The sequence below is a fragment of the Triticum aestivum genome, chromosome 1B (assembly GCF_018294505.1).
Source record: "Triticum aestivum cultivar Chinese Spring chromosome 1B, IWGSC CS RefSeq v2.1, whole genome shotgun sequence".
Classification (NCBI taxonomy): domain Eukaryota; kingdom Viridiplantae; phylum Streptophyta; class Magnoliopsida; order Poales; family Poaceae; genus Triticum; species Triticum aestivum.
Genome location: NC_057795.1, coordinates 188618175 through 188672911, shown reverse-complemented (window position 1 = coordinate 188672911; position 54737 = coordinate 188618175). Strand labels below are relative to the sequence as shown.

At 46.2% G+C, this 54737-nt stretch overlaps 1 protein-coding gene across 1 annotated transcript; it reads left to right on the top strand.

The window, feature by feature from the left end:
* The first annotated feature begins 17983 nt into the window (after nt 1–17983).
* LOC123115031 (FCS-Like Zinc finger 10) lies at nt 17984–20409 on the top strand. The gene is made up of 3 exons (XM_044536331.1): nt 17984–18307; nt 18601–19530; nt 19872–20409. The coding sequence occupies exons 2-3, from the start codon at nt 18623–18625 to the stop codon at nt 20062–20064; spliced, it is 1101 nt and encodes a 366-aa protein (XP_044392266.1). The 5' UTR covers nt 17984–18307; nt 18601–18622; the 3' UTR covers nt 20065–20409.
* Nucleotides 20410–54737: the final 34328 nt, after the last annotated feature.

Sequence of the window (54737 nt, the reverse complement as noted above, 5' to 3'; positions counted from 1 at the left end):
TCCCGCGCGGGCTGCGCCTGCGATGCCTCTGGCCGGCCCGCACCTCGCCCATGCTCCTCCGCCCCGCGTCGGACCTCTCCGGCCCGGATCCGGTGGATCCGGCCGGATCTCGCTCCGCCCGGCCACCTCGACCCCCTCTCCAGCGTCTTCTCCGGCGAGCACCGGATCTGCCTCCTCTGTCCGCGCCGGACATGTCCGGAGGAGCCCGGACATGTCCGTTCAGTCAACCCCCCCCCTCCCCCGCGAGGTCTATTTTTTCCTAAGTCTTTTTCTGAAAACTCATATTATGTTGCATTATTGTGATGGGTGTAACTCTGTGCATGTAGCTCCGTTTCATGCATGTAATATGTCAAATTGTTCGCCTCAACGAGTACATCATTTCATTCCATTGCATCATGTTCATTTGAGCTCATCTTGATGCCTGAATCATCATTGCAAGAGTGTTTCATGATGTTTTCTGCTGTCTGTTAACAGAACTTGCTCTTTTGTCATTTTTGCCATGATTGATGTGTGCATCATATGAGGTTGATGTCTACATGTGTTTTGATCTATGCTATGTCTTCTTTACAGAGGTGCTTACCATGTATTTTTGTGATCAATGTGGTGACTAGCACAAGCATGCAAACTAGGCATCGTGTTGTTACTGATTTTAGTCCCTTTTCTGCTGTTATTTTGATGCCATGTAAACATGTTTCTACAGAGAGATCCATGCATATTTTGAGATACTTCAGTAAGGGTGTTTTGAACATATGGTTATGATCTATCTATTCATGCCCCTGTTTGCAATTATGGAGTAGTCTAGCATGTTATTTTCGTGCTCTACTTTTGCTTCAAAATGTTTCCTGGCAGATTGTTTACATGTTATTCAATTTTGCCAAGGTTGTTGTAGTTGATCCTTGCCTGCTATGAACTTGTTCTTGCCTTGGTTTGTTTCATAAACATGTCTTCTTGATGATGCTATGCTTATATTGTCATGCAATGACTTGTGGTGAGTGTATCAAGTTTTTAAGTAGTGTACTTGTTGTTACTGTTTTGCTAGTCTGAATCTGTTATTTGGTGATGCTATGTAAACCTGCTGCTACTAGTCATTCTATGCATAATCTGGAGATGTTCACTAAGAGTGTTTTTTTCTAAATGTGATGCTCTATCCATTCATGCCCATGGTTGCATTTATAGCCTGCTGTAGATTGTTGTAAACTTGCTCCAAAGTTGCTATATAATGTTGTTGTCAACCTGTTAACATTAAGTTCAGTTGTTACCACGATTGTTGCTAGTGTTCCATGCACCCTATGGACTTGCTCTTGCCATGCTTAGCTTCACAAACATGCCTTCTTACTGTTGGTTGCCTTTCCATGCTACGTATTGCTCTGTGGTGAGTGGTACAAGATCACCAACATGCCTTCATAATTCTGTTTCTGCCATGTTTGAATCTGTATTATAACTTGCTATGTTTACATGGGTGCCACCATATCTTCTGATCCTTTATGGCTCATGGTCAGTAAAGGACTTTTGATCTATGCAATTAGTAGATTCATGCCATGCCTTTGTTTGCCATGATAAGTTCCTGTAACATTTGTTTGATAGCTCTAAACATGGCAACCTGATGTTAATTTCTGCAAAGTCTGAACTGTTATCGTTTGCAATCTTGCCATGTGTGTTTGAGCATGTTCTAGTGATTTCTAGAGATAGCTCAGTGTTCATGTTTTGTTATGCTTTACCTGTACATCATCTCCATGCCTTTTGTTTTCTTGTTGAGGTCCTATAGCATGTGGTTTTGATGCTCGCAAGATGCCTAGTTGCTGTTTTGGACAGATTGTTGCTATAACTTGTATAGTGTGTGTGTGTTGAACCGTTGCTCCGTTTTGAGTGTGCTCTATATGAAACTTGCTTAGAATTGCATGTAGCTTTATATTATCATGTTGCATCCTTGTTTTGAGGTGTTTGCTTGATGTTTGGATGCATTTTGCATCAATGCCATGTTTGTCTTATTTTGCTCATATCTTCTAGGCCGTAGCTCCAAACTAAATGAACTTTATATGTAACTTGACTAGAATCTCGTGTAGATCATCTTGATGCATCTTAACTTGCTGTTTAACAACTTGAACATAAGGTTTATTCAGATCTGGACCAATTTCGAAATATGCATATGAGGACTTACCGGAATCGTTATATGTGTTCCCGGCCTCATTTTAACTTGCCTTAATGTGTTGCTCTTGTTTGCATCATCTCTTGCCATGAGTAGCTTCATTTAGCCTTGTCATGCATCATGCTTGTTGTGAATCATGTCTTGTTCATGTGTGGTGTGTTTACCATGTTGTGTGCTTCTTCTTGTTAGTTCCTGTTTCGTTGTGATCGTGAGGACTCGTTCGTTTACGCTTGGTTCGGCTTCATCCGTTCGTCTTCTTCATGGACTCGTTCTTCTTCCTTGCGGGATTTCAGGCAAGATGACCGTTACCCTGGATCTCACTACTATCATTGCTATGCTAGTTGCTTCGTTCTATCGCTATGGTGCGCTACCTATCACCTGTTTATCAAGCCATCCCAAATTGTCATGAACCTCTAACCTTTGACACCCTTCCTAGCAAACCGTTGTTTGGCTATGTTACCGCTTTTGCTCAGCCCCTCTTATAGTGTTGCTAGTTGCAGGTGAAGTTGAAGATTGCTCCATGGTGGACAGGATTTTGGTTGGGATATCACAATATCTCTTATATTATTAATGCATCTATATACTTGGTAAAGGGTGGAAGACTCGGCCTTATGCCTGGTGTTTTGTTCCACTCTTGCCGCCCTAGTTTCCGTCATACCGGTGTTATGTTCCTGGATTTTGCGTTCCTTATGCAGTTGGGTGATTTATGGGACCCCCTTGACAGTTCGCTTTGAATAAAACTCCTCCAGCAAGGCCCAACCTTGGTTTTACCATTTGCCTCACCACCACCTATACATTTCCCTTGGGTCGGCCAACCCGAGGGCCATCTTTATTTTAGCCCCCCCAGGCTAGTGCTTGTCTAAGTGTTGGTCCGAACCGAGTAGACTGCGGGGCCCCCTCGGGGAAACTCGAGGTCTGGTTTTACTCGTAGGATGTCTCATCCGGTGTTGCCCTGAGAACGAGATATGTGCAGCTCCTATCGGGATTGTCGGCGCATCGGGCGGCTTTGCTGGTCTTGTTTTACCATTGTCGAAATGTCTTGTAAACCGGGATTCCGAGTCTGATCGGGTCTTCCTGGGAGAAGGTATATCCTTCATTGATCGCGAGAGCTTATCATGGGCTAAGTTGGGACACCCCTGCAGGGTATAATCTTTCGAAAGCCGTGCCTGCGGTTATAGGCAGATGGGAATTTGTTAATGTCCGGTTGTAGATAACTTGACACCAGATCTGAATTAAAACGCATCAACAGCGTGTGTAGCCGTGATGGTCTCTTTTCGGCGGAGTCCGGGAAGTGAACACGGTCTTTGGGTTATGTTTGACGTAAGTACGAGTTCAGGATCACTTCTTGATCATTACTAGTTGACGACCGTTCCATTTGCTCTCTTCCCGCTCTTATTTGCGTATGTTAGCCACCATATCATGCTTAGTCGCTGCTGCAACCTCACCCCTTTACTCCTTTCCTTTTTCCCATTAAGCTTTGCTACTCTTGATACCCATGGTAATGGGATTGCTGAGTCCTCGTGGCTCACAGATTACTACAACAACAGTTGCAGGTACAGGTTATCTGATGATCATGACGCGAGAGTGATGTTTGCTTGTATTGGAGTTCTTCTTCTGCTTCTTCTTCGTTTAGGGATAGGTTCCAGGTCGGCAGCCTGGGCTAGCAGGGTGGATGTCGTTTGAGTTTATGTTTGTGTTTCATCCGTAGTCGGATGATGTTCTTATGTATTGTGATGTTGTATTCGTGTGGCCTTCTATGCCTCTTGTATGTATCCCCATCTATTATGTAATGTTGATGTAATGATATCCACCTTGCAAAAGCGTTTCAATATGCAGGTCAATCCTTGGTGGGACCTTCGAGTTCCTTTTGGATAGGGTCGCATATTGGGCGTGACATGCCTCTCCATTCCTACCCTCCTATTCTACTGTCAGACTTAGAACCACGACACACGCCTCGGGGCTCTCCTCAGAGGGAGCCCCCTCCCATGCACCAGTGGAAGCACCATGCTCCGTGCTGGCCATCGACACTGTCGAGGAGTGGCTATGCCCGTGCAAGAGCGGAAGCGCCATGCTCCGCGCTGGTGATAAACAACTAAGGGAAGCCTCGTGGCTGCGGTAACCTCAGGGAGCCTCCGGGTTCAGTGCTTAGCCTCACCGCGCTGCTCTCCCTCGGGAGGGTAGCGCGAGGGGGCTGGGCACGGGGGCTATGCTCAGGTCACGCCTGGCGTACGCCACCTTGCCAGGTCCCACGGACCTGGTCTTCATGCGACCCTCCTTAGCGAGAGACTGGCGAGCAGAGGTATGATGGTCTGTTCGCACGTCAAGGGGGACTCCTGAGCATCGCGTTTCAGGAGCCTAACTGGCCACGTAGACCCTCACCCCTTGGTCTCGTCCTGGCGATCCGGACGACCCAACGGCAGCTGGGGTATGCGCGTGGTCGGGCCCTGCTGACGTAGAACACCAAGGCCTAACTCTCGTCCTTCCCTTCCCAAGACATTCATACGTCAAGGGGGACTCCTGAGCATCGCGTCTCAGGAGCCAAACTGGCCACGTAGCCACTCACCCCTTGGTTCTCGTCCTGGCAATCCGGACGACCCAACGGCAGCTGAGGTATGCGCGGGGTCGGGCCCTGCCGACGCAGAACACCAAGGCTTGCCCTCGCACCTCTTTTCCCGAGATGTTTGCACATGAAGGGGGACTCCTGAGCATCGCGTCTCAAGAGCCTAATTGGCCGCGTAGCCCCTCACCCCCTGGCCTTGTCCTGGCAATCTGAACGACCCAGTGGCGGCTGAGGTATGCGCGGGGTCGGGCCCTGCCAAAGCAGAACAACAAAGCAAACGGAAAAAGTCGGGGAACCATAAGCTAGTTATTACAAAACATATTGTTCCAAGCATTAGTTTTAACGCCTCCACGAGGCATGCTACACGCTACAGGATAAAAATAGGAAGGAGCAGCACCACCAAGCGACCTCTTCAGACCTGGTTGTTGTTGTCGCCCGCCTGCGGAGCCTTGTCAAGAGCAACGTCTCCCTTCCCCTCAGCTCCAGCCGCAGGGCCGACGATAAGGAACTAGTCTAGCAGGGCTTTCACCAAACTCTTCACGGCTTCAGCAACAACGTCGCAGGAGTCGGGGTCCACGGGCTCGAGGAAGGCGGCGAAGTTGAAGCTGGTGTCCCGAAGATAGAGATGGCTGAAGGCGCGTGTCAAGGCTGAGGAAAAAAGCAAGCGAGCCTCACCTTCCGCCATGAAGCCAAACCCGTTGACGATGTCCTCGAGCCCATCGATGACCGCAGGAAGCAGGTCTGCAGGGCTCTCCTTTTGGGTCACCATCGTTCCTGACGGATCGCTCCCAAAGAGTGTCTGCCGAGCCTTGTTAAACCTCGCCTCGAGGGAGCCGAGGGTGTTGTGCTCCATGGCGGCTGCCTCCTTGGCCTCATCAAGGGACACCTGGGCCGCTTCTGCTTCCTCCTTCAACCTCTTCAGGTGGTTGTGCTCTGTGGACTGCTCCTGGGCTGCTTGCTTCAGCTCAGCGTCGCGGCTGACGACGGTAGCCTCCTGGGCCTTCAGCTTCTCCTCTCGCTCCTGGAGCTGGCTGGCCTGGGCGGCCTACTGACCTTGAGAGCCTTCAGCTCGGCTTCCACTGTGTGGCACCGCTCGTGGGCATCCTTGGCTTCCTGCTGCGCCAAGTCATGCTTGGCAGTAGCTACCCCGGGCACCTTCTGGGCCTCCTCCGCAGAACTCCAGGGCGCCCGGCCAGATGCGTCGGCCTGGAGCCACCCTCAGATCAGCCCCAGGCGCCCCAACGTTGCATGTCGGTCCTTGAAGATCAACCTAGAGATGGTCCAGTGCGGCTCGGGCCTCCTCCAAGGCTCTGGAGATGGCAGGAGCGCCATGGCCCAGCAGCACGGTGGGCGAAGGTGGAGATGTTCTCGATGCCAAGGCAGGTGAAGCTGCAGTGGCAGGAAGGACTGGGGTCTCCAGAGGCCTCGCGACCTCAGCAGTCGCGATGGAGGCAGACACCACCAGAGTCAGCCCTACCGCTGATGCTGGCTCCTTCCGAGGCTGGGCCTCTAAGCCCTGAGAAGACAACGCCACTGCTGGAGCTGCAGGTGCCGTGGCACCCCTCTTCGACAAAGCTGCGGCAGCCACCTCGACACGCTCGACCACGGCGACCTCAGCGTTCTCCTTCTTCTTCGACGATGACGATTGCTGCCTAACGTCGAACAAAGACACTAAGCATCGCATCAAGATTAAAGAGCAAGGCCAAGAAAGAACACTTACTGGTCCAAAGCGACATAGCTCCTCTTCAGGATCTTGGGAGCAGGAGAGCACGCGGTCGGCGCCGCTCGGGATGCTGCCGGCAAAGGTAGAGTGCTACCTTGAGGGATCAGCGCAGTCCTGCCCCTCCTCACCATCGTCCGCTTTGGCTGGCTCATGGAGGCCACCCCGGATCTCGTGGTGACCCCCGTAGGATGAGCCAGCTCCATCACTGGATGAGCTCTCCCTACTTCGGGGCAGAGGATTCTGCCTCCCACTCCTCCTCCTCGGTGGCCTCGGAGGAGCGGTAGCCGAAGGACAGGTTCACCAAAGAGGCGGCCGGCGGGGAAGGCCCCGTTGGCATGGGCCCGAACTTGTCGAAGATAGGCATGGTGGCGACGATCTTCTCTCCGTCATCTCGGTGGTACAGCAGGATGCAATCATTTGTAAGGGCGCTCGGGTCGTTCCCAGTCAAGGAAAGCAGCACCTTGCTCAGCTCCTCCTCAGGAAGGCCGTCCTGGCGCAGGCGGATCTTGTCGTCGGCACCCCCGAGCTTCCACACGGGGCGGGAGCGATCCTAGAGCGGCGACAGGCACTACGTCAGGAATTCCCTGACGATCATGGCCCCTGTCAGCTTCTCGGCCTTCAGGTCGGCCTCCATCTTCTTCATCCGCGGCCTCAGACGGGGATCGGTGATCTTCTCAGAAAACCACCCCTTCTCGAAGGTCGGGAGCCCAGTCGGCAGCTCCAGCTGGTCGTCGGAGCACTTGGCATCCATGAGGACCCACTTGTTCCGGGCATCCTCTACCTTCTTCCTGGCGCGGGAGATTACATTGCCGCCCCAGGCCGCAACGAAGCCGACACACCCTGCAGGCCGGTCGCCAGTCAGGAGGAGCTAGAAGAAGCGGTGGAGCATGGCGATGGAGGGCATCACCCCCACGAACGCCTCGCAGTAGAAGGCGAAGATGGACAAGAGGAGGACAGAGTTGGGATGGATATGGAGTGCGTGGAGGCTGTAATGGTGGAGAACGGCATAGAAGAAATGGGAGAAGGGAGGAATCAACCCCAAGCAGACGCTATGCAGGAAGAAGGGATAGAAGGTACTGTCCGTGGGCTCCGGCACGGCGGAGGCAACCCGGATCACAGTCTTCCCCCACTCGCTATCATCGCTTGCCGTCAGGAGAAGCGTAGTCTGGAGCTTCACCTTGGTGACGGAGGGCGTGATCAGCGCCGGCTCAAACCAAGCGGCTTCGGCAGCCGGGGCTGGAGCTTTGGCTTTCTCAGCTGCCATCGGGCAAAAGGTTGGAGGGAAGAATCGGTAGATCTGGAGAATTTCTTCGGCGCTGGGAGAAGGGGATCTGGAGAAAGACGAAGGGGAGGCAATGAAGGCACGGTGGCAGGTGGCTACCCTTTTGTCAGAAAAAATCAGTTGCCGAGGCAGCATGGGGAAGTGGAGACGCCCACATCCCATCAATCACCACGCGTTGTTCAAGGCCGCAGGCGGTTATGGCCCGCGGCGCTCCGCACTTGCCCTTTGGCTTCGCCTAGAAGCCAAGTCCGAGCGCACCTTGGGCCCGGGGGCTACTGTCGGCGTTCTGGATATGGGGGTACCCAGACTTGCCTGCCTGCAGCCCACTGCTCGGCTCCATCGACGGCCTGGTACGGCCCAGCTCCAGCATCAACAGCTCAAGACCCTCGGAGGGGCCAAGCCTCGCAAGGCAGACGACACCAAGACCTCCGAGGGGATCGACCTCCTCAGGCTGGCTCCCGAGGGGCGGAGAGTTCTATGCAAGGTGCACCTCACGAGGCTCAGCTGACGTGAGCCATGACGACCAAGGCCAGGCGGGCGCCAACGGGCACAGAGTGCCAGTTTCCTCTTTGGTGCAAAGGAGGCAGGCGGCAGGCGTGGAGTCCCGAGGAATCAGCCAAAGGTTTCCATTCTGGTGCAACAATACCAAGACCGCCAGGACGGCATGACGGAGGTCATCGCCGAGCCCACCGCAGCGTCACGACCAGAAGCTTTTCGCAGGCGAAGACCACTTTAGGCAGGATAGGATGTACTACTTGTCCCCTTCAAATCTTTCCGTTGTGGGATCCCTTCCCGCCAACATTTGGGAAGAGGACCAAGGCCACTATAAATAGGACTTAGCCACCACAGAAGGGGAGAGGACGAACAAAGCAAAACCAAAGCCCCTCACCAGCTCTCTCGAGGTCAATAACACTTCACCTCCTGAGGCCAGTTCATCCACTATACTAGTTCATCCTCAGCCCTTCGAGGCAATCCACCAAAACGCTGGAGTAGGGTATTACACCGCAAGGTGGCCCGAACCAGGATAAACTGTTGTGTCTCTCTGTCCCTTTGTGCTCGACGCGCTAGGCTTAGGAAGATCGCGAGTAGGTAGGGCTGCGTAGGTTGAGATCTCCGCATGCACCCCAAAGTTCGAACCTATCAAGGTTTTGCGGAACCCAAAATCTGACAAAAACCGGCAAATCTCGGGTAGGGGGGCCCAAGTTGTATGTCTGAGGATCGATGATAACAATGATCAAAGGGACACAATGTTTACCCAGGTTCGGGCCCTCCTAATGGAGGTACAACCCTACTCCTACTTGATTATATTCGATGGGTATAGGGGTTACAAGAGTTGATCTACCTGAAGATTGTAATGGCTAAACCCTAACTTGGCTAGCCTATCAATGTTATGATCCTACCTCCGGTCTAAACCCTTCGGTTTATATAGATACCGGAGGGGCCTAGGGTTGTACAAAGTCGGTTCAACAGAAAGGAAATAGTATATCCGGACACCTAAACTTGTTGTTCACGCACACGGGAGTCCCAACCGGACACGGGAGGTGGTCTTCTTCCTTTTATCTTGACAGCCCATTAGTCCGGCCCATATCAAATAGACCGGACGCCCGAGGACCCCTTAGTCCAGGACTCCCTCAGTAGCCCCTGAACCAGTCTTCAATGACGACGTGTTCAGCGTGCAAGTTGTCTTCGTCATTGCGAGGCGGGTTCCTCTCCTTGAATAACATACATCAACCTTTCCTCACAAAATAATTGTATACGGCTTTGCATAATTAACACAACCCTTAGCCGCGAAGGCAGGATATATAAAAATAAGGAATGGTGTCTTTACTGACAACTTTTTTCCAGTGAAGCGTCAGACTTGACCCTTTGGTGTTCTGAACTCCTCGTTCGTGTTTCAAGGTCGGGCCCTCTTGGCCCGTCTTGTCAAAACAGAGATCGTGCCCACTTATTACGGGATTTCTCATCAATGAGATTTGGGTAACCCAACCGATTACGATGCATGCTCACATTGGGAATAGGCTAGTTTCAAGGCTTAAATGGGGGGCGGTTGGCATTTTTACCACCTATAAGAGGGCAACTGATTCCTCCTTTCTTCCCCATGCCTTCTTCCAGCCTCTGCCTTCCAATCTCCCAAGCTCCAGCGCCCGAAAAAAGCTTTCATCTTTCCCACTGCCACCACCTTCTCTAGCCATTGTCGGATCTGGTTCCAAGGGCAAGTGGGAGGCCTCCTCCGTCACGGAGAAGGAGGTGAAGAATCTCCGGAGCGCAGGGTACCTGGCTGCAGACGTTGCGCACAGGCTCCCTGACGAGGGTCAAGTCATCCCCACTCCTGAGCCAGCCGAAAGGGTCATCTTCCTCCCCCATTTTCTTAGAGGGCTAGGATTTCCACTCCACCCCTTCATCAGGGGACTCGTGTTCTATTATGGGCTAGATTTCCATGATCTAGCCACAAATTCCTTCCTCCACATCTCGGCATTCATCATCATGTGCGAGGCTCTACTCCGCATCCCACCCCACTTCTGCCTATGGCTTAAAATCTTCAACGTGAAGCCGAAGGTGGTAACGGGCAGCATGCGGACTGCAGCAGGGCCATGATAAGCCAACTGCCCAATGCAACATGGCCCAAGGGGGCCTTCATCGAGACCGTCAAGGTCTGGCAGCATGAGTGGTTCTACATCACCGAGCCGCGCCGCCCCAACTGGGCGGCAATTCAGGAGTTCAGATCCGGACCCCCCATGAGGCTCACCTCATGGACCGCTAAGGGCCTCGACTGGGGGTCCCAGACGGAGGTGCAGATGCTACAGACGTGCATCACCAACGTGTTGGGCAAAAATGTTGGTCTCACCAATGTGGTGCAGATCATGCTCTTCCGCCGCATCCTCCCCTGCCAACGCTGGGCCTCCCCCATGTGGGAGTTCAATCCGGAGGAGATGCAGACCTTGAAGTGCTTCTTCGCACAATGAACGAAGGAATATGGAAGCTGCTTTTCAAGGCCCAGAAGAGCTGGCCTATGGAGACCGAAGACGTCAGGCTCGACATCGAGAATCCGGCCACTCCGGTAAGTACTAACTTTCTGAAGATATGTCCAGTCTGTATTTTTTATCAATATGAATCTTATCAGCCCACTTCTTTACAGGGCTCGACAAAGAAAGCGGAGCAGATCAAGAGTCCGGCTCCGTTGCCTGAAGACACAACCACTCCCTAGATGACGGAGATGCTAGTCCCGGCGCCCTACCAGGCGCTGGAGAAGAAGGGCAAGGAGCCCAAGGGCGGGCCCCACCGCAGTGGTCCTTTGGACGCTATCTACGGAGAGACTGAGGTCATCTCCTCTCATGAGGAAGACGGGGACGAAGAGGAGGAGGAGGAGGAGGAGAGCGACTCCCCTCACAAAATGAGGAAGAAGAAGAGGACAGCCTCCGAAAACCTGGAGGGGGCGACACCGAAGAGGGGGAAGATAACCCTCTCAATCAGTTCAGACTCGGAGTCTGAACACAGCCCGAGGAGAGCCTCCAGGGTGAAGCCCCTGGTCGAATCATAAGTATCAAAATATTACTTGTTTAGCTTCCGCTTACCTGCCTCTGTCATATAAATTATATCTTTGCTTGCTTTTCAGCCCTCCACACGATATTCCGAACGCCTCGTCTTCGTCGGGGAACTCTCTGGCGCCTGAAGAGGCGGAGAGTGACGCTCTGTTGCGGGCCCCCTCACCTACTGCCATGGAGGACACCGAGGTGTCGTCCCAAAGGACTCCTGGCCGAGGAGGGGTGGACGAGGGCATCGAGAAGGCGCCTGAGGTTAACGCCTCGGTTGCTGAAGACCTGGGGGAGGCGACCCCCATGAATACCAACAATGGGGAGCCCCAACAGTCCGGGCCCCTACCGCACACTATTCCGGAGACCAATACGGCTCCAGAAAGGGATGTGCAGCCCCCTTCAACAGAGGAGGGAGGAGCAACAGCTCCAGGAGCGACCTCCATTAATCCGGAGGCTATTCCTGCTCTGGAGGAGACACTGCAACGCGCTTCCATCGTGGAGGAGCACCCACCCTGATGGGTGTGGTTATGAAAAAGGTTCAGTATGCGAAAAGTGGACAAAAGGAAGCCTTCAACAGCATACTGATGGGCTTTGAGGTATGCGATGTAATCTTCTAACAGGTTTTTCATATAAACGGATGAGCCCATGTATAGATAGTAGCCGGTGAGACTCTGTCTGGATTAAAACAATCCGAACAGAGGATCCCAAGACAAATTGTTAATATACCGTGCTAATGTGTGAGACAGGCATCCATGTTGGCGGCTACTGCCCAGACCGCAGAGGTTTCCGAGCTCAATCGGAAGCTTCGATTAGCCGATGAGGAACTCGACCGCGTCAACAAGTGATTTGACGAAACACAAGGTATGCGGAACTTACATACCAGAAGTGATATGTGTATTGAGTATTTTTAACTTATTTGATCTTGTGATTATGATCACAGTTGGCACGGTCGAGGTCAAATTCCTCAAGAGCGCGCTTGCCCAAGCCCAAAAAGAGGCGGAGATGAACAGGGCAGCCGCTGATAAAGCGGCAAAGGAACTGGAGGCAGAGCGAACTGCCCGCCGAAAACATGAGGCTCGGGTAGGCAAAGTTGAGCAAGAGCTCAAGGACGCCATTACTAAGTGCGAGTCCTTGGAGCAGAAGACTTCGAACCAAGCATCCGAACCCACCAAGGCTCTTCGGGATATCAAGGAGGCCCGGGTTGAGTCCTAGAGCACCCGCCAGGAGATCCAGCAGTCGAAGCAGATAGCAGCTGGTAAGGCTTTTCTTTTGCAGAGTAAATTTGCAAGTAGGAGGTATATCTTAATGACCCGAGTTTGGAGTTCTCCAGGCGCTTTTGCGGACCTTCCGCCGACGCCGCAGAGTTCTTCTGAGCCAAAGAGGGGAGCTCAATGTAGAAGCTGTTCTGTCGCAATATCTTGCGCCAGAGCATCCGATGCCCCTTAGCGATCAGCTAAAGCAGCTGACCGAGCTGCATAGGGTGGCCATCTTGGCAATGAAGGACCTGATAGTCTAGCTTTGGCCAGCCGAGCCAATGCCCAGCAGCTACTTCGGCCTCGTGAAGCAGCTTGCCAATGCATGTCCTCAGATTGGCGCCATAAAGCGGCCGGCCTGCATAGAAGGTGTCCGGATGGCCTTTGCCGACATCAAGATGCAATGGGTGAAGATGAAGGCCACCGAAATTGCAACCGCAGGGCCGCCCGAAGGCAAGGATCACCGGAGGCTGGAGAGGTACTTCAGCGAGGTCCTCGAGGGTGCCTAAATTGTAGAGGGCCAATGTTCAAAGGACGTAATATTTGAGTAGTGGAGTTCGAGTTGTAAAAAACCATGTAATGAACTCATGATGTGAAATATCTATGGTTTGGTCTTTTGATTTAATTTACCGTCCCGTGCGTCCGTTTATTTATAAGTCTGAAAGTTACCAGTCGTCGGCTTCTGCCCCCTTGTAGATACTACAGGGGTGTTCAGGAACGCATGGCCGCACTTTATCCAACGTCTTGGTCCTGTATAGGAGGCATCCTGCAAGATAAACTAGGCAATTAGACTATGCGGCTTTATTACTTTCACTTAGCCATAGGAGTCCATTGGTGGGGCTAAGTACTAGCCCCTGTTGCATGAATGGCAATCCGGATTACGGCGCCTTTGCGACAAGGTTGGTCGAATCACAGCCCCTTGTATAAAACCACATAAATCGTGAATGATTTGTAGTATAACACTAAGTCACCGGTTCGCTGACCAACTCTCGCATATCATGACGGTCAGTTTTCGGCTTTCTCTACTGAGGTACTTGACCGGATGAACCAGAAGTACAATCGTAGTAGTTCTCCCTTTACTACTGTTAGCGTTCTGGATACGGGAGTACCCAGTCTGCCTGCGGCCTGCGGCATGGCCCCATTGACGGCCTGGTACGACCCAGCTTCGACATCGACAACTCAAGGCCCTCGCGAGGGGCCAAGCCTCGGGAGGCGGACGACACCAAGAGCTCCAAAAGGATCAGCCTCCTCTGGCTGGCTCCCGAGGAGCGATGATTTCTATGCAAGGCTCACCTCGTGAGGTTCGGGTGACGTGAGCCATGATGATTGAGGCCAGGCGGGCGCCAGCGGGCACAGTGTACCAGTTTCCTCTTTTGCACAAAGGAGGCAAGCAACAGGCGCAGAGTCCCGAGGAAGTAGCCAAAGGTTTCCATTCCCGTGCAACAAGACCAAGACCGCCAGGACGGCAGGACGGAGGTCATCGCCGAGCCCACCACAGTGTCATGACCAGAGGCTTTTGTAGGTGAAACCACTTTAGTCAGAATAAGATGTACTAGTTGTCTTCCTTCAAATTTGGTCGTTGTGGGATCCCTTCCCGCCTTCATTTGGGAAGAGGACCAAGGCCACTATAAATAGGACCTGACCACCACCATGGAGAGGGGGACGGATCAAGTCGACTGCATCCATTCCACCCTCACCAGCTCACTTGGGCTCAAGAACACACCTCTTGAGGTTGTTCTCCACTGTACTAGTTCATCCTCAGCCCCTCGAGGCAAATCCACCACAAAGCAGGAGTAGGGTTTTACACCGCAAGGTGGCCCAAACCTGGCTAAACTGTTGTGTCCCCTTTCCTTCGAGCTCGACGCGCTAGGCTGTGAGATTGGTGAGTAGGAAGACTGGGGAGGGTGAGATCTTTGCACACACCCCAGAGTTCGAACCTCTCAAGGCTTTGCGGAAGTCGAAATCCAACATTTGGCGCGCCAGGTAGGGGTGTGTCGAAGATCCACCGCTCTGTCCGCTGCGCTCCGCTGTCGGCTCTCATCGTAGGTGCTCCTCCATTGACCGGACCATCACGCACCTTTGGGGGAGCCATGGGCCTCCGGCCTTGCACCCCCACCCTACGGCAGGTGCAGTAGGCACCCAAGTTCAGGACGGAGTTGCCGCCCCACTACGACGGTGCGGCAGATCCGGCAGGCTTCCTCCAAGCATATGAGGAGGTAGTTTGGGCAGCCAGTGGAGACGACAATGTCATGGCCAACTGGCTCCCCATGGCCCTCATGGGCGTGCCACGCGTCTGGCTGCTCAACCTACCAGAGTCTTCTGTGGCCTCCTAGGAGTAATTGCGCGGCCTCTTCCTTATGCACTTCGCGGCGCCGACGCCCCACGCCGTCGCAGTCCTCCTCGGTGGCTCGCACGCGCCACCCTCGGACCGCCACATCAAGTAGTTCTTTCGCCAAGTGGGTGCCGCCCGCGTGCAGTCGGGGGCTCCACCGGGCCGGGCGGCGCCCAAGGCCGACCTCACCTTTAATTCGGAGGATCACCCTGCTACCACAGCAGGCGCAGGCACACTCTCGATGCTCTGCACCCCCACCATCTGCAACGTGGCGATCACCAAGACCCTCATCCATGGTGGAGCCGGCCTCAATGTGCTCTCTATGGAGGCATTTGGCTTGCTTCACATGCCCTATGGCCGGCTCCGTCCCACCAAGCACTTCTCCAGGGTCGGCAACGACAACAACAACAACAACACCCGCTACGACGGCGCGGCAGATCCTGCAGGCTTCCTCCAAGCGTATGAGGAGGTAGTTTGGGCGGCCGGCGGAGACGGCAATGTCATGGCCAACTGGCTCCCCATGGCCCTCATGGGCGTGCCACGCGTCTGGCTGCTCAACTTGCTAGAGTCTTCTGTGGCCTCCTGAGAGTAACTGCGTGGCCTCTTCCTTATGCACTTCGCGGCGCCGACGCCCAACGCCATCGCAGCCCTCCTCGGTGGCTCGCACGCGCCACCCTCGGACCGCCACATCAAGTAGTTCTTCTGCCAAGTGGGTGCCACCCGCGTGCAGTCGGGGGCTCCACCGGGCCGGGCGGCGCCCAAGGCCGACCTCACCTTTAATTCGGAGGATCAGCCCGCTACCACAGCAGGTGCAGGCGCACTCCCGATGCTCTGCACCCCCACCATCTGCAACGTGGCGGTCACCAAGACCCTCATCCACGGTGGAGCCGGCCTCAATGTGCTCTCTATGGAGGCATTCGGCTTGCTTCACGTGCCCTATGGCCGGCTCCGCCCCACCAAGCCCTTCTCCAGGGTCGGCGACGACAACAACAACAACATGAATGCAACTCCGACAGATAATATAAAATTAGGGCACCCGCATGGCCACCGCTTCAATAGAACAACAACAACAATAACAATAACAACAACAACAACAACAACAACAACAACAACAACAACAACAACAACAACAACACATATTTGAAGCAAAATCATCCCAAATTAATACTCAAACAAACATAACAATAAGTTCATCAACCCACAACATCAAATTAAAACATAATTCATGAAATCCACAACATGAAATGCAACACAAATACAACAAGGTTCAGCAAACAATACATCATAGTTCATGCACAATACCACAAACTTAGAGATGAAACTAGGAGGCTTGCTCCCCATCCCATGTCCACCACCCCCTCTCTGATGTTAGGGTACACCTGCATGAAGCGTCTGATTCGGTCTTCCCTTCTACTCGGCAGAACACACATTCTCATGAGGTCATAGAAGATGTAGGCCCACGCTCATTCTTAATGATCATGTTGTGCATGATCACGCAAGCAGTCATGATGTACCAATAGTGGACAAGTTTAACCAAAATTTTACCTTGTGGCAATTTTGTGAAACACCTTGTGTGTGAGGAGATAGAAACCTGTCGATTGCCAATCGGAGCGTGGATGGTAGTAGCGCCGACGAGGAGTGGCTCCGAAAGGCATCTCCTATGCCACCTTGACGCTTGTCGGCTCGTGGCTGCACGTAATGTCGATGCCGCAACGCCGACGGCGCCGACCGAAGCAGTGGTCGCGCAACTCGGCCGCGGTGGTCACGCGACTGTCTGAGGTAGCTTGGGCGGCCAGTTATCCTACTACGGACGGTGACCATGAGCTACGGCCGCCATCACGAACTCCGGCGCTCCGGCAAACAGTTGAATCGACCAAAAACAACACGGTGGCGGATCCAAATCGGCGCGATGGTGGGACCTCTGGCGGCCAGTTGTTCTACTACGGGCAGCGACCACGAGCTGTGAACACCATCACAAGCGCCGGCGCTCAGCAAACAACCAAATCTGCCAAAAACAACAAGGCAGCGGATCCAAATCGGCGCGATGGTGGGACCTCTGGCAGCCAGTTGTCCTACTACGGACAGCGACCACGAGCTGCGACCACCATCACGAGCACCGGCACTCCGGCAAACAGCCAAATCTGCCAAAAACAACACGACGACATATCCAAATCGACACGACGGCGAGACCTCTGGCGGCCGTCTGGACAGCGGGACCTGATGCACACTGCCAAATTTGCATCACCAAGTGCCCTATTTTACATCTAGAGTAGATACTGAGTAATTTTTTTTGATCTGCATTATGTGTTGAAGCTCCGTTTTTGCGGGCCTTCGTGATGTAAAATCAGTTATTTACAAATCTACATCACCTATTGGAGATGCTCTTATTGCACTTTCAACATATATTGGTTAAATGGTTAGGATGACAATGGTATCCCCTGCCCACCAAGTCCAAGTTCCAGACTTGAGGTTGGTGCTTGCATTTTCCTGTATTTACTTCAGGTCTTTCGGCAATGTGCGTTCAGTGGGAGGACACGTTCCCCTCGACTACGAAGGCGTTTATGGCGACTTCGTCAATCCCAAGATGATGTGCCGGCTCAGTTTCTCGAAAATGCTCATAGGGATATGGTGTGCGTGCGTGGGGTGACTGTAAGTTTGTGTATACGAGCAACTTCGACTGCACAGTGTTCAAAAATATTTTACTAGTTAAATATGTGATTAAATTTGACCTAAATTATGACAAAGACTAATAAACCGGAGGTAGTATTACACGTTTCGTGTTACATTTTTGTAGGATTCAATGTGCCATGACAATCTAGTGCTGCGTCTTTTCCATTTGTGTGGTTTTAAAAATTGTGTGAATGTCCAGTAGGCCTAGGATGGTAAATGGGATGTCACGTCCAAGCTAGCACGGTAACAAGGATGTCACGTCGGATCGTAGAAAACGAGAAATGCTAAAACAAATGTGGAAAAAGAGTCTGCACGCATTGGACCGAGCCATGCGCGCTGCCACGTCTGTTCCCGGGCCGGGCAAGCACAGGAGTGTACTACATGTAGTACAGATTTTGCATGTACCACCACTCCACCAGCACCGGCCGGCCGGCCGTCGTATTGATACGACGTGGCTACACGCCTAGCGGCTGCCTCTGTCTGGCATCCATGAATGAGAGGGGAGGAGTATTTCAGAAGCAAGCCCATCACTGCGCCGGCCTGCTCCTGCTCCCGCTCTGCTTTCGATGCACTGCACGCCAAAGCGACGCCCCTACGACGCAAGAGAGAGAAACGCTGCCGCTAGCCTGCTGCTCTAGCGGTCGAGGATGGAGTGACCACTGCGGCGCCGCGGCCTCGCAGGCTCCGTTTGAGAGTGAGGGGCTCACCTCGTCGGGTCCTAGCATTGCTCCCCCTCTTTCCTCGCCATCGCGGAGCGGGGCGAGAGCGATCGAGGAGGGAGAAACGAGGAGGGATTTCAGTTAATCAGGTGGGTAGGGATGAGATCGATGCGCGCGTGGGTCGTGCTCCTCTCTTGTTTTGGCCGCGAGCCGCAAGAGATTCCTCCTCATCCGGACGAGGCCTATCTGCCCCCGTTGCCGTCAGTCGTGCTCCGATTGTCCTGTTGCGCCCACGCGCGTTGTTCTTGACGACTCCCCAGTGGTTCTTGGATCGTAGCCAGTGCTGGATTTTGGCGCTTCTTGATGCGCGATTGCTTTTTAGTCTCGGCCGCGCCGATCCCTTGCAGTCTGAGCCTTTCTGACCTCTTGGTTTCGTTTTCAGAGAGCCGGGGCGGAGAGGGAGGATGATGCTGAGGAGGGTGGTGTCCGACCAGGCCGCGGCAGGGGATGCGCTCGACGGCGCCGCAGGGGGGAGGCCCCGCGGCCCGGCCTTCTTCGCCGTGCCGCGGCTGCTCGTGGGGCTCGCGGCGGCCAAGCGCGGGACGCCGGACTGCGACTCTACCGCGCGCAGCCCCAAGTCGCCGCTCGAGCACAGGGCCTTCCCCGCGCTCGGCGGTTCGCTGCTCGGGTCGCCGCGGTCACCCAGGAGCTGGGACTCTCAGCGCGTCGGTCTGGGCGGTCTCGTCGACACCCTCGCCGAGCCCGCCGCCGACGCCAAGAATCGCCTGCTCGGGTTCCAGATGCGCCCAACGAAGCTGCAATGCCTCGCCAAATCCTACACCTCCCTGCCCAAAGACATGCCGAAAGACTGCGGGCATGCGCAACCGGAGCTCGGGGAGGTGGAGGTCGCCGGCGCCGGTGGCATGTCCGTTCCTTGCACTAGGTTCTATGGGGATGTGAAGTCTGGTCCAGAGGTCATCGTGTCCAGTGGTGCTCAGCTCGGCTTTAGTAACCACTCCGTCGACCGTGCCAAGTTCCCTGCTTCCGGGTCGCTGCCAGTGTCGATTGGCGGACCACGCCGATACATCGGGTCCGTGTCGGCAATGGAGGTCGAGCAGTCTGAGGACTACACCTGCATCATAGCTCACGGCTCCAATCCGAAGACCACCCGCATTTTTGGGGATTGCATCTTGGAGCCCTGCCCTGTTCTCATGCCTGACTGGGAGAGCAAGGAGATCGATGTGGACAAGGAAGGAGCTGAGTTGTACTGGCTGGTCAAGGGCTCCCCCGACGCCGACGCCGCCGAGGAGTCCACGCGCTTCTGCTCGTCTTGCAAGAAGAACCTGAATGGCAACGAATCTTCCATTTATCGGTATGTCGATGCATTTACCCAGTCATCTTCAGTACTATTGATTCGAATAAGCGATGATTGTGATGTATCTTGAGATGCGATGACCATCTTCATTCAGTTCTTCGGGGAATTTGCATCACCTACATTCATAGATAATTCCTCTTCAGATGGAATGATGGATAGAATGGAAACATACATGAAGAGTTGCACTTCTTTCCTTAACTAAACAAGTTAAAAATGAATTTGGCATCACATCATTTATCTACTTAGCAGTTAGCACCAGTGAACAAGTTGTTGATTTTTCACGTGTCATAGGAAGACTTAAGAAACACTAAACAATTTGCTGAATGCCCTTTTTGCAGCGGTGAGAATGCATTTTGTGCTGGCAACTGCAGAAACCAAGCAGTCCTGAATGAAGATGAAGATGAAGATGAAGATGAAGATGAAGATGAAGATGAGAAAAATCCTGCACTCTCCTCTCCCAGCTCAGCTAGTTCGACTTCGCAGTTTGACGACGATGACATCTTCATCGATGGGGTGGTCGTGCTGACATGACCTCCGTGTCCCCTGATACCTGACCAATGCACCCTGTGTCGTGCCAGGAAGATGGGTCAATAATGTAGTTTAGTGATCGTTCATCATCGCCATTGCCACCACCGCGGTCATTAGTTTGCTGGTTTTTGTAAGTTATGTTTCAGCACTTGAGATATTGGGTGGAATTGATGGATTGGAAGCTGCATGCCCTGTAGTTTTGGTCATAAGGCAGTTTTGGCGATTATGAGCTCCTTTTCTTTTTCTCTCTTCTTTGATTACCTCTTGGCAGCCATGGCAATGTTCCCGTGATGTAAGTTGGGACAATTTGATGAGATGACGGCATTGAGCTTGAAAATGCCAAATGGAGACCGAGGTCGTAGTTTGAAAAATCCAAAATTCATGCTTTTATATGTCTCAGATATTTTTGAAAAAAATACACATATATTGGAGACATAATGTGCACGTATGTAAATCTTCATGATGAAATGCGTTAAAAGGAGAGCTACATACACAAAAATTTGTGGCTTTCCAACACATGGACGGTTCATTCTCAAAGTTCATGGTTTCGATTTCTTTGTGCAGCTCGCAATGCAAGGTTCATTCTCAAAGTTCATGATTTTGTTTTCTTTGTGCAGTTCGCAAGTCAAGGTATTTCATTGTGAAATTTTACACACATATACATTACATCCTTGTATACATGTATATTATTATTTTTATTTTATTTTTTTAATCTGGGAAGTTCAACTTTTTTTTTTTAATTTCGGCCACCATTGAGCCCGGTCTGCAAAAAGCCTACTCGTTATTGGTTTCTCAAAAGATCTGGCAGATAGAAGCTGGAGCAAACCAAACTTGCTAGATTCGGATAGATTGTCAGTAATACCAGTGATCTGGTGCCTGTGCAGACTGATTTTTCTTTTCTAGTGTAGCATCATAAGGGATGCACGAAAGCTGGGCAGACAATGGAAAAAGAGGGGTATGTGAGATCAATCAACATTATTCAGATGATACTCCCACCGTTCCTAAATATTTGTCTTTTTAGACATTTAAATGGACTATAATATACGAATATACGTAGACATATTTTAGAATGTAGATTCACCCATTTTACTTCGTTTGTAGTCACTTGTTGAAATCTCTAGAAAGACAAATATTTAGGAATGGAGGGAGTAAATGACATGGAGAGGGAGCACTCCCTTTTTCAAGAAAAAAGGATGATAAATCACATGATTTCTATGCTTTAAATAGAGAGATGAATTCAGCAACAAATTGAAAGCCATCCAAATTTACATGCTCCGGGGCAAAACGTTTGAGGTGGAACCTTCATAATTGTATGCGCAGGTTCCTCTAAAAAAGAAAACTTCAGTTCCACTTCCGCTTCGGTACAACCCCCCTAAACACATCAACGGTGGAGATCCCTTCATACCCCTTCATCTATCTACTACCCCTATAAAAGCACGAGAGGGCGGAGAACCAAATCATCCTATCCATCGAAACCTGCAATCCGATGGTCTACATCCCTCCAGCCTACTAAACGTGTTTTATGGTTTAATTACGCACCATGCCATTGGGTTAATCTACTATCTATCTATTTACCACTGCGTATTAGCCGTCTAATCGACGATCTAACGGTCTAAAATATCCGTTAACGAAAACTATCATTAACGAAATCTCCCCTCGCTAAAGAAACCCGGTACCCCGCTACCGCTCGCCCTTCTCTCGCACGCCTCTTTCTCTCTCGCACGCCCGCACGCCCCTTCTGGCCAACCTCTCGACCACGCCCCGCTCGGCCCCTTTCGCCAACCGCTCGCCCCGCCGCCGCTTGGCCCCTTCTCGCCAACTGCTCGCCCCGCCGCCGCTCGGCCCTGTCGCCGCCCCTTCACGCCTCGCCGCGGCCGCTCGGCCCCGCTGCCGCCCCGTGAACGGCTACTCCGATCTGTTGAGGTACGTAGCAGAAATTCAAAATTTTCCTACGTGTCACCAAGATCTATCTATGGAGAAACCAGCAACGAGGGGAAGGAGAGTGCATCTACATACCCTTGTAGATCGCTAAGCGGAAGCATTCAAGAGAACGGGGTTGAAGGAGTCGTACTCGTCGTGATCCAAATCACCGGAGATCCTAGTGCCGAACGGACGGCACCTCCGCGTTCAACACACGTACAGCCCGGTGACGTCTCCCATGCCTTGATCCAGCAAGGAGAGAGGGAGAGGTTAAGGAAGACTCCATCCAGCAGCAGCACAGCGGCGTGGTGGTGGTGGAGGAGCGTGGCAATCCTGCAAGGCTTCGCCAAGCACCGCGCGAGAGGAGGAGTACTTGGGAGGGGGGAGGGCTGCGCCAGAACTTGGGGTGCGGCTGCCCTCCCACCCCTCCACTATTTATAGGTGGGGGAAGAGGGGGCCGGCCCACCTAGATCCCATCTAGGGTTGGGGGCAGCGTCCAAGGGGGTAGGAGTGCCTCCCAAGTCAAGTGGAGGCCCTCCCCCTTAGGGTTTCCCCCTTCCCATGCGCATGGGCCTTGGGGGGGCTGGTGCCCCTGGCCCATTAAGGCTAGGGAGCCCCCTACAGCCCATGCTACTGTATTGGACGTGGTGGAACAATCTCCGGACCTCCGGACCCCTCCGGAATCCTCCGGAACCTTCTAGAAGCTTCCCGGTACAATACCGGAAAAACCCGAACTTTTCCCGAAACCCGAACAACAACTTTCCATATATAAATCTTTACCTCCGGACCATTCCGGAACTCCTCGTGACATCCGGGATCTCATCGGGACTCCGAACAACATTCGGTAACCACATACAAACTTCCTTTATAACACTAGCGTCATCAAACATTAAGTGTGTAGACCCTACGGGTTCGGGAGACATGTAGACATGACCGAGACGTTCTCTGGTCAATAACCAACAGCGGGATCTGGATACCCATGTTGGCTCCCACATGTTCCACGATGATCTCATCGGATGAACCACGATGTCAAGGACTCAATCAATCCCGTATACAATTCCCTTTGTCTAGCGGTATTATACTTGCCCGAGATTCGATCGTCGGTATACCGATACCTTGTTCAATCTCGTTACCGGCAAGTCTCTTTACTCGTTCCGTAACACATCATCCCGCAATCAACTCTTTGATCACATTGTGCACATTATGATGATGTCCTACCGAGTGGGCCCAGAGATACCTCTCCGTCACACGGAGTGACAAATCCCAGTCTCGATTCGTGCCAACCCAACAGACACTTCGGAGATACCTATAGTGCACCTTTATAACCACCCAGTTACGTTGTGATGTTTGGTACACCCAAAGCATTCCTACGATATCCGGGAGTTGCACAATCTCATGGTCTAAGGAAATGATACTTGACATTAGAAAAGCTTTAGCATACGAACTACGATCTTTGTGCTAGGCTTAGGATTGGGTCTTGTCCATCACATCATTCTTCTAATGATGTGATCCCGTCATCAACGACATCCAATGTCCATGGTCAGGAAACCGTAACCATCTATTGATCAACGAGCTAGTCAACTAGAGGCTTACTAGGGACATGGTGTTGTCTATGTACCCACACATGTATCTGAGTTTCCTATCAATACAATTATAGCATGGATAATAAACGATTATCATGAACAAGGAAATATAATAATAACTAATTTATCATTGCCTCTAGGGCATATTTCCAACAGTCTCCCACTTGCACTAGAGTCAATAATAATCTAGTTCACATCGCCATGTGATTAACACTCAGAGGTCACATCGCCATGTGACCAACATCCAAAGAGTTTACTAGTGTCATTAAACTAGTTCACATCATCATGTGATTAAGACTCAATGAGTTATGTGGTTTGATCATGTTTTGCTTGTGAGAGAGGTTTTAGTCAACGGGTCTGCAACATTCAGATCCATATGTACTTCGCAAATCTCTAGGTCATATTGTAAATGCTGCTTCCACGCTCCACTTGGAGCTATTCCAAATGGTCGCTCCACTATACGTATCCGGTTTGCTACTCAGAGTCATTCGGATAGGTGTTAAAGCTTGCATCGTCGTAACCCTTTACGCCGAACTCTTTATCACCTCCATAATCGAGAAACATATCCTTATTCCTCTAAGGATAATTTTGACTGCTATCTGGTGATCCACTCCTTGATCACCATTGTACCCTCTTGCCAGACATGTGGTAAGGCACACATCAGGTGCGGTACACAGCACAGCATACTGTAGAGCCTACGTCTAAAGCATAGGGGACGACCTTCGTCCTTTCTCTCTTTTCTGCCGTGGTCGAGCTTTAAGTCTTAACTTCATACCTTACATCTCAGGCAAGAACTCCTTCTTGGACTAATCCATCTTGAACACCTTCAAGATCATGTCAAGGTATATGCTCATTTGAAAGTACCATTTAGCGTTTTTGATCTATCCTCATAGATATTGATGCTCAATGTTCAAGCAGCTTATTCCAGGTTTTCTATTGAAAAACACCTTTCAAATAATCCTTTATGCTTTCCAGAAACTCTACAACATTTCTGATCAACAATATGTTAGCAACATATACTCATCAGAAATTCTATAGTGCTCCCAATCACTTCTTTGGAAATACAAGTTTCTCATAAACTTTGTATAAACCCAAAATCTTTGATCATCTCATCAAGGCGTACATTCCATCTCCGAGATGCTTGCTCCAGTCGGATCGCTGGAGCTAGCATACCTTTTAGCATCCTTAGGATCGACAAAACCTTTCTGATTGTATCGCATACAACCTTTGTTGGAAATATGCCCTAGAGGCAATAATAAATTAGTTATTATTATATTTCCTTGTTCATGATAATTGTTTATTATCCATGCTATAATTGTATTGATAGGAAACTCAGATACATGTGTGGATACATAGACAACACCATGTCCCTAGTAAGCCTCTGATTGACTAGCTCGTTGATCAATAGATGGTTACGGTTTCCTGACCATGGACATTAGATGTCATTGATAATGGGATCACATAATTAGGAGAATGATGTGATGGACAATACCCAATCCTAAGCATAGCACAAGGATCGTGTAGTTCGTATGCTAAAGCTTTTCTAATGTCAAGTATCATTACCTTAGACCATGAGATTGTGCAACTCCCGGATACCGTAGGAATAATTTGGGTGTACCAAACGTCACAACGTAACTGGGTGGCTATAAAGGTGCACTACAGGTATCTCCAAAAGTGTCTGTTGGGTTGGCACGAATCGAGACTGGGATTTGTCACTCCGTGTAAACGGAGAGGTATCTCTGGGCCCACTCGGTAGGACATCATCATAATGTGCACAATGTGACCAAGGGGTTGATCACGGGATGATGTGTTACGGAACGAGTAAAGAGACTTGCCGGTAACGAGATTGAACAAGGTATCGGTATACCGATGATTGAATCTCGGGCAAGTACAATACCGTTAGACAAAGGGAATTGTATACGGGATCGATTGAGTCCTTGACATCGTGGTTCATCCGATGAGATCATCGTGGAACATGTGGGAGCCAACATGGGTATCCAGATCCCTCTACTGGTTATTGACCGGAGAACGTCTCGGTCATGTCTACATGTCTCCCGAACCCGTAGGGTCTACACACTTAAGGTTCGATGACGCTAGGGTTATAAAGAAAGTTTGTATGTGGTTATCGAATGTTGTTCGGAGTCCCGGATGAGATCCCGGACGTCACGAGGAGTTCCGGAATGGTCCGGAGGTAAAGATTTATATATGGAAAGTTGTTGTTCGGGTTCCGAAAAAAGTTCGGGTTTTTTCGGTATTGTACCGGGAAGCTTCCAGAAGGTTCCGGAGGATTCCGGAAGGGTCCGGAGGTCCGGAAATTGTTCCACCACGTCCAATACAGTAGCATGGGCTGTAGGGGGGCGCCCTAGCCTTAATGGGCCAGGGGCACCAGCCCCCCCAAGGCCCATGCGCATGGGAGGGGAAAACCCTAAGGGGGAGGGCCCCCACTTGACTTGGGAGGCACTCCTCCCCCCCCTTGGCCGCCGTCCCCAACCCTAGATGGGATCTAGGGGGGCGTCCCCCTCTTCCCCCCACCTATAAATAGTGGAGGGGTGGGAGGGCAGCCGCACCACATGTTCTGGCGCAGCCCTCCCCCTCTCCCAAGTACTCCTCCTCTCCCGCGGTGCTTGGCGAAGCCCTGCTGGATCACCACGCTCCTCCATCACCACCATGCCGTTGTGCTGCTGCTGGACAGAGTCTTCCTCAACCACTCCCTCTCTCCTTGCTGGATCAAGGCATGGGAGACGTCACCGGTCACCACCACGCCATTGTGCTGCTGCTGGACGGAGTCTTCCTCAACCTCTCCCTCTCTCCTTGCTGGATCAAGGCATGGGAGACGTCACCGGGCTGTACGTGTGTTGAACGCGGAGGTGCCGTCCGTTCGGCACTAGGATCTCCGGTGATTTGGATCACGACGAGTACGACTCCTTCAACCCCGTTCTCTTGAACGCTTCCGCTTAGCGATCTACAAGGGTATGTAGATGCACTCTCCTTCCCCTCGTTGCTGGTTTCTCCATAGATATATCTTGGTGACACGTAGGAAAATTTTGAATTTCTGCTACGTTCCCCAACAGTGGTATCAGAGCCAGGTTTATTGCGTAGATTCTTTGCACGAGTAGAACACAAAGTAGTTGTGGGTGTTGATTTTGTTCAATATGCTTACCGTTACTTGTCTAATCTTGTTTCGACGGTATTGTGGGATGAAGCGGCCCGGACCGACCTTACACGTACACTTACGTGAGACAGGTTCCACCGACTGACATGCACTTGGTGCATAAGGTGGCTAGCGGGTGCCAGTCTCTCCCACTTTAGTCGGAACGGATTCAATGAAAAGGGTCCTTATGAAGGGTAAATAGCAATTGACATATCACGTTGTGGTTTTTGCGTAGGTAAGAAACGTTCTTGCTAGAAACCCATAGCAGCCACGTAAAACATGCAAACAACAATTAGAGGACGTCTAACTTGTTTTTGCAGGGTATACTATGTGATGTGATATGGCCAAGAAGAATGTGATGAATATATGTGATGTATGAGATTGATCATGTTCTTGTAATCGGAATCACGACTTGCATGTCGATGAGTATGACAACCGGCAGGAGCCATAGGAGTTGTCTTTATTTATTGTATGACCTGCGTGTCATTGAACAACGCCATGTAATTACTTTACTTTATTGCTAACCGATAGCCATAGTAGTAGAAGTAATAAGTTGGCGAGACAACTTCATGGAGACACGATGATGGAGATCATGATGATGGAGATCATGGTGTCATGCCGGTGACGATGATGATCATGGAGTCCCGAAGATGGAGATCAAAAGAAGCAAAATGATATTGGCCATATCATGTCACTTTTTGATTGCATGTGATGTTTATCATGTTTATACATCTTATTTGCTTAGAACGACGGTAGTAAATAAGATGATCCCTCATTAAAATTTCAAGAAAGTGTTCCCCCTAACTGTGCACCGTTGCGAAAGTTCGTCGTTTCTAAGCACCACGTGATGATCGGGTGTGATGGATTCTTACGTTCATATACAACAGGTGTAAGCCAGATTTACACACGCGAAACACTTAGGTTAACTTGACGAGCCTAGCATGTACAAACATGGCCTCGGAACACAAGAGACCGAAAGGTCGAGCATGAGTCGTATAGTAGATACGATCAACATGAAGATGTTCACCGATGATGACTAGTCCGTCTCACGTGATGATCGGACACGGCCTAGTTGACTCGGATCATGTAATCACTTAGATGACTAGAGGGACGTCTATCTGAGTGGGAGTTCATTAGATGAACTTAATTATCCTGAACATAGTCAAAAGATCTTTGCAAATTATGTCGTAAGCTCGCGCTTTAGTTCCACTATTTAGATATGTTCCTAGAGAAAATATAGTTGAAAGTTGACAGTAGCGATTATGCGGACAGTAGAAAGCTAATGTCCTTAATGCACCGCTTAGTGTGCTGAACCCCAAACGTCGTCTGTGGATGTTGCGAACATCGGACATACACGTTTTGATAACTACGTGATAGTTCAGTTAAATGGTTTAGAGTAGAGGCACCAAAGATGTTTTCGAAACGTCGCGGAACATATGAGATGTTTCGAGGTCTGAAATTGGGATTTCAGGCTCGTGCCCACGTCAAGAGGTATGAGATATCCGACGATTTTCTTAGCATGCAAACTAAGGGAGAAAGCTCAATCGATGAGCTTGTGCTCAGATTGTCTGAGTGCAACAATCACTTGAATCGAGTGGGAGTTGATCTTCCAGATGAGATAGTGATGTTTCTCCAAAGTCAATGCCACCAAGCTGCTAGAGCTTCGTGATGAACTATAACATATCAGGGATACATATGATGATCCTTGAGGTATTCGCGATGTTTGACACCGCGAAAGTAGAAATCAAGAAGGAGCATCAATTGTTGATGGTTGGTGAAACCACTAGTTTCAAGAAGGGCAAGGGCAAGAAGGGATACTTCATGAAACGGCAAATCAGCTGCTGCTCCAGTGAAGAAACCCAAGGTTGAACCCAAACCCGAGACTAAGTGCTTCTGTGATAAGGGGAATAGTCACTAGAGCGGAATTACCCTAGATACTTGGTAGATGAGAAGGCTGGCAAGGTCGATAGAAGTATATTGGATATACATTATGTTAATGTGTACTTTACTAGTACTCCTAGTAGCACCAGGGTATTAGATACCGGTTCGGTTGCTAAGTGTTAGTAACTCGAAATAAAAGAGCTACAGAATAAACGGAGACTAGCTAAAGGTGAGCTGACGATATATGTTGGAAGTGTTTCCAAGTTTGATGTGATCAAACATCGCACGCTCCCTCTACCATTAAGATTAGTATTAAACCTAAATAATTGTCATTTGGTGTTTGCGTTGAGCATAGACATGATTGGATTATGTCTATCGCAATACGGTTATTCATTTAAGGAGAATAATGGTTACTCTATTTATTTGAATAATACCTTCAATGGTCTTGCACCTAAAGGAATGGTTTATTGAATCTCGATCGTAGTGATACACATTTTCATGCCAAAAATTATAAGATAGTAATGATAGTACCACTTACTTGTGGCACTGCCATGTAAGTCATATTGGTATAAAACGCATGAAGAAGCTCCATGTTGATGGATCTTTGGACTCACTCATTTTTGAAAAGTTTGAGACATGCGAACCATGTTTATTGGTGCATACGGATGAAGAAACTCCATGCAGATGGATCGTTTAGACTCACTTGATTTTGAATCACTTGAGATATGCAAATCATACCACATGGACAAGATGACTGAAAAGCCTCGGTTTCAGTAAGATGGAACTAGATAGCAACTTGTTGGAAGTAACACATTTTGATGTGTGCAGTCCAATGAGTGCTGAGGCATGCAGTGAATATCGTTATGTTCTTACTTCACAGATGATTCGAGTAGATGTTGAGTATATTTACTTGATGAAACACAAGTCTGAATTATTGAATGGTTCAAGTAATTTCAGAGTGAAGTTTAAGATCTTCGTGACAAGAGGATAGAATGTCTATGATATGATCATAGAGATGAATATCTGAGTTACGAGTTTTGGCACACAATTAAGACATTGTGGAAATTGTTTCACAATTAATACCGCCTGTAACACCATAGTGTGATGGTGTGTCTGAACATCATAGTAGCACCCTATTGGATATGGTGCGTACCTTGATGTCTCTTATCGAATTACCACTATCATTCATGGGTTAGGCATTAGAGACAACCGCACTCACTTTAATAGGGTACCACGTAATTCCGTTGAGATGACACCATTTGGAGAAACCTAAGTTGTCGTTTCTTAAAAAGTTTGGGGCTGCGACGCTTATGTGAAAAAGTTTCAGGTTGATAAGCTCGAACCCAAAGCGAATAAAATGCATCTTCATAGGACACCCAAAACAGTTGGGTATACCTCCTAATTCAGATCCGAAAGCAATAGGGATTGTTTCTTGAATCGGGTCCTTTCTTGAGGAAAAGTTTGTCTCGAAGAATTGAGTGGGAGGATGGTGGAGACTTGATGAGGTTATTGAACCGTCACTTCAACTAGTGTGTAGCAGGGCATAGGAAGTTGTTCCTGTGGCACCTACACCAATTGAAGTAGAAGCTTATGATAGTGATCATGAAGTTTTGGATCAAGTCACTACCGTACCTCGTAGGGTGACAAGGATGCGTACCACTTCAGAGTGGCACAGTAATCCTGTCTTGAAGGTCATGTTGCTAGACAACAATGAACCTACGAGCTATGGAGAAGCGATGGTGGGCCCAAATTCTGACAAATGGTTAGAAGCAATGAAATCCGAGATAGGATCCATGTATCATAACAAAGCATGGACTTTGGTGGACTTGCCCGATGATCGGCAAGCCATTGAAATAAATGGATCTTTAAGAAGAAGACGGACATGGACGGTAATGTCACCGTCTATGAAGCTCGACTTGTGGCGAAGAGTTTTTCACAAGTTCAAGGAGTTGACTACGATGAGATTTTCTCATCTGTAGCGATGCTTAAGTCCGTCGGAATCATGTTAGCATTAGCTGCATTTATGAAATCTGGCAGATGGATGTCAAAACAAGTTTCCTTACCAGTTTTTTGTAAGGAAAGATTGTATGTGATACAATCAGAAAGGTTTTGTCGATCCTAAGGATGCTAAAAGGTATGCTAGCACCAGCGATCCTTCTAAGGACTGGAGTAAGCATCTCGGAGTTGGAATGTACACTTTGATGAGATGATCAAAGATTTTGGGTTTGTACAAAGTTTATGAGAAACTTGTATTTCTAAAGAAGTGAGTGGGAGCACTATAGAATTTCTGATGAGTATATGTTGTTGACATATTATTGATCAGAAATGATGTAGAATTTCTGGAAAGCATATAGGGTTATTTGAAAGATGTTTTTCAATAGAAAACCTGGATTAAGCTACTTAAACATTGAGCATCAAGATCTATAAGGATAGATCAAAATGCTTAATAATACTTTCAAATGAGCACATACCTTGACATGATCTTGAAGGTGTTCAAGATGGATCAGTGAAAGAAGGAGTTCTTGCCTGAGTTGTAAGGTATGAAGTTAAGACTTAAAGCTTGACCACGGCAGAAAAGAGAGAAAGGACGAAGGTCGTCCCCTATGCTTTAGACGAAGGCTCTACAGTATGCTATGCTAAGTACCGCACCTGATGTGTGCCTTGCCACATGTCTGGCAAGAGGGTACAAAGGTGATCAAGGAGTGGATCACCAGATAGCGGTCAAAATTATCCTTAGAGGAATAAGGATATGTTTCTCGATTATGGAGGTGATAAAGAGTTTGGTGTAAAGGGTTATGATGATGCAAGCTTTAACACCTATCCGAATGAATCTGAGTAGCAAACCGGATACGTATAGTGGAGCAATAGCTCCAAGTGGAGCGTGGAAGCAGCATTTACAATATGACATAGAAAATTGCGAAGTACATACAGATCTGAATGTTGCAGAATCGTTGACTAAAACCTCTCTCACAAGCAAAACATGATCAAACCCCAGAACACATTGAGACTTAATCACATGGTGATGTGAACTAGTTTAGACACTAGTAAACTCTTTGGATGTTGGTAACATGGCGATGTGACCTGTCAGTGTTAATCACATGGCGATGTGAACTAGATTATTGACTCTAGTGCAAGTGGGAGACTGTTGGAAATATGCCCTAGAGGCAATAATAAATTAGTTATTATTATATTTCCTTGTTCATGATAATCGTTTATTATCCATGCTATAATTGTATTGATAGGAAACTCAGATACATGTGTGGATACATAGACAACACCATGTCCCTAGTAAGCCTCTGATTGACTAGCTCGTTGATCAATAGATGGTTACGGTTTCCTGACCATGGACATTGGATGTCATTGATAACGGGATCACATCATTAGGAGAATGATGTGATGGACAAGACCCAATCCTAAGCCTAGCACAAGGATCGTGTAGTTCGTATGCTAAAGCTTTTCTAATGGCAAGTATCATTTCCTTAGACCATGAGATTGTGCAACTCCCGGATACCGTAGGAATGCTTTGGGTGTACCAAACATCACAACGTAACTGGGTGGCTATAAAGGTGCACTACAGGTATCTCCGAAAGTGTCTGTTGGGTTGGCACGAATCGAGACTGGGATTTGTCACTCCGTGTAAACGTAGAGGTATCTCTGGGCCCACTCGGTAGGACATCATCATAATGTGCACAATGTGACCAAGGGGTTGATCACGGGATGATGTGTTACGGAACGAGTAAAGAGACTTGCCGGTAACGAGATTGAACAAGGTATCGTTATACCGACGATCGAATCTCGGGCAAGTACAATACCGTTAGACAAAGGGAATTGTATACGGGATCGATTGAGTCCTTGACATCGTGGTTCATCCGATGAGATCATCGTGGAACATGTGGGAGCCAACATGGGTATCCAGATCCCGCTGCTGGTTATTGACCGGAGAACGTCTCGGTCATGTCTACATGTCTCCCGAACCCGTAAGGTCTACACAATTAAGGTTCGATGACGCTAGGGTTATAAAGGAAGTTTGTATGTGGTTACCGAATGTTGTTTGGAGTCCTGGATGAGATCCCGGACGTCACAAGGAGTTCCGGAATGGTCCGGAGGTAAAGATTTATATATGGAAAGTTGTTGTTCGGGTTCCGGAAAAAGTTCGGGTTTTTTCGGTATTGTACCGGGAAGCTTCCAGAAGGTTCCGGAGGATTCCGGAGGGGTCCGGAGGTCCGGAAATTGTTCCGCCACGTCCAATACAGTAGCATGGGCTGTAGGGGGGCGCCCTACCCTTAATGGGCCAGGGGCACCAGCCCCCCCAAGGCCCATGCGCATGGGAGGGGAAAACCCTAAGGCCTTGTTCGGTTGCGTGTGAATCCGAGTGGATTGAAGGGATTTGAGGGGGATTTAAACCTCTTCTAAGTCAAAATATGAACCAATCCCTGCCAATCCCCTCCAATCCTCTTGGGGAGAGGATTAACCGAACAAAGCCTAAGGGGGAGGGCCTCCACTTGACTTGGGAGGCACTCCTCCCCCCCTTGGCCGCCACCCCCAACCCTAGATGGGATCTAGGGGGCCGGCCCCCTCTTCCCCCCGCCTATAAATAGTGGAGGGGTGGGAGGGCAGCCACACCACATGTTCTGGCGCAGCCCTCCCCCTCTCCCAAGTACTCCTCCTCTCCCGCGGTGCTTGGCGAAGCCCTGCTAGATCACCACGCTCCTCCATCACCACCACGCCATTGTGCTGCTGCTGGACGGAGTCTTCCTCAACCTCTCCCTCTCTCCTTGCTGGATCAAGGCATGGAAGACGTCACCGGGCTGTATGTGTGTTGAACGCGGAGATGCCGTCCGTTCGGCACTAGGATCTTCGGTGATTTGGATCACGACGAGTACGACTCCTTCAACCCCGTTCTCTTGAATGCTTCCGCTTAGTGATCTACAAGGGTATGTAGGTGCACTCTCCTTCCCCTCGTTGTTGGTTTCTCCATAGATAGATCTTGGTGACACGTAGGAAAATTTTGAATTTCTGCTACGTTCCCCAACAACCTTTCCCGACGAAAACTGGTAAGGAAACTCGTTTTGACATCCATCTGCTAGATTTCATAAATGCAGCTAATGCTAACATGATTCCGACGGACTTAAGCATCGCTACGGATGAGAAAATCTCATCGTAGTCAACTTCCTTGAACTTGTGAAAAACTCTTCGCCACAAGTCGAGCTTCATAGACGGTGACATTACCGTCCACGTCCGTCTTCTTCTTAAAGATCCATTTATCTCAATGGCTTGCCGATCATCGGGCAAGTCCACCAAAGTCCATGCTTTGTTCTGATATATGGATCCTATCTCGGATTTCATTGCTTCTAACCATTTGTCGGAATTTGGGCCCGCCATTGCTTCTCCATAGCTCGTAGGTTCATTGTTGTCTAGCAACATGACCTTCAAGACAGGATTACTGTACCACTCTGAAGCAGTACGCATCCTTGTCACCCTACGAGGTACGGTAGTGACTTGATCCGAAGTTTCATGATCACTATCATAAGCTTCTACTTCAATTGGTGTAGGTGCCACAGGAACAACTTCCTGTGCCCTGCTACACACTAGTTGTAGTGACGGTTCAATAACCATATCAAGTCTCCACCATCCTCCCAATCAACTTTTCGAGACAAACTTTTCCTCGAGAAAGGACCCGATTAAAGAAACAATCCCTATTGCTTTCGGATCTGAATTAGGAGGTATACCCAACTGTTTTGGGTGTCCTATGAAGATGCATTTTATCCGCTTTGGGTTCGAGCTTATCAACCTGAAACCTTTTTCACATAAGCGTCGCAGCCCCAAACTTTTAAGAAACGACAACTTAGGTTTCTCCAAACCATAGTTCAAACGGTGTCGTCTCAACGGAATTACGTGGTGCCCTAGTAAAGTGAGTGCGGTTGTCTCTAATGCCTAACCCATGAACGATAGTGGTAATTCGATAAGAGACATCATGGTACGCACCATATCCAATAGGGTGCAACTATGATGTTCGAACACACCCTCACACTATGGTGTTCCAGGCGGTATTAGTTGTGAAACGATTTCCACAATGTCTCAATTGCATACCAAACTCATAACTCAGATACTCATCTCTATGATCATATCATAGACATTTTATCCTCTTGTAACGATGATCTTCAACTTCACTCTAAAATTACTTGAACCATTCAATAATTCAGACTTGCGTTTCATCAAGTAAATATACTCAGTATCTACTCAAATCATCCGTGAAGTAAGAACATAATGATATCCACTGCGTGCCTCAGCACTCATTGGACTGCACACATCAAAATGTGTTACTTCCAACAAGTTGCTATTTTGTTCCATCTTACTGAAAACGTGGCTTTTCAGTCATCTTGCCCATGTGGTATGATTTGCATATCTCAAGTGATTCAAAATCAAGTGAGTCCAAACGATCCATCAGCATGGAGTTTCTTTATGCATATATACCAATAGACATGGTTCACATGTCTCAATCTTTTCAAAAATGAGTGAGTCCAAAGATCCATCAACATGGAGCTTCTTCATGCGTTTTATACCAATATGACTTACATGGCAGTGCCACAAGTAAGTGGTACTATCATTACTATCTTATATCTTTTGGCATGAAAATGTGTATCACTACGATCGAGATTCAATAAACCATTCCTTTAGGTGCAAGACCATTGAAGGTATTATTCAAATAAATAGAGTAACCATTATTCTCCTTAAATGAATAAACGTATTGCGATAGACATAATCCAATCATGTCTATGCTCAACACAAACACCAAATGACAATTATTCAGGTTTAATACTAATCTTGATGGTAGAGGGAGCGTGCGATGTTTGATTACATCAAACTTGGAAACACTTCCAACACATATCGTCAGCTCACCTTTAGCTAGTCTCCGTTTATTCTGTAGCTCTTTTATTTCGAGTTACTAACACTTAGCAACTGAACCGGTATCTTAATACCCTGGTGCTACTAGGAGTACTAGTAAAGTACACATTAACATAATGTATATCCAATATACTTCTATCGACCTTGCCAGCCTTCTCATCTACCAAGTATCTAGGGTAATTCTGCTCCAGTGGTTGTTCCCCTTATTACAGAAGCACTTAGTCTCGGGTTTGGGTTCAACCTTGGGTTTCTTCACTAGAGCAGCAGCTGATTTGCCGTTCCATGAAGTATCCCTTCTTGCCCTTGCCCTTCTTGAAACTAGTGGTTTCGCCAACCATCAACAGTTGATGCTCCTTCTGGATTTCTACTTTCGCGGTGTCAAACATCGCGAATACCTCAAGGATCATCATATCTATCCCTGATATGTTATAGTTCATCACGAAGCTCTAGCAGCTTGGTGGCAATGACTTTGGAGAAACATCATTATTTCTGGAAGATCAACTCCTACTCGATTCAAGTGATTGTCGCACTCAGACAATCTGAGCACAAGCTCAACGATTGAGCTTTTCTCCCTTAGTTTGCAGGCTAAGAAAATCGTCAGAGGTCTCATACCTCTTGACGTGGGCACAAGCCTGAAATCCCAATTTCAGCCCTCGAAACATCTCATATGTTCTGCGATGTTTCGAAAACGTCTTTGGTGCCTCAACTCTAAACCGTTTAACTGAACTATCACGTAGTTATCAAAACGTGTATGTCCGATGTTCGCAACATTGGCAGACGACGTTTGGGGTTTAGCACACTGAGCGGTGCATTAAGGACATAAGCTTTCTATTGTCCGCATAATCGTTACTGTTAACTTTCAACTATATTTTCTCTAGCAACATATCTAAACAGTGGAACTAAAGCGCGAGCTTACGACACAATTTGCAAAGGGTTTTTGACTATGTTCAGGATAATTAAGTTCATCTTATGAACTCCCACTCAGATAGACATCCCTCTAGTCATCTAAGTGATTACATGATCCGAGTCAACTAGGCCGTGTCCGATCATCACGTGAGACGGACTAGTCATCATCGGTGAACATCTTCATGTTGATCGTATCCTCCATACGACTCATGCTCGACCTTTCGGTCTCTTGTGTTCCGAGGCCATGTCTGTACATGCTTGGCTCGTCAAGTTAACCTAAGTGTTTCGCGTGTGTAAATCTGGCTTACACCCATTGTATGTGAACGTAAGAATCTATCACACCCGATCATCACGTGGTGCTTCGAAACGACGAACTTTCGCAATGGTGCACAGTTAGGGGGAACACTTTCTTGAAATTTTAATGAGGGATCATCTTATTTACTACCGTCATTCTAAGCAAATAAGATGCATAAACATGATAAACATCACCTGCAATCAAATAGTGACATGATATGGCCAATATCATTTTGCTCCTTTTGATCTCCATCTTCGGGGCTCCATGATCATCATCGTCACCGGCATGACACCATGATCTCCATCATCATGATCTCCATCATCGTGTCTTCATGAAGTTGTCTCGCCAACTATTACTTCTACTACTATGGCTACCGGTTAGCAATAAAGTAAAGTAATTACATGGCGTTGTTTAATGACACGCAGGTCATACAATAAATTAAGACAACTCCTATGGCTCCTGCCGGTTGTCATACTCATCGACATGAAAGTCGTGATTCCTATTACAAGAACATGATCAATCTCATACATCACATATCATTCATCACATTCTTCTTGGCCATATTGCATCACATAGAATACCCTGCAAAAACAAGTTAGACGTCCTCTAATTGTTGTTTGCATGTTTTACGTGGCTGCTATGGGTTTCTAGCAAGAACGTTTCTTACCTACGCCAAAGCCACAACGTGATATGCCAATTGCTATTTACCCTTCATAAGGACCCTTTTCATCGAATCCGATCCGACTAAAGTGGGAGAGACTGGCACCCGCTAGCCACCTTATGCAACAAGTGCATGTCAGTCGGTGGAACCTGTCTCACGTAAGAGTACGTGTAAGGTCGGTCCGGGCCGCTTCATTCCACAATACCGTCGAAACAAGATTGGACTAGTGACGGTAATCATATTGAACAAAATCAACACCCACAAATACTTTATGTTCTACTCATGCAAAGAATCTATGCAATAGACCTAGCTCATGATGCCACTGTTGGGGAACGTAGCAGAAATTCAAAATTTTCCTACGTGTCACCAAGATCTATCTATGGAGAAACCAGCAACGAGGGGAAGGAGAGTGCATCTACATACCCTTGTAGATCGCTAAGCGGAAGCGTTCAAGAGAACAGGGTTGAAGGAGTCGTACTCGTCGTGATCCAAATCACCGGAGATCCTAGTGCCGAACGGACGACACCTCCGCGTTCAACACACGAACAGCCCGGTGACGTCTCCCATGCCTTGATCCAGCAAGGAGAGAGGGAGAGGTTGAGGAAGACTCCATCCAGCAGCAGCACAACGGCGTGGTGGTGGTGGAGGAGCGTGGCAATCCTGCAGGGCTTCGCCAAGCACCGCGAGAGAGGAGGAGTACTTGGGAGAGGGGGAGGGCTGCGCCAGAACTTGGGGTGCGGCTGCCCTCCCACCCCTCCACTATTAATAGGTGGGGGGAAGAGGGGGCCGACCCCCCTAGATCCCATCTAGGGTTGGGGGCGGCGGCCAAGGGGGAAGAATGCCTGCCAAGTCAAGTGGAGGCCCTCCCCCTTAGGGTTCTCCCTTCCCATGCGCATGGGCCTTGGGGGGGCTGGTGCCCCTAGACCATTAGGGCTAGGGTGCCCCCTACAGCCCATGCTACTGTATTGGACGTGGTGGAACAATTTCCGGACCTCCGGACCCCTCCGGAATCCTCTGGAACCTTCTGGAAGCTTCCCGGTACAATACCGGAAAAACCCGAACTTTTCCTGGAACCAGAACAACAAATTTCCATATATAAATCTTTACCTCCGGACCATTCCGGAACTCCTCGTGACGTCCGGGATCTCATCCGGGACTCTGAACAATATTCGGTAACCACATACAAACTTCCTTTATAACCCTAGCGTCATCGAACCTTAAGTATATAGACCCTATGGGTTCGGGAGACATGTAGGCATGACCGAGACGTTCTCTGGTCAATAACCAATAGCGGGATCTGGAGACCCATGTTGGCTCCCACATGTTCCACGATGATCTCATCGGATGAACCACGATGTCAAGGACTCAATCAATCCCGTATACAATTCCCTTTGCCTAGCGGTATTGTACTTGCCCGAGATTCGATCGTCGGTATATCGATACCTTGTTCAATCTCGTTACCGGCAAGTCTCTTTACTCGTTCCGTAACACATCATCCCGCGATCAACTCTTTGATCACATTGTGCATATTATGATGATGTCCTACCGAGTGGGCCCAGAGATACCTCTTCATCACACGGAGTGACAAATCCCAGTCTCGATTCATGCCAACCCAACAGACACTTTCGGAGATACCTGTAGTGCACGTTTATAGCCACCCAGTTACGTTGTGACGTTTGGTACGCCCAAAGCATTCCTACGGTATCCGGGAGTTGCACAATCTCATGGTCTAAGGAAATGATACTTGACATTAGAAAAGCTTTAGCATACGAACTACGATCTTTGTGCTAGGCTTAGGTTTGGGTCTTGTCCATCACATCATTCTTCTAATGATGTGATCCCGTCATCAACGACATCCAATGTCCATGGTCAGGAAACCGTAACCATCTATTGATCAACGAGCTAGTCAACTAGAGGCTTACTAGGGACATGGTGTTGTCTATGTACCCACACATGTATCTGAGTTTCCTATCAATACAATTATAGCATGGATAATAAACGATTATCATGAACAAGGAAATATAATAATAACTAATTTATTATTGCCTCTAGGGCATATTTCCAACAGTCTCCCACTTGCACTAGAGTCAATAATCTAGTTCACATCGCCATGTGATTAACACTCACAGGTCACATCGCCATGTGACCAATATCCAAAGAGTTTACTAGTGTCATTAAACTAGTTCACATCATCATGTGATTAAGACTCAATGAGTTCTGTGGTTTGATCATGTTTTGCTTGTGAGAGAGGTTTTAGTCAACGGGTCTGCAACATTCAGATCTATATGTACTTCGCAAATCTCTAGGTCATATTGTAAATGCTGCTTCCACGCTCCACTTGGAGCTATTCCAAATGGTCGCTCCACTATACGTATCCGGTTTGCTACTCAGAGTCATTCGGATAGGTGTTAAAGCTTGCATCGTCGTAACCCTTTACGCCGAACTCTTTATCACCTCCATAATCGAGAAACATATCCTTATTCCTCTAAGGATAATTTTGACTGCTATCTGGTGATCCACTCCTTGATCACCTTTGTACCCTCTTGCCAGACATGTGGCAAGGCACACATCAGGTGCGGTACACAGCATAGCATACTGTAGAGCCTACGTCTAAAGCATAGGGGACGACCTTCGTCCTTTCTCTCTTTTCTGCCGTGGTCGAGCTTTAAGTCTTAACTTCATACCTTACATCTCAGGCAAGAACTCCTTCTTGGACTAATCCATCTTGAACACCTTCAAGATCATGTCAAGGTATATGCTCATTTGAAAGTACCATTTAGCGTTTTTGATCTATCCTCCTAGATCTTGATGCTCAATGTTCAAGAAGCTTATTCCAGGTTTTCTATTAAAATCACCTTTCAAATAACCCTTTATGCTTTCCAGAAACTCTACAACATTTCTGATCAACAATATGTTAGCAACATATACTCATCAGAAATTCTATAGTGCTCCCACTCACTTCTTTGGAAATACAAGTTTCTCATAAACTTTGTATAAACCCAAAATCTTTGATCATCTCATCAAGGCGTACATTCCAACTCCGAGATGCTTGCTCCAGTCCTTAGAAGGATCGCTGGAGCTAGCATACCTTTTAGCATCCTTAGGATCGACAAAACCTTTCTAATTGTATCGCATACAACCTTTCCCTACGAAAACTGGTAAGGAAACTCGTTTTGACATCCATCTGCTAGATTTCATAAATGCAGCTAATGCTAACATGATTCCGACGGACTTAAGCATCTCTACGGATGAGAAAATCTCATCGTAGTCAACTTCCTTGAACATGTGAAAAAACTCTTCGCCACAAGTCGAGCTTCATAGATGGTGACATTACCGTCCACGTCCGTCTTCTTCTTAAAGATCCATTTATCTCAATGGCTTGCCGATCATCGGGCAAGTCCTTCAAAGTCCATGCTTTGTTCTGATACATGGATCCTATCTCGGATTTCATGGCTTCTAACCATTTGTCGGAATTTGGGCCCACCATTGCTTCTCCATAGCTCGTAGGTTCACTGTTGTCTAGGAACATGACCTTCAAGACAGGATTACTGTACCACTCTGAAGCAGTACGCATCCTTGTCACCCTACAAGGTACGGTAGTGACTTGATCCAAAGTTTCATGATCACTATCATAAGCTTCTACTTCAATTGGTGTAGGTGCCACAGGAACAACTTCCTGTGCCCTGCTACACACTAGTTGTAGTGACGGTTCAATAACCATATCAAGTCTCCACCATCCTCCCACTCAACTTTTCGAGACAAACTTTTCCTCGAGAAAGGACCCGATTAAAGAAACAATCCCTATTGCTTTCGGATCTGAATTAAGAGGTATACCCAACTGTTTTGGGTGTCCTATGAAGATGCATTTTATCCGCTTTGGGTTCGAGCTTATCAACCTGAAACCTTTTTCACATAAGCATCGCAGCCCCAAACTTTTAAGAAACGACAACTTAGGTTTCTCCAAACCATAGTTCAAACAGTGTCGTCTCAACGGAATTACGTGGTGCCCTGTTAAAGTGAGTGCGGTTGTCTCTAATGCCTAACCCATGAACGATAGTGGTAATTCGATAAGAGACATCATGGTACGCATCATATCCAATAGGGTGCAACTATGATGTTTGGACACACCCTCACACTATGGTGTTCCAGGCGGTATTAGTTGTGAAACGATTTCCACAATGTCTCAATTGCATACCAAACTCATAACTCAGATACTCATCTCTATGATCATATCATAGACATTTTATCCTCTTGTCACGACGATCTTCAACTTCACTCTGAAATTACTTGAACCGTTCAATAATTCAGACTTGCGTTTCATCAAGTAAATATACTCAGTATCTACTCAAATCATCCGTGAAGTAAGAACATAACAATATCCACTGCGTGCCTCAGCACTCATTGGACTGCACACATCAAAATGTGTTACTTCCGACAAGTTGCTATTTTGTTCCATCTTACTAAAAACGTGGCTTTTCAGTCATCTTGCCCATGTGGTATGATTTGCATATCTCAAGTGATTCAAAATCAAGTGAGTCCAAATGATCCATCAGCATGGAGTTTCTTTATGCGTATATACCAATAGACATGGTTCACATGTCTCAATCTTTTAAAAAACGAGTGAGTCCAAAGATCCATCAACATGGAGCTTCTTCATGCGTTTTATACCAATATAACTTACATGGCAGTGCCACAAGTAAGTGGTACTATCATTACTATCTTATATATTTTGGCATGAAAATGTTTATCACTACGATCGAGATTCAATAAACCATTCCTTTAGGTGCAAGACCATTGAAGGTATTATTCAAATAAATAGAGTAACCATTATTCTCCTTAAATGAATAAACGTATTGCGATAGACATAATCCAATCATGTCTATGCTCAACGCAAACACCAAATGACAATTATTCAGGTTTAATACTAATCTTGATGGTAGAGGGAGCGTGCGATGTTTGATTACATCAAACTTGGAAACACTTCCAACACATATCGTCAGCTCACCTTTAGCTAGTCTCCGTTTATTCTGTAGCTCTTTTATTTCGAGTTACTAACACTTAGCAACCGAACCGGTATCTTAATACCCTGGTGCTTCTAGGAGTACTAGTAAAGTACACATTAACATAATGTATATCCAATATACTTCTATCGACCTTGCCAGCCTTCTCATCTACCAAGTATCTAGGGTAATTCTGCTCTAGTGGTTGTTCCCCTTATTACAGAAGCACTTAGTCTCGGGTTTGGGTTCAACCTTGGGTTTCTTCACTAGAGCAGCAGCTGATTTGCCGTTTCATGAAGTATCCCTTCTTGCCCTTGCCCTTCTTGAAACTAGTGGTTTCACCAACCATCAACAGTTGATGCTCCTTCTTGATTTCTACTTTCGCGGTGTCAAACATCACGAATACCTCAAGGATCATCATATCTGTCCCTGACATGTTATAGTTCATCACGAAGCTCTAGCAGCTTGGTGGCAATGACTTTAGAGAAACATCACTATTTCTGGAAGATCAACTCCCACTCGATTCAAGTGATTGTCACACTCAGACAATCTGAGCACAAGCTCAACGATTGAGCTTTTCTCCCTTAGTTTGCGGGCTAAGAAAATCGTCGGAGGTCTCATACCTCTTGACGTGGGCACGAGCCTGAAATCCCAATTTCATCCCTCGAAACATCTCATATGTTCCGCGGCGTTTCGAAAACGTCTTTGGTGCCTCAACTCTAAACCGTTTAACTGAACTATCACGTAGTTATCAAAACGTGTATGTTCGATGTTCGCAACATTCACAGACGACATTTGGGGTTTAGCACACTGAGCGGTGCATTAAGGACATAAGCTTTCTATTGTCCGCATAATCGCTACTGTTAACTTTCAACTATATTTTCTCTAGGAACATATCTAAACAGTGGAACTAAAGCGCGAGCTTACGACACAATTTGCAAAGGGTTTTTGACTATGTTCAGGATAATTAAGTTCATCTTATGAACTCCCACTCAGATAGACATCCCTCTAGTCATCTAAGTGATTACATGATTCGAGTCAACTAGGCCGTGTCCGATCATCACGTGAGATGGACTAGTCATCATCGGTGAACATCTTCATGTTGATCGTATCCTCCATAGGACTCATGCTCGACCTTTCGGTCTCTTGTGTTCCGAGGCCATGTCTGTACATGCTAGGCTCGTCAAGTTAACCTAAGTGTTTCGCGTGTGTAAATCTGGCTTACACCCATTGTATGTGAACGTAAGAATCTATCTCACCCGATCATCACGTGGTGCTTCGAAACGACGAACTTTCGCAACGGTGCACAGTTAGGGGGAACACTTTCTTGAAATTTTAATGAGGGATCATCTTATTTACTACCGTCGTTCTAAGCAAATAAGATGCATAAACATGATAAACATCACATGCAATCAAATAGTGACATGATATAGCCAATATCATTTTGCTCCTTTTGATCTCCATCTTCGGGGCTCCTTGATCATCATCGTCACTGGCATGACACCATGATCTCCATCATCATGATCTCCATCATCGTGTCTTCATGAAGTTGTCTCGCCAACTATTACTTCTACTACTATGGCTACCGGTTAGCAATAAATTAAAGTAATTACATGGCGTTGTTTAATGACACGCAGGTCATACAATAAATTAAGACAACTCCTATGGCTCCTGCCGGTTGTCATACTCATCGACATGAAAGTCGTGATTCCTATTACAAGAACATGATCAATCTCATAGATCACATATCATTCATCACATTCTTCTTGGCCATATCACATCACATAGCATACCCTGCAAAAACAAGTTAGACGTCCTCTAATTGTTGTTTGCATGTTTTACGTGGCTGCTATGGGTTTCTAGCAAGAACGTTTCTTACCTACGCAAAAGCCACAACGTGATATGCCAATTGCTATTTACCCTTCATAAGGACCCTTTTCATCGAATCCGATCCGACTAAAGTGGGAGAGACTGGCACCCGCTAGCCACCTTATGCAACAAGTGCATGTCAGTCGGTGGAACCTGTCTCACGTAAGAGTACGTGTAAGGTCGGTCCGGGCCGCTTCATCCCACAATACCGTTGAAACAAGATTGGACTAGTGACGGTAAGCATATTGAACAAAATCAACGCCCACAACTACTTTGTGTTCTACTTGTGCAAAGAATCTACACAATAGACCTAGCTCATGATGCCACTGTTGGGGAACGTAGCAGAAATTCAATTTTTTCCTACGTGTCGCCAAGATCTATCTATGGAGAAACCAACAACGAGGGGAAGGAGCGTGCATCTACATACCCTTGTAGATCGCTAAGCAGAAGCGTTCAAGAGAACGGGGTTGAAGGAGTCGTACTCGTCGTGATCCAAATCACCGGAGATCCTAGTGCCGAACGGACGGCACCTCCGCGTTCAACACACGTACAGCCCGGTGATGTCTCCCATGCCTTGATCCAGCAAGGAGAGAGGGAGAGGTTGAGGAAGACTCCATCCAGCAGCAGCACAACGGCGTGGTGGTGGTGGTGGAGCATGGCAATCCTACAGGGCTTCGCCAAGCACCGCGAGAGAGGAGGAGTACTTGGGAGAGGGGGAGGGCTGCGCCAGAACTTGGGGTGCGGCTGCCCTCCCACCCCTCCACTATTTATAGGTGGGGGGAAGAGGGGGCCGGCCCCCCTAGATCCCATCTAGGGTTGGGGGCGGCGTCCAAGGGGGGAGGAGTGCCTCCCAAGTCAAGTGGAGGCCCTCCCCCTTAGGGTTTCCCCCTTCCCATGCGCATGGGCCTTGGGGGGGCTGGTGCCCCTGGCCCATTAAGGCTAGGGCGCCCCCCTACAGCCCATGCTACTGTATTGGACATGGTGGAACAATTTTCGGACCTCCGGAATCCTCCGGAACCTTCTGAAAGCTTCTCGGTACAATACCGGAAAAACCCGAACTTCTCCCAGAACCTGAACAACAACTTTCCATATATAAATCTTTACCTCCGGACCATTCCGGAACTCCTCGTGACGTCTGGGATCTCATCCGGGACTCTGAACAACATTCGGTAACCACATACAAACTTCCTTTATAACCCTAGCGTCATCGAACCTTAAGTGTGTAGACCCTACGGGTTCGGGAGACATGTAGACATGACCGAGACGTTCTCTGGTCAATAACCAACAGCGGGCTCTGGATACCCATGTTGGCTCCCACATGTTCCACAATGATCTCATCGGATGAACCACGATGTCAAGGACTCAATCAATCCCGTATACAATTCCCTTTGTCTAGCGGTATTGTACTTGCCCGAGATTCGATCGTCGGTATACCGATACCTTGTTCAATCTCGTTACCGGCAAGTCTCTTTACTCGTTCCGTAACACATCATCCCGTGATCAACTCTTTGATCACATTGTGCACATTATGATGATGTCCTATCGAGTGGGCCCAGAGATACCTCTCCATCACACGGAGTGACAAATCCCAGTCTCGATTCGTGCCAACCCAACAGACACTTTCGGAGATACCTATAGTGCACCTTTATAGCCACCCAGCTACGTTATGACGTTTGGTACACCCAAAGCATTCCTACGGTATCCGGGAGTTGCACAATCTCATGGTCTAAGGAAATGATACTTGACATTAGAAAAGCTTTAGCATACGAACTACGATCTTTGTGCTAAGCTTAGGATTGGGTCTTGTCCATCACATCATTCTTCTAATGATGTGATTCGGTGATCAACGACATCCAATGTCCATGGTCAGGAAATCGTAACCATCTATTGATTAACGAGCTAGTCAACTAGAGGCTAACTAGGGACATGGTGTTGTCTATGTACCCACACATGTATCTGAGTTTCCTATCAATACGATTATAGCATGGATAATAAACGATTATCATGAACAAGAAAATATAATAATAACTAATTTATTATTGCCTCTAGGGCATATTTCCAACACGATCAACATCGACAGTTTCACGGCGGGCTACTCGGCGGCGGGAGGATTCACGGCGTGCTGGGTGGTCTCGGTGGCGGATGCCATCGCGCGGGTTGCCACCTCTGCTGCCGCTCTCCGATCCTCCTGCTTCGACCCCTCACAGGGGCCGTCCTTCTCCTTGCCGACATCTTCCTCCCCAATTCACTTCCTCTTCCCACCTGGTTGATTATTGATTATTAACTTCTCAGTTCTTACAGTCCTGACAAGAAGATGTAGAGCTGGGAGGATGGAGAGTGATGTTGTGAGGAGCAACAGTTGTAGAGCATTAGCACCGCGGCCATTCAGTTCTATGGTGGTGAAGTGCACACACGGACGAGGAAAGGAACGCATATAGAAGCTCATGTATTTGTTATCTTAGTCCCTGAATCATTATTCCTGTCCCGAAACTACTCGATGTCCAATACTTTGGTGCCTGACCACGGTACGTGTACAGTTCAGTGGGTGTTCTACATTTTTTCACAAGCATTGATGGTTAAATAGCAGCATCGTACAAAATTAGACGAATACTTCATGTGTATACTAGCATTCTTTATATCCATTTTTTCCACCAAATAATTCAACATTTATGCATGTTGATGGAAATTAATTTAATTATAGTCCTGGTATATAGTTTATATTTCAGGAGGCTAGAAATTTATTTATATTCCGTGGAGTCTGGAGAATTATTTTCTATTCTGTGGAGGCTCCAGTTTCTTTTAATATTCTCACTTTCCCATGGGAAGTAAACAATTGTTTCCTGCACCAAAACTCTTCTAGGGAATCATCAAAATTGTCAAAATTGTATCGTACTCATATAAAATGAACTCAGAATCAGGTTAGTCAGTACTTGGCAAACTTGCTGGGATAGAAAGAACAACCGTAATTTGGCTGGGTTCATCTTTGCACTACTGTTTGTAATGATGTTGAAAGCTGAGTAATACAAGAAAGAAAGAATGGAGCTCCTTAAAAGCATTATAATGCAAATTTATTTCCATTCTTACTCTTATATTCATGCAATGTTGATTTATGTTCTTATTGATCATTGGATGGACCATTTAAGTCTCAGTTGTAAGTATTTGCCATTTATGAAGTTGGTTGCTCCTATCGGTATCCTTCCAAACGCAGAGAGGAGCATTCCTTACTTTTAGTAGATCAAATAATTCGATGATGCTTTGGTTTCTTACTATTATCTGTTGGAATGCATGGTATCTGTTGAAGTGTGTGGTAAGGATGACAAGCCTACCAAATGTTTATTCCAAATCTAAAATGCATATACTTAGCTCCCTGTTATGTATGCATAATCAGGAGCGATAAGCCCTGCATTTGTCCTTGATAGGATGAAATAAATAACTTATCATTGTTATGCAGATTAGCTAGGTTCAACTATGTGCTTATGACATATCATCAATCTGTCCCCATTGATTATGTGCGTAATTTTCTCTTGTATTAGGCTGATGTAGAAAATAACTGATTTTTTTTGTGTTCTTGCATTGCAAAACCAGCTTGGGTGAGACTGCTATTGCCAAATAGATTGTTCTGATTAAGTCACAATTTTTGTCGAACCGTTCTCTTTTAGCTCACACATTATCTCGAGATTTAGCGTTACTATTTTCTCTGATGCCAAACTGATTCTGTGGATTATTTATTATATAGATATAGTTCCTTCTTGTTGTTATCTTTCTGTAGCATCACTGACTGTACGTGCATCTCAACATCTCGAGTCAACTGATGATACTGTTTTCAGTGTATAATTTTTTCTGTAATGCAACTTCACGTGGATGTAATAGAATGTGCAAAGTTCTTCCTCCAACGCAAAGCTGCAATGTGATTTGAAAGTACCGGGTTTATACAGTGGAGGATCCTGAATTGATGCATATTTTCCCACAAAAGTTAACCAGGCTCCAAAGAGCAGAATGAGGAGAGGTATGCTTACTGTTGTCTGTGTTAGTCTGTCTACTCAATCACCTTCATATGAACAGGTGCATCGGAATTGTTTATCTCATTGCATCAGAATTTTTTTCTTTGGTGCAGGGTTTCTGTTGTTATTGTTAAATCTTAACAAAACATCCGTTCCTGGTTCAGAGGTTTATAAGTTCCCTTTTTCAAATATCGAGATGATGTATTTGCAAACCTCAATGCAAAATGGTTAGTCAGTCTCAAACAGCTGCAGCTCTACTTTCCAGGTATGCTATTGATGCCACGTCCAGATTACTCTTATCTTCTCTTTTCCTTTTGCTTGGAGTATAATTTACTTCCTATTTTCTGCCTGCTTCTCTAAGTACCCCCACTAAATATTTGTATTTAGTTACGATGGTAAAGAGGTAAAAACGAAGATATCCACTCAAGGATCGAGCAGATGCATTTCTAATGCCTGGAGATTTTAATTGTCCATGAAATATTTCTCCTCTTAAAAGTTCAATTTAAAAAACTAATATGTAAAAGCATGGAAATATTAGACATAACGATGTTGATCTATTATATTTAGGTGGGTGTATCATGCACCATACACAGTATTTTCCAACTACGTTAGAAATTGGCATTTCTGTCATGCGAACTTCAGAGAATGATTTATCTGATTATCCGTTGATGTTCTTGTGAAATTGTATCCTTTTGAATATTTCCAGCCCATGCGAACATGGTAAATGATAAAGCCAAAAAAATAGCCTTGATGAAAATAACTAACAGTAGTTCTCAAATTTTTCTGCAGTGTCTTTCTAAACTCACAACACTGAACTTGGTATGTCTAGATAATATGCAAAAACTTCAGTCTGCAGAATGGCAGATTTTAGACTTTTGGTTAGGATGCCACATGAGATTATATGTAGAGACACCAGCTTATTATATAGATTTCTTTTATTATTTGTTGATGTTTACATACTGTAAATGTAGGTCATGGGAATCCCAAAGAAACTTGTTCCGACCATTGGCATTTTCATGGACCACCGCCAGAAGAACATGTAACTGGAGGTTATGCAGTCTAATGTCCACAGACTCGAGATACAAGGCCAACCTGGCAAGCTTTATCTTCCTAAGGTGTGCTTGCAACTATGGTATATGTTTATTTTTCTTCATGTTTACACCTCTGTTGCTTCAAGGATGGTGATTTGATCCTAACACCGCCTTGCTACAGCCATCAGCCATCCAGGTCCAGGGCGACTACATGCCCATCACTCACGGTGGCGGCGAGAAGCACATGCGTACGGCAAGCTCCGTGTTGAGATTTTGAACCAACATCTGTTGGGAGCCCGGATGAAGAAGGCTGCAGACGCGGAGAAAGAGGATAAGTGATGTGATGTTTATGGCAGCTAATGGATGATGTTATCTTAGTTTCTAAATTTTTGTTTTGGTTGACTCGGAAACCTTGTTTGATGTTTGAAGATCCCTTTTTTCTCAAATCATCTCTTCATTTTTGTATAAATTGTCAAACAATGCATAGATTACTTTTTAGAACTAGAAATATTTGATACAGTGTGTATTAGTCTAGATGTGCGTTGCACGTGCAAGCTTACTTTTTTTTAGAAGAGCATACTTTTTTTTAGAAGAGCATGTGCAAGCTTACTAGTAATAAAGGGTAGGATGGACTTTCTCAAGAATAAGTCATCCGCTAACACAGAAGAAGCGCTTCACCTACAGCAATGGGCCGGCCCATTAGCACACTTACAACTGAAAGAAAAAAGAAATAAAATACACGGTTATCAGGGATCGAACCTTGCTCTCCAGGGAATATCCTATTTGACGCTCGTTGCGTCAAAATGTCGGGCAAACGCACAGGCAACCAAGGCGAGCGATTTAAATGGGCCGGCCTGTTTAACACGCTTCACACATCCCGGTTTTGGGAACCTTCTAGACTTTCCCAGCCGGTTTTTCCGGTTTTGGGAACCTTCTAGAAGGTTCCCTGAACCGTTTTTTTCCTTTTCTTTTCTCTTTATTCTTTTCTGTTTCTTTCTTTTTCTGTTTTCTGTTTAAAAAATGTTTTGAATTCTCAAACTTTTCAGGATTTTCAAAAAATGTTCTTGATAATTAGAAAATGTTTTTCCTTTTTAGAAAAATGTTCTTGATTTCCAGAAAATGTTTTGAGATTTAAAAAATGTTCTTCAAATTAGGAAAATGGTTCTGCTTTTTTCAGCAAAATGTTCTAAATTTTCAAAAAATGTTCTGGATTTTCAGAAAATGTTAGGTATTTTCAAATTTTGTTCCTCAAATCGAAAAATGTTTTTTGCTTTTTAGGAATTTTTTGTGGATTTGCAAAAAATGTTCTTAGTTTTCAAAATTTCTTCTGGATTTTGAAAAAATGTTCTTGTTTTTCGAAATTTATTCTCAAAATTCATACAATGTTTGTATTTTCAATAATTGTTCACGTTTATGAATTTGTTCAGGATTTTTTAAAAAGGTTCTCATTTTCAAAGTTTGTTCTCAAGATTCAAAAAATGTGCGTGCTTTTAAAACAAATGTTCACGCTTCCAAATTTGTTTGGGTTTTTTTAAATTGGTTCTCATTTTCAAAATTTTCTTCTTAATATTCAAAAACATTTCGTCCTTTAAAAATTTGTTCATGGTCCCAAATTTGTTCAGAATTTTTCAAAAGAATTCTTTGTTTCAAAATTTGTTATCAAAATTAAAAAATGTTTGTGCTTTGAAAAATTGTTCGCGTTTTCATATTTGTTCTCTGTTTTAAAAAACGTTCATGTTTTCAAAAAATGATTGAGAAATTCAACGTTTTTTCATTTTGATTTTCAAAAGAGAAAAAAAGGAAATAAGCAGAAAAAAGAAGAAGAGAAAAAGGATACTATCTGTTTCTTTTTCTTTTCTTTTTTTTCGTTTTCTGTTTCTTTTTGTCCTTTTCAAGGTTATTTTATCTTTTAAAAACTAAGTTCATGTTCAGAAATTGTTTTTCAATTTAGAATAATGTTCTTGCCTATAAAAAATGTTCGGCATTTAAAAAATGGTCGCTTTTCAAAAAAAGTTCATAAATCCAAAAAAATGTTCGCGATTTTCAGAAAATGTTCTTGTTTTCATAAACTGTTGTAAATGCTTTTGTTCAAAATAATCATAACTTTCTAGAAAAATGTTTGTCATTTTCGAAAAATGTTCATGATTTAGAAAATGCTTTTGTTGAAATTATAAAAAATTGTTCTTCCTTTAAAAATTGTTCACATTTTCAAAAAATGTACATGCTTAAAAACATCTACATGAATTTCAAAAACAATTATCATTTTCAGAATCCATTCACAATTTCAGAAAGTCCCATTTATAAAATTTGTTCAAAATTTCGAAAAATGTTCTTGTTTTCAAAATTTTCATAGTTCTACAAATTTGTTCATGTTTAAAAAAATGTTCAGGAATTTAAAAAACTATTCTCATTTTCAAAGTTTGTTCACCATTTCAGAAAAATGTTCATTTTTCAAAAAATGTTTGCAATTTCAACATTTTGTTCGCAATTTCAAAAAACATTCCCATGTTTAAAATTCTGTTCATGTTTCCAAAAAGCGTACAATACAAATTTTGTTCGCATTTTAAAAAAAGTTCCTGTTTTAAATTTTTTGGTGCTGAATTAATTTTTTTCCTGTTTTCCATTTTAAAAAGAAACTAAAAAATGTTCGTGATATCAAAAAAAATGTTTGTCTTTTTGGTAATTTGTTTGTTTTTCAGAAACATTTTTGAAAATTGTTCGGGTTTCGGAATCTGTTTGGTGTTTGCAAATTTTGTTCGTGTTTCATTTTTAAATCAGAATTAAAAAACATCTTCACTTTTCCAAAAAAGATGGAATACGAAAAAAGCGGCATTTTGAAACTGCTCGAAATTTTCAAGAAATGTTTTCAAAAAGTTTTCCAAATCTCAAGCCTGCTGTCTGTTCTTATATATTTCTGCACTTTTTATCATCAGATGGTGGCGTGTAGTGTAGTGGCTAATGTCTTGTTGTTGGAGTCTCAGGTTATGGTATTGATTCCTGGTACTCACTGCTTTTTTTGCAGCTCTTTTTGTCGCGCGCAAAAGGAAACGAAACGACGATCGGGTTGGTGGGCCGGCCCAGTGAACCATCAACCCTGTGCGTCAAGCTGCTGTTTGACGCAAAATGCGTCACATAGGAGGTCTCGCTCTCCAGGGTATTGGCCGATGGTGCTATCCAATCGGCCTAACAGCACGGTTACAGCAATGGGTAGCAGGGTGAACGACCCAGTTTCCCAATGGTTTTTCCGGAAATTTTTGTTTTTGTTTCTAAAAACCGGATTTTATTCCTTTTATATTTTTTTACTTTTCTTTTATTTCCTTTTATCATTTTATTTATCATTTTTATCAGATGCTTGAACTTTTTAAATTTGAAAAATCGTGAACTTTTTCTCAAATTTCTGAATCTTTTTGACTTCTCAAACTTTTTTTGCAAATCCATAAAAAAATGAAAATTGATGATTTTTTTCAAATTCATGAATGCTTGGGGCGGCCCAACAAGCGCCCGACGGGAGCTATGTCGTCACCTACTTGGGCCAAGGTCTAAGTTTTTTATCTTTTTTTCTACTTTTTCATTTTTCTTTTATTTTTCTTAATTCATTTTCTCCTTTTTGAAAATTATTCTTCTTTTCGAATTCCATTCAAAAACTTGAAATATTGTTTGGAATACCCAAAATGTTCTTAAAATTGTTCCTGTTTTTGAATTTTACATTCATAAATCTAATTGCATTTCGTAAAAAGTTGATAAAGTATGTGGTTTGCAATTTGTGTTCAAACTTTTCATCTATTTTTGTGATTTTTTTAATTTTTTTGAAAATAAGCGTTCAAGTTTATAAATTTTTCATACACAATTTAAATTTTCCAATTTGTTGATATATTTTAAGAAATGGTTAGGAGAAAAAAATGTTCATGTTGATTGGTAATGACGAAAATTGCAAACAACAGAAACATTCAAATTATAGAGAACTACATGCTCACGGACACATCCGTTTGGTCTTGTCTGGCACACTCCTCTCAACTCGTATTTTTTAAACTATGGATAAATGACCCCAACTTTTGCAAGCTGGTTGGCATGCTCGTGTAGTCGTGTAAGGCATTCATGCTAGGTTTAAATAAATTATGACATCGTATGCACGTTGCGACACTTCTGACCGAGTATCGGCCTTTTTCACCGTGAAAACTCCAGAAAATGCAAAACTTGATGAAAACCCACATGACTTCTCATGGTGCCGTGAGTTGGTCATAAAAGGTCATGAAACAAATTGGGACCATTTCAACGATGTACAACGTGCTCTCAAACAGAGCCTTCTGGCATATCCGAACACCCTCCGTTCAACATGGTCTATGATTTGGACATCCTTAAAATGATCCCAACTTTTGTAAGTTAGTAGTAATGCCCATGACACGCATACATGCCAGGTTCGAACAATTTTCGACATTGTATGCAAGTTTTGACACGTCCAACCATTTACCTGCCTTTTTTGATTGAGAAAACTCCAGAAAATGCAAAGCTCGCCGAAAACCAAAAAAACATGGCATGGTGCCTTGAATTGTTCATATGAGGCCATGTAAAAAATTAGAGTCATTTCATGGATGTCAAAGAAACAATGTGCTCTTAGAGGGACCCTTCTGGCCTACTCGAACATATTCAGTTACACATCAACATAATGTCCTTGTTTTCAAAATTCTTCACTTCTATAAAAATATTCATAAATTTAAAACATGCTCGCAAACTAAAAGATTGCTCGGATATTTCAAAAAATATTCTCATTTTCCAAATTCCAAGAATGTCCGGCAAAGTTTGAAAAATGTTTGGGGATTTCAAAAATGTTCTTGTTTTGGAAAAAATTGTGCAAATTAAAAAATGTTCAAGGAATTTCAGAAAATGTTATTGTTTTAAAAAAATCACAAATTGAAAATTGTTCATGTTGAAAAACTGTTTGCAAATTCACATAAAATGGAGGGATTTAAAAAATAATCAGATTTTCAAGAAAATATTCGTTATAAAATGAGCTCGTTTTCAATTTTTGTTCCAGTTTTTTAAAAATGTTCGAAATTTCCAATAATGTTTGGGGTTTTTAAAATATGTATAGAAATTTGAAATTTTATTCACATTTTTTTGTTCTGAAACCTGTTTGTGTTTTCCAAAACGTTGGCAAATAATTCAAAAATCTGGACGATGCAGCAAAGAATACTTATACTGTACAAATGCCGTTAGTTTAAATTCTTAACCTATTTGGGCTTCAGTTAGTCATTGTCGGCCGTTGGTCGTAGTGGCTGGCCGCACTCTGCACTATGTTTTAGTCCCGAGTTTGATTCTAGCCGACGTCGTTTCTTTCTGCTATTTTTCTCGCGCTACAAAAACACAGCTGACTTCGGTGTCGTTGAGTGGGCCGGCCCAGTTCGCTGTCACCTCTCTGTGTGTAGCGTATGTATTCGAGGGGATTCACCATACATAGTATGATTTGGGAAAAGT

Coding starts and splice junctions, on each gene's coding strand:
- LOC123115031 (XM_044536331.1), top strand. CDS start 18,623: ATGATGCTGAGGAGGGTGGTGTCCGACCAGGCCGCGGCAGGGGATGCG. Junction 19,531..19,871: donor AACGAATCTTCCATTTATCG/GTATGTCGATGC, acceptor CCCTTTTTGCAG/CGGTGAGAATGCATTTTGTG.